The 63,185-nt window shown below is 37.0% G+C and overlaps 2 protein-coding genes across 4 annotated transcripts; both read right to left on the reverse strand.

The window, feature by feature from the left end:
- Positions 1-1,792: 1,792 nt before the first annotated feature.
- LOC127794817 (putative UPF0481 protein At3g02645) lies at positions 1,793-3,457 on the reverse strand. Its single transcript, XM_052326071.1, has one exon. It carries the CDS (start codon positions 3,455-3,457, stop codon positions 1,793-1,795), a length of 1,665 nt encoding a protein of 554 aa, XP_052182031.1.
- A 14,608-nt stretch (positions 3,458-18,065) lies between these two features.
- Positions 18,066-46,847, reverse strand: LOC127794117 (cyclin-A2-4-like). 3 transcript variants are annotated; one of them, XM_052325020.1, is made up of 12 exons: positions 46,597-46,847; positions 44,643-44,988; positions 43,976-44,261; positions 41,500-41,633; positions 40,873-40,965; positions 38,916-39,049; positions 19,637-19,712; positions 19,068-19,144; positions 18,930-18,963; positions 18,680-18,829; positions 18,457-18,591; positions 18,066-18,359 (listed from the first exon to the last, which is right to left on the reverse strand). In XM_052325020.1, the coding sequence occupies exons 2-12, from the start codon at positions 44,928-44,930 to the stop codon at positions 18,306-18,308; spliced, it is 1,461 nt and encodes a 486-aa protein (XP_052180980.1). In that variant the 5' UTR covers positions 44,931-44,988; positions 46,597-46,847; the 3' UTR covers positions 18,066-18,305. The 3 variants fall into 3 exon arrangements, with proteins under 3 accessions (XP_052180980.1, XP_052180978.1, XP_052180979.1); XM_052325018.1 differs by having other exon boundaries at positions 43,976-44,264; positions 46,597-46,845; XM_052325019.1 differs by lacking the exon at positions 46,597-46,847 and adding an exon at positions 46,230-46,331 and having other exon boundaries at positions 43,976-44,264.
- Between the last annotated feature and the right edge of the window lie 16,338 nt (positions 46,848-63,185).

Raw genomic sequence — 63,185 nt, forward strand, 5'->3', positions numbered from 1 at the left:
GATAAACTAAATCGAATACAAAAAATTTAGGTGAAAAGACAAGACCACCATAAGTAAACCTCCCTAAGTACAACAATTAAGAGAATAATCTCCAATAACTTTGAAAAAATAAATAAATAACAAAAATAGAAAATCATGCAAATGAAATTTTAATTTGAAAATGAAGGGTTTTTTGAAAATGTCTTAAAAACAAAATTCCCAAATTATAATGTGAAAAATATATCCTAAAAAAATGGTGTTTCAGTGATGGTTGGATGTGTCATTGAGGAGGTTATACCAAGAGGACGAGTGTGTGTGTGTGTGTGGGGGGGGGGGGGGGGGGGGGGGTTATGGTGTTGATGGTGGCTTTAGATGGTACGTACAATATTGTGCTCACTAGTAATAGAAGAGAAGGGGAATAGTGAGCTGCGATGGGTAAGGGTTTCTAGGGTTTTCTTTTTGCAAGTAAGGGATGATTGGAATCGATTTAGGTAGTAAGAGATGCTTGACAATGGCATTGGGGCACCACTATGTCGTGACAATGATTCATGCCATTGGTGGTTGCGATAATGGTGGTGGAGCAATACGCCCTACTATCTAGGATTTTCAGAGAGAAGAAGAGATGCGTTTTGAAATCAAATTGAACCCCCTCAATACCAAATGTTACACGGGAGAATTTTTTTCTATAAATGAAAATATATTAACAAAAAAAACAATAATAATTACAGAAGACTAACAGGGCAGATCCTACAAAGAACACACAAAAACAAGCGCACACACTAACATTATAAAAGAAGCTACTACCGCCTCAAACATGCAATGCGAAAATATGACGTGCCTTGCACACGGGAGAACGTGAGAAGATATCTAACGAACCAAGCAAAGATCACAATAACCATGGAAAGCAAGGTCCGACGCACGATAAACCTCCATCAAGTCTAAATGAACACATTCATTAAAGCCTACACTTTTTCCAGAAAAATATGATACATGTGAAATTGGAACATTAGAAAAGAAACTACAATCGCCTCAAACATGTGATGCGAAAATACGAGATGCCAACTGCACACGAGAGAACATGAGAAGATATCTAGACGAACCAAACAAGGATGACAATAACCATGGAAAGCAAAGTATGGCTCACGATAAACCTCCATCAAGTCTAAATAAACACCTTCATCGAATCCTACACATTTCCCATGAAAATATGGTACATGTGAAATCTGAACCTTATGATAACAGCAACATATGGACTCTGCAAGGGACAGTCCTGCCCGAGACCTTGCACAAAAATCACACTCAGAAGCAAGAGAATTATATTTATTCTAATTTACACTGGAGAAATAGTAATTAGATTACTTAAAGTTGTCTAATAAGTAATACCACAGCCAGCTATATTGTATTTATTCTAATTTATAAAAATTAAGAACTTCCAAATCTAGCCAGTTCCAGTGGGAATTCAGATTAAATCAACTCCATTCAAAGTGATCATGCATTGTTCGACACTAACACAGCACCCAAGAACAAAAGCAAAAAAAAAAAAAAAAGAACAATCTGAGCACAAACAATTAACATTAATCTCGTTCCATGAAAAACCAAAGGGTACGTCCACCCCCTCTCTCTTGGTAATTAAGCAGAGCCGCAAACCAAATAACCAGCCGGATTAAAAACACTGGTATATGTGTATATATAATCAAACTTACAACATACAATTGGTGAATATTGGAAAACAAATTAATTCAAGTAATTAATTAAACAAAACAAGTATATGTATTTTCCGAACGGATTAAATCAAGAGATCACAACCACATCATCAAATGCTTTTGATATGAAACATTCGAGCACAGCTATACACCGAACAAAGCTCCTGTAAGCTCATGAACAGCAGCAGCAACACCGCCCCCAGCAGCGTCAGAAACTTCCATGACTCAAACACATACAGCCTCAGGAAGCCCCGGAGCTTCACCTTCCACCTGCCGTTGTGATACTTATTCACATCTTCGATCACTTTGTCCAGAAACGGCACTCTCGTCAACCTCACAGATTTGCACATACCGTTCCAGAGATCGGCAGCCTCTCCGTCGCTCTTCAAATGGTTTAGAATGATCCCCCTTCCTCTGAGCAATCTGGCATCTTCGGCCGTGTCGATGATCCCGTTCATTAGTTCGGTGTATCGGCTGAAAATCAACGGCCCCGATTCGTTGCATGCTTCGTAGGCCACTAGGTTTCGGAGAGTGACCTCCGTGTTGGCCTCCAGCCGGACGGCGGGGAGGTAGAGCGTGGCCGATGCGGCGTTGAAGGCGATGGACATGACGGAGCCGTTCGTGGGGGAGAACCGGACGCCGGCGCTGGACAGCTCTGTGACGGAAGGGATGGCAATCTCCTCCACCAACGGAGGCTTGTTGACGTTGGCATCGGAGATTGAGCTCTGGGTTTCTTGGTTGGTTTGTTGGGTGTTCTGGGAGAAGAATAAGTACTCCAATGCCGGTTTCAAGAGCCTGAGTCCTGGAAGGTTTGAGATTATCGTCCATGGAAGTTTCAATATAACCTGAACCGGCCCGGAAAGAAGTATTCTTTTGATGCCATGAAGCGGCCCTCGACTTGATTTCTGGATCATTTTCCAGAGTTCAACAAGCAGTTGTTTAACCTGATTTGAATTCCCGAAAGATTGGCTGCCTTCTTCTTCTTCTTTGCTCTCTTTGGCTTTACTTTGTTGATCATCAACTTTAATACAGAACTCAGATGGCGGCTCGTGTAATTTGGGCACGATAGCGTGGTATAAAAAGTCCAGTAAGTGCGGGCATTGCCCAAGGTTGGAATTTGGAAATTTTTCCACCGTCTTAAACGGCGAAATCTCTTTACATAATCCCATCAACATGGAAAAAAGCTTCTTGTCGGCCGATTCCGGCGCCGGCGAAAACTGCAAAAACTCCAACAACTTTGTGAGTAAAAACATGGGAATTTGATTCTCGAGCATCACCAAATCCCGCAGAATGGCCTCGTGCGCAGACTTTCTTCCGACAGGAGTTTGAATGAATTCCAGCAAGAAGGCGGCGTCGATGGCCATCATCCAGGCCAAGGTCTCGCCGTTATAATCCAAGTATTTGTGGTAGCAACCTCGGATTCGGGGCTCGAGCTTGGCCAACTCGTCTACAAAATACTGGAATTTGAAATCCTGAGGAAGCTGTTTCTGGGTTCGTTTGGCGGCGGCGAGTTTGTGGCGCTGCGTCTCGTAGAGCTCGGGTCGCCAGTAATGGTAAGGGCCTAAGGCGACGTGTTGAGGGATATAGGAATAAGGGTCCGTGGCCAAGAGCTTCTTGGGGACATTGAAGATGCAGGCTGGGATATCGATCTCTTCTTCCAGTACTTGTTCGTCTAGGGTTTTCCGAATCTGAATCACCCATCTTTGCTCGTCAAAGAAACAGGAGCTTGAACTGGAGATCAAGTTCATATTCATGGTGGGTTCAATTTCAGACATGTTTCTGTTGCAGAGAGAGTGACGGTTTCCCCTTTGTTCTTAAATGAAGAGAGAGAGAGAGAGAGAGAGAGGACACCAGCCCATCCCGTAACGTCTTCATATATATACGTTTTATTTCTCGTCAAGCTTAATTTTGGAGGCACATGGCCGGCTTCCTTCCAAGATATGCCTCCTTTTCTGGAACTAATTTTATATTAATATACATCATTCATCCAACCCATCCCCTATCCGCTAAATTCATATTTTTTTCACTGTTTTTTTTTCACTCAAATTTTCTTCTTCTTTTTTTTTTTTGTTATTTTTATTATTTCTCTTATCCTTTTTTTAGTCAATTTAAATTTTATATTTTAATTATTTTTTTTATGTAACAACCAAATTTTTATTTGTTTCAATTACATCTTCATACGACTCAATTTTAATTTCTATATTTTGACGTAAATAAAGTATCACGTCACGTCAACATCAAAAAACTATTATGTCAGTGCAATTACGTATTATTTGCTAATTAAATGTTTAAATGAGTAATTTTGCATAGTTCTATAACACATTACAAGAGTTTCAACTTTTTCTAGTAATGAAAAAATCACTGAAAAAAGTTAAAAAATTGTGGGTAAAAATTTTACTGACGATAATTATAATCGTCGAAAATATCTTCGTCGAAAAATCTTACCTGCAATTTACATAAATTGTCGATAAAAATAATCATTACGGACGATCTTTGAAAACCATCTATCTGGCTTCTCCATAATTATCAAAATGAAGTCACTTTGCTGGCGATTTAAAAGTTCTGACTTCTCCATAATTGTGCATTAGCAGTGCACGCCCACAAGATCAAGACGAATTGTTTGATGTCTTTAATTGCAATGTTTGCTTTGTGCTGTATATCACAAAGACAAATCCTTGGCTTTTGTGATGCCTGTAAAGTAACTAATTCCAAATGAAAAATGTAATATTTACAAAATTTTTGTAATGACTATGAATAAAACAGTTTATTAAGAGTTTATTAAGAATTACAATCACATTATTAAGAATTTTTGTAATGTGATTGTAATTGATCAAAGTAATATTAAAACAGTTTATTAAGAATTTAAGATCTAATTAAATGTCGTCAGAAACTTCCCATTTTATCATTCCTTTTAAAACTAGAGCAAAATGTTCATTCTTTCTTCTTGTCCTTTAAATTCCCACCACGTCCAACACCATGAGATGAGACCACTAATATTCCTTGTCCTTCCAAGACAGACTTACAATTTGGAAACGCAACTCAGTTCAGTTCAGTTCAGTTCAGTTCAGCCCTCCGTTTTCCTTTCTTAGAAAAACAAACAAACTCACGCACGCTCTCTATTTCTTCGGAGTTGAAATTCAACCAAATTTTTAATACTGATGAGAGGTAGGTTAGGTATCCCTGGTGCAAGGGTTTGCAATAAACAATATTTGGATTTTGTTCTTTAGCATAGACATTGAGCTTTGGATTGCCACTCCAACAGAACGTGGCTGGACTGCAGGAGCCTGTAATGTAATGTAATACTTACTTTTGAGGAGGAAAAGGCAATTGAGCAAGCGGAAACACGGAATCCAATCCGTCCACATGATGACGAATGGACTCTGAATTTGTGCTGACACAGCAGACTTCGCTCCTATTGGCCAACTCCCTCAAAAAAAGACCAACTTTTGGTAAACATCTTATCCCGTCAGTCACTAAATAAGACAACGACTTAGACCTGGCTTCCAAGCGTTCGTTTTAAACTCAATGGGTGCGTGAAATTTAGATGAAAAAATAAATAAATTTCAGATAATTAAATTTCAAATCAAATGAATTTCTAGAAATTAAAATTTTAACTTGCTTGATTACTATAATTTTTTACCTGAAAAATGATATTATTTTCTATCTTTTGATGTTTGATTGATAATATTTTTCATAAAATTTAATTATTTTCCTGATACTTCGTATTTGATAAGTATTATTTTCTATGAAAAATGACCAATTTTCTATGAAATTCAATGGTGAAATTGTATTAAAAAACATTGAAAAATTAAAATAATAATCTATTTTAAATTAACTAAATCATTTTCATAGATAAATCAAATCACAAAATTAAAATTTTTTTGTTTTCCAAACTTATATATACAAAATTATATATATACACACACACATATATATATACACAATCACACATACAAATATACACATTTTCGCATACAGAGATATATATATATATTTATATATATATATACACACAGACCCGCTGCAGCCTCCCGCTCACCCACCTACCGTCACTGACTCACTCACTCTCTCGCTGCCCCTCTCTCTCGCTTGCCCTTCCTCTCGTTCGCACGCAAATACATATATATATATACACACACATACATATGTATATATATACGCCCTCTCTCTCACCACGTCCCCGCTCATCCACCCGCCACCGCTCACCGCCACTAACCTACTTGCTGGCTCGCTCTCTCTCTCGCTTGTTCGTCTTCCCTCTCGTTTGCTCTCTGTCCCTCTCTCGCTGCAAATTCAATGGTGAAGTGTTAGAATCAATGAAGCTACAGAAGGAAAACAGAGCAGAAAACAAAGCTAAAAAAAAAAGAACTTCTCTTAGAGATATTTAATCAAATAGGTGGTGGGCACAAAAACAGTTGATCTAGAGAGATCTGCAGTAAATTTCACCAACCCAAATTGCCTTTAAATAGGCATTACAATACGTGAAAACCGAATATTGTGGCACAACTACAACTGCATTTTGATTGAACTAAAAAACAGAAAAATACGGAACCACATACTTCAACTAAGCAAAAAACATTGGAAAATTTTACAAATAAAAAAAATACCAAATCAGCTAGGGTTGAATCAGTCTTCAACACTCCCCCTTGATTCAAAGTTGCAAACTCCAAGTTGTTCTCTGAAAAACTCGTGCTTTGCTTGCGGAAGCGACTTTGTGAAAATATCAGCAGCTTGCTCATTTGTATCACAAGCTTTCAAAGTAATTTCTCCAATAGATACGAGACTTCGAATATAGTGATAACGGATGTCAATGTGTTTGGTCCTTCTGTGAAATACTGGGTTCCTTGTCATTGCAATAGTTGATCTATTGTCACAAAAGATCTCCGTTGCACCAATTTGTTCCTGATTGAAATCTACAAGAAGTCTCCTTAGCCAAACTGCTTGACAAGCTGAAGAAGTTGCTGCAATATACTCAGCTTCTGAAGTTGATAAGGCCACCACTTCCTGCTTCTTTGAACACCATGAAATAGCTCCAGAACCAAGATTAAACAAGAAACCTGATGTGCTTTTTCTGTCATCAATGCTACCTGCCCAATCATTGTCCGTAAAGCTAATTAATTTGAAACTTGATACTTTACAATACCAAATTCCATGTTCTACTGTTCCCGCAATATATCTCAATATTCTCTTTGCAGCTTCAAGGTGAAGCTTGCTTGGATTAAGCATAAATCTAGACACAACTCCAACAGAGAATGTAATATCTGGCCTTGTATGAGACAAATAGTTTAAGCCACCAACAAGACTTCTAAAATATGTTGCATTTGCCATTTCAGCACTATCATCACGACACAACTTCTCATTAACATTCATGGGTGTGGCAGCAACTTTACAATTCACCATATTAAACCTTTTCAAAAGATCCATTGCATATTTTCTTTGTGAAATAAATATCCATGAACTCTTTGTTTCACCTCAAGACCAAGAAAATAATGCAATAAGCCCAAATCAGACATCTCAAACTTCTTAATCATGCAATCTTTAAATCCAGCAACAATAAACTCATTTGAACCCATATAAATCATATCATCAACGTAAAGGCATACCACTAAAAAATCATTTTTACCTTCTCTCTTTAGATAAAGAGTGGGCTCATTATTACTCCTTTTAAAACCATTCTCCTAGAAATAAGAATCGATTTTGAAGTACCACGCCCGCGGTGCTTGCTTTAAGCCGTAGAGCGCCTTTTTTAACTTGTAAACTTTTTCTTCTTTGCCATTAACCACAAAACCTTCAGGTTGTGAAACATAAACTTTCTCTTCCAAGTCACCGTTCAAAAAAGCAGATTTAACATCAAATTGGTACACTGGCCAATTTAATTGAGCAGCTAAGGCCAAAAAGGTTCTCACCGTTTCAAAGCGGGCAACAGGAGAAAATGTTTCTTCAAAATCGATACCTTGCTGTTGAGAATAACCCTTTACTACTAGCCTAGCCTTGTGTTTTTGGATGCTCTCATCTGCATGATACTTGGTTCTGAACACCCATTTGAGCCCAATAGCTTTCTTTCCTTCTGGCAAGTCCACCAAATCCTAGGTCAGATTTTTTTGAATAGCTAACAGCTCCTCTTCCATAGCTTTGCACCATTGGTTTTTCTTTTGCAGCTTCTTCAAAACAAATAAGATCAGAAACAAACAAAGCAAAGGTGCAAGAATCATAAACTTCCTGTAAGGATCTAAATTTCCTTGGAGGAATATCATTTGACGAGCTTGAAGATGATGAATCATTGCTTGTAGGTGCCGATAGAGTGCTACTTCCAGGAGTAGAGGAACCAGAAATTGTTGGTGTTGGATCCTACAATGATGCAACATTGTCTTCCAACACTTGAATTTGTTACTGACCATTTTTTTCACTCCAAACCTATCTTGCATCTTCATTAAATACTACGTCCCTGCTGATGGTAATTTTACCACTGATAGGATTATATAGCTTATATGCTTTGGATTGAGAACAATAACCAACAAAGATATATTTCTCAAATTTTTCATCAAATTTTCGAGAATGAGTTTTAAGCAAAGCATAAGCTATACAACCAAAAACTCTTAAGTGGCTTACTCTTGGCCTTCTACCTGTCCAAGCCTCAAATGGTGTTTGATTTCGAACAGCTCTTGTTGGGGACAAATTGAGAAGGTACACTGCTGTTGCAACAGCTTCTACCCAAAAATAAATAGGAAGACCTTTTGCTTGCATCATGCTTCTGGCCAGCTCCATTACAGTTCGATTTTTTCTTTCAGCTACACCGTTTTGCTCTGGTGTGTATGGTGTTGTAAGTTCCCTGCAGATTCCGTTTTCCTCACAAAAAACATTAAAATCAGTTGAAACAAATTCACCTCCTCTATCTGTTCGTAGTGTCTTTATTAAAAGACCACTTCTTCTTTCCACAAATGCTTTGAACTTCCTGAACCTGTCAAAAGCTTCAGACTTGTTTTCAAGAAAGTAAACCCAACTCATGCGACTGTAATCATCTGTGAACAACAAAAAATATTGACTACCACCAAGAGATTCAATGTTTATAGGCCCACACAAATCTGCATGCACTAACTCAAGACATTTAGAGGCTCTCCAAGCTTTTCCTACGGGAAAAGGCCTTTTACTTTGCTTTCCATAAACACATCCTTCACAAAAGCCAAGACTTTCAAGTTTTGGTAATCCAAAAACCATTTCCTTTTTACTTAGCAACTTCAACCCATTAATATTCAAGTGCCCATAACGTAAATGCCACAATCTAGTCTCATTATCACCATTAGCAACCATTGCACAGTTCTCAACCATTGAAACTTCTAATGGAAACATTTTATTGTTAGCCATTGGAACTTTAGTGATGATTTACCCAGTTTTTTTATCTCTAATATCACAACACCCATCATCAAACAAAATTGAATATCCACTAGTCATTAATTGCCCAATGCTAAGTAAATTATGAGACAGACTAGGGACAAGCAACACATCTTGTAAAATCTTGGCATTACCTTGGCTGGTTGAAATGCTAACGGTACCTTTGCCTTCAACCTGAATCTTCTTGTTGTCTCCCAGTGTCACCTCTGATTTTCTGGATTCATCAAGCTCCTTAAATAATGACCTTGCTCCAGACATATGATTGGAACAACCACTGTCCAAAAACCAAACATCGTTAGACTTCTCTTGTTCACAAAAAAAGGCCATAAATAGCTTACTTTCTTCCTCTGCTTTTTCCAGCAATAAGCTTCTTTGTGACCAGGTTTCTTGCAGTAGTAACATTGAAAGGTCCTATTCTCCCTTTCTTCATTGGAAGCTTCTCTTCCTCGACCTCTTCCTTGGCCTTTACCATTACCTCTTCCACGAAAACCACCTCTGCCACGACCACAACTTGCAGATTTTTCCATCTTTTCCTTCTGAATAGACTCCCCCTTCACTTGAAATGCTTTTTCCTCACTCTTTTCTGTTGACCTATTGATCCTTGCTTCATGAGCTTGTAAAGATCCCATCAATTCATCAAGAGAGAAAGTAGACAAATCTTTTGACTCCTCAATGGCAGCAACAACATGATCAAATTTTGGAGTTAAAATCCTCAATACTTTTGCAACTACAGTTGCATCAGTAGTTTCCTCTCCATAGGTTTTCATTTGGTTTATAATAGCAGATACTCTAAAAAGGAAATCTTGCACTGATTCCCCACTTTTCATATTTAAAGTCTCAAAATCACGGCGAAGTGATTGAAGTTTCACAGTAAGTACCTTTTTGGAGCCTTGAAATGACTGTTGTAATATTGTCCAAGCCTCCTTTACCGTAGTTGCTGCTGCAATCTTTGAGAAAACAATCTCATGAACTGCTTGTTGAATGAAAAATAATGCCTTGGAATCCTTTTTCTTGTTTTCTTTTAGCCGACCTTCGTCTTTGTCCTTGTCATTATATCCACTCTCTACAAAATCCCAAAGGTCTTGAGATATGGAGAAAGTCTTCATTTTGATGCTCCAAAATTCATAACTTCCGCCCTTGAAGACAGGAATCAACGGCTGAGAAAAGCTCACAGCACTGCCGTTTGCTGCCATGCGTGCTTCTACGCCCAGTTCTTGAAGGAACCTTGCTCTGATACCACAATGTTAGAATCAATGAAGCTACAGAAGGAAAACAGAGCAGAAAACAAAGCTAAAAAGAAAGAACTTCTCTTAGAGATATTTAATCAAATAGGTGGTGGGCACAAAAACAGTTGATCTAGAGAGATCTACAGTAAATTTTTAGCAACCCAAATTGCCTTTAAATAGGCATTACAATACGTGAAGACCGGATATTGTGGCACAACTACAATTGCATTTTGATTGAACTAAAAAACAGAAAAATACGGAACTACATACTTCAACTAAGCAAAAAACATGGGAAAAATTTACAAATAAAAAAAATACCAAATTAGCAAGGGTTGAATCAGTCTTCAACAGAAGTTGAAGGGGATGAAGACGGGAGTACAGTGAATTGCTGCTCCATTTGCCTAAAAAATCGGAGCTCCCCCCCCTCCCATGGAATTTGTTTTCCATGATTTGAAGGAAAAAGCTATCACGTGACAAGAAATGGGAAAATGAGTTCCTTGGAAAAAATTTGCTATCAAACACTACACAAATGGAAAATTGGGTGGAAAAGATGTCTTTTCCCAAGAAAAAATAGGCTATCAAACGTGGCCTTAGTGTTTTGTTTGGGAAAAGCAATTGCATTTTATATATATATATATATGCTACTGCCCAACATTGTGTGGAGAAAGGAGAAAAAGAACCAAGAGTGGCTCGCCGCCAGCATCGGCGGCGAGGCAACGAGGCAAAGCGCTACGAGGCGACGATGCTAGCGACGAGGCGGTGCAGCGATGTGAGGCGAGGCACGACGATCGGCAACCATGGGAGAAGCAAGAGAGGCGAGGGTTGGGCGCACAGCCATGGGAGAAGGAGAAAAGCAGAGAGGCAAAGGCTGAGCGAGGGCAATTTCGTCTTTTTGCCCCCTTTCGATAACTCCGTCGGTCACCCTCTTTGACTTTCCAAACTTACCATAAATCATATGCACGACGGTTTTAAAAATCGCCTAGGATGGGTCAACATTACCGACGATTTATAAAATTGCTGGGAATTGTGATTTTTTCCCGACAGTTGTTCAAACTGTCGGGAAAAGTTCACCGGCAATACCTCTTCTTCTTGTAGTGACACAATTATAATCACAAAAAATTTAAGATTTCGCAAGAAAAAAGTATAAAAATTTAAGGACATAAATATACTTTTGACCTAAATTTTAACATGCATTTATAACTACAAAAAGTTTAAAATTTAAAAAAAAAAAACTGTAAAAATTTAATAACATAGATATACCTTTGGCAAACTCACAATCTTAAACATTTTTATCCCTAAACTATCACAGTAATTGTTGTGGAAATCCACTTGTGTTTTAATTAATTAAATGATTACTCAATATATTGTGGAATGAAAATTCAAAGCAGGAAGGTTCATTGATTAAGCTGAAGCTGAAGCACTTTGTGAATGTGCGTTAATTTATCTTATTTTCTAATATTTGACTTCAAGATTCCTCTTTCCCGGTGGTTACTTGTGCCAACTTCAACCTTGCCTCTTTCAGATGTCTGCCATCTGGCGGCCATCCACTGGGTGGCCCCATCCATGTCTGTTAAAAATAATTTGCAGATTCATTACCTCTTCCCTTGGCCGTCTTCTCTCTCATCTATTATGACCGCCTCTAGCAAGTTTCGTCTCGCCTCGTCCAGTCTCATCGTCGCCCCGCTTTGCCTCACCTACTGCCAATGCATCCTCTTGTCGTCCCGCTCTGTATCCTACCGTCGCCATGCTGCAATGCCTCCTGCTGATCGCCGCTGCACTTTCTTCTCACCTTGTTGTTGTCGTCTTTGAATGAAGCCTGAGCAATGAAATTTGATTTAGTTATCAAATTTGTTATTCCATCGATACAAATAACACAATCCAACTAAATAATCCTAAATTGTAAAAGGCATAAAAAAAAATAAAGAAAGGCATGTTTCATGTTTCATGCCTCATGTTTCGTCCTACTCAAGTTATGTTGTGTGGGGTGGGATTGTGAAAAAGGACAACTTGTATACTTAATGATCTCTCTTTTTTAGTGCCATTATATTCATCTTTAAAAGTAGTGAATTAAAAAATTAAAATAAGTATTTAAATCAAAATCTAGAAAGAAGTAAGAATAATGTGTTTAGATAAAACTAAATTGAGGTAAAAAAAGAGACCAACACACTGAAATAGATTTTTGATAAAAAAAAAAAAAAGTAATGTTATTTATCTCTAGTAAAGATGAATAGTAATAATATGACAGTTCTACGTGAAAGTATTTGATTGTGGAAAATAAAAAGAAACTTAACAAATTTTAGATAAAATTAAGTTGAGGTAAGAAAAGAGATCAACACATTAAAATAAATCTTTGGTAAAAAGTAATGTTATTCATATCTAATAAAGATAAATAGTAGTAATGTGACAGTTTACGTGAAAGTGTTTAACTGTAGAAGATAGAAAGAAACTTAATAAATTTTATTTTTTATATTTTTAAATAAATGTATAATGCCAATTAAATACTTCTATATAAATTGTTACATTATTGTTGTTCGTGTCTATTGAAGATGAATAATATTACTCTTTAAGAAATAGTCAAACTTTTAGAAATTGATAAGTTCAAACACTCTACTTGATCTTGAGTTTAGAACGTATGCCAACTATTTATATATTTTCAATTTTAAGTTTATTAATTAATATCTTTTAATTCTTTCTTTGATCATTTTACTATCTCAAATCACTTCAATTTAAGTGGTTATCAAATAGAATGACAGTAAGTAAGGATACATTATCCCAAGGACTCCCTTTTGCAAAGCATTTGGAGTGGATTGTGAAGACAAAAAGCCATTAAAACTTCCCCATATACATACAATCTAATCTAAATTTAATTACTATTAAGTAAAGGGGTAAATAATGGTTTTAAGGACATTATAAAATTTTAAAAAAATAATAATTTCCACACTGGTTAAGCCGCCTAAGAACAGGTGGCTTCACTTTGTCCACTCATTTATTTGCTCACTCTCTCTTGCTCTCCTTTTCCTGTTCACCTAATGAAATGTACCCACGTCACTCATTATCAAATAATAATTTTTTTAAAAAAATTATAAAATCAAGCAAAAAATTTATAAATGACATATATGTTAATTATATATATGTTATTATTTGATTTTATAATTTTTTTGTTTAATTTTATAATTTTTTTGAAAAAATTACTATTTGATAATAGGTGATGTGGCTGCACTTCATTGGGTGAACAGGAAAGGGGACAGCCTTTTAGGACAGCAAATCTCAGCTCTCTACTCCCCCCATCCAATGTATCAAAAATCATTTTTTTTTCTTACGAACATGACTCAATAATAAAATATGTAAAATTTCACAGAGAAGTGTGTGGAGTTTTACAAGAAATATTAAGGATCAAATTTTTGTAGTGGCATTTGTCCCATGTAGAGGTGTGAACTGAATGTCCTATTTTATGTGTATAAGTTGTAATCGCATCCGTATTTATCCAACAGGTGAACTAGAAGGGAAGGCCGTCCATTTCCAAGACTAATCGAGTAAAGCTCGAAACTTGGATTATCAAAAAAAAAAATCACATTTTTCATTTACTCTCTCCCAATCAGACACAACGCACAGAGTACAATTGGTTTGCATTGCTTCAACAAAAGATTTTTTTTTTTTGCGTTATGTATATAGTTAACACGATGATTTTTCACTATGTTACATTGATTTTTCTAAGAAAGGAAAGAAAGGGCTAGCATAATATTAAACTATTGTCAATGGAAATAGTTTCTTTAAAATAATGAATTAGTGATTAATTCACCAACTCGATGACTCTAACTTGGTCACTCGGCTGAGTAAAAACCTAGTTTTGACCTTTTTAAAACTAGGGATGAATTACTAATGAAGACTTCTCCATTGGCAAGACAGGTAATTTAAAATTATTAAGATTCTAAGTTCAACTTCTCTCTTCAAAGTATAACAAATTGGAGCAAGTACAATGCAACCCATCAAGAAATAATAATTACATAATAATATAGAAATGTTCGAATTTTGATCTGAATTGAAAAATTAGACCAGATTGGAGTGAAATACTCGACCCTAGAATTGGGATTAATTGATTTTCGATTGGATCTAATCTAGTTCTAGTTTATATTGAAAATCTATTCAAATTATTATATATTTATAATTTTTATTTATAATAATGAAATAATAGTAAATATTAAATCTTAATAATAGCTTCTCTTGACTCCTCTTCTCTCCTTCGCCACCCTTTATCTCTAAAGAAATCCTCAAGCTTCTTTCGTCCATTCTTTTTTTGGAATTACTATTATTGTACAATGCCCCGTTATCCGTGTCGTTAATTTTGACAAAAAAATAAATCGAGACTTTATTTCATTGCGTAGAATAAAGAATTGAATCCATAACCTATTAATACAAATTTCAATTTATCATGACTCAATCACTTAATTTGTACCGAAAGTCATATCACCACAATACTGATACACCTAATCTCACTGCTCATCAACCTATCTCACAATCGATTATTGTGTTCACATCGTCAATTAGTCAACTATGCCTTCGTCTCACCTACTCATGATTGCCACCAATGACTCATACCCAATGCCTATTTGCTAGTCATTGTCGTCTCCCCTTGCTTAGCCTAAGTGAGTTGTTACCTCCCTACCCCACCAGGTAAACGATTACGGCTCATGATGAGTTTTCTCCCCCCATGCGCGGCTACTAATTTGTCACTAACGATTACGTACCCTAATTTTAAATTATGTAAAATTAGGAAGACGAGTTCCGTTTAAGCTGATGACGTATTTTTATAAATGTATTTTAAATTATCAATTATATAATTATATATTTAATTTAAAAAAAACTGATAAACTATTAAATTTGACAAAAAAACTAAAATAAATATATTATTGAATAATATAAATAAAATATATAAAAATATTAATTTTTAATAAATATAAGCTATAAATTAATGTCCAACTGATAAAATTTTACCATTAAATATTGACAAATTACACACAATTATTAAAAAATATATTCATATAATATATATGTTAAATATAAAAATGACTGCTAAATATATATACACAGCGATGGGGGATTGGGATGCCAACAATGGAGGAGACGATGGATGTAAGTGGCTAATGACAGAGAAGCTGATGGAGAAGGCAATGATGGAGACAGCTGCCACTAAGGTTGGGTCCGGAACCGGTGATCAATGGGGATTAGGGATGGCAATTGCAACCGAAATCATGGGGAACCGAACCGAAACCGAACCGGTCAACGCGGTTAAAAACCGTTTGACTGGGTAATGGTTTGGTTTGGGGAAAAATCGAACACTGTTTCAATGGATATGGTTTGGTTATGGTTTTCACTAAAACCAAACCAAAATCCGAACCGAAATCGAACCGAATTGTGGGTAACCAAACCGAACCGAATATATATAATATAATATGTATATATTATATACAACCCTGCCCACCTGAGCCCAGCCCACCCCAGCCCAATTGCCTTGCTTGCAAACCCTTCTCCCCTTCTCTTCTCCTACCTCTCTCAACCTCACTCTCACTCTCTCTCACCCTCGCTGCCTCTCGCTCGTCTGCTCACCCTCGCCCTTACTCTCTGCATGTCTCTTGCTCTCGCTCGCCCTCGCTGGATGTCTCTTACTCTCGCCAGGGCTCGGCCCCTGCTCTCACTTGCCCTCAATCTCTCTCACCATTTCTGTCTTATTTCTCTTGCTCCTCCGCGCGATCTCACCAATCGCCCTCGCTCTCTGTATCTCTCTTGCTCTCACTCGCCCTCGCTAGATCTCTCTTGCTCTCGCTAGGGCTCGGCCCCTCTTGCTCTCGCTCGCCCTCGATCTCTCTCACCCTCGCTGCTTCTTACTCTCTGCCTCATCTCTCTTCATATTAATTTATTTTTTATATTTATAATTTTGTTAGATTGAGTTGGCTTATTCATTTCAGATGGATATGCATCAATTTACGAAGAATATATTAATGTTGTTGATGAAGGTATTAACTTTCGTAATTAATTTTTTTAGCTTAAATTACAATTTAATTATACACATATTAATTTATTGATCTTAACAATTGTAGGTTTGGAAATGTGATTTTATATCCAATAAGTTTTGTAACTTTATGCAAGAATAAGGTAACTTTATTAGAATTTATCTTTGTTTGTTGTGAAATTATCAAATTTTTTTATGAATGCTATTTGTCTTTGTTTGTTGATATGGATTAAACTAAAAAAATCATGGTTAAACCGAAACCGAACCGAAACCGAATGGTTTGGTTATGGTTTTAAATTTTTAAAACCAAATGGGTAATGGTTTGGTTTTGGTTTTAATAATTTAAGTTTGGTTTGGTTATGATTTTGGCAAAAACCAAAACCAAACCGAACCATTGCCAACCCTAATGGGGATAGGGCTCGAGGCAATAGTCGGTGGCCAACATGGAAGAGATGGAGGCATCAACGGTGACGGAGAAGCTGGGATAAATATAAAGAAAGAGAAGGCAAAGAAAGAAAAGGAGATGAAGTGTGTAAATATTTGAAATGTTTGAGGGTAAATTTGTCATTTATTTGGTCAACGAAATAAGCTGCTAAAAGTTTATTTGAAAAAGTTGGGAAGAAGAGCTTTTAGAAAATACTATTGAATTAGCTTACAAACTAGGTAACCTTTAAACTCTTAGATATTGTCAAACGCATAAAAAAAAAAATTACATATCTTATAAACTTTTTCAATAGCTTATAAGCAATCAAATCGATAAGCCAAACAATCTCTAACTTACGATTTAAACTATTGGCCCCTTAAACCCCTGCGAGTGAAATTAGACCATGATATTCGGCCTGAAATTCGATGCGTTTCTTGAAAAGGAAGAGCACACAACAACTTTTGACTAAAAACTAAAAGTTAAAGCAAATTGTATCTGAAACTGCATGGCGGCATTTGCAATGACTTGAATGAAACCGCACGTGAACATGTGATTTAAGCTTTAAAATGAAAACCACATTAATGGTTTCATTTTTGAAAAAGCATTGGTGGGTTTTTGTTTTGATTGTTTTGCTTTCCTATGAATTAGCATTATGCAACGGTTTTTCACTTATTCATAAGATTTTCCATGTTAAAATTTTGATTTCTTCGTCAAACAAGAAGAGATATCGAAAGCCTCCTAAACCTTGTCGTATGCAAGGGTGGCTCTTAGAAGTAAAAAATACTCAAATGAAGAATCATGTGACTCGAGCAACGAATGGAACTGAAAAGAGAAAACTATAAGCTCTTTCAAACAACGTTTTAGCAACGAAAATTGTACAATTAATTGCATCATTTATCGTTTAGAAACTTACAAATTCGACGCATTTCTTGAAAAGGAATAGCACACAACAGCTTTTGACTAAAAACTAAAAGTTAAAACAAATTGTATTTGAAACTGCATGGCGGCATTTGCAATGACTTGAATGAAACCGCACGTGAACATCTGATTTAAGCTTTAAAATGAAAACCACGTTAATGGTTTCATTTTTGAAAAAGCATTGGTGGGTTTTTGTTTTGATTGTTTTGCTTTCTTATGAATTAGCATTATGCGGCGGTTTTTCACTTATTCATAGGATTTGGTTTCTTCGTCGGACAAGAAGAAATATCGAAAGCCTCCTAAACCTTGCCGTATGCAAGGGTGGCTCTTAGAAGTAAAAAATACTCAAATGAAGAATCATGTGACTCGAGCAACGAATGGAACTGAAAGGAGAAAACTATAAGCTCTTTCAAACAACGTTTTAGCAACGAAAATTGTACAATTAATTGCATCATTTGATCGTTTAGAAACTTACAAAGAGGGATTTGGAAGAACCAAACCCACGAAAAGTTAGAAGAATTATGTAACAGAGATTGAAGAAGAAAAGAAAATGACCAAAAATGAAGAAGAAGAAGAAGAAGAAGAGGCTAGTATTGTTCAGGTAGAAGAAAATCCCATCTAGCTCTTTGCTACGGCTATAATTAGTCTGCCATTTATCTTTAAAAGAGCGTTTGGAGAAGTTCCGGGGAAGACAAAGCAGCTACAGATTTATACTGTTATCATGGTAAAGAACAAAATAAACGACAATGACAACAGCATATCAAGAATTAACTCCACTCAATTATACGAACGACAGAGTTTCTTTCTTACCTTTTCTTGCTTGTACTTGGCGCGGATAGCATTCAACGGGCAACCTTTGGCATTCAAATGTAAATCTCTCAACGCATGAACTGCAGTTTTCAGATCCGATGCCTTGTAATTGGTATAGTGTGCCACTGTTGCATTCTGCAAAATGTAATAAGCCAAGTCAAACACTGAGGTAGCTAGAGTTGAGGTGTCCATATAAAAAGCACCAAAAACAATGGATGCAAACCCATGGATGGCCTGACTGATCTAATGTCCATCTTGCAAGGAAAACAGCCGATGCAGCAGTTATGGATGGCAGGAATTTCAAGAACTCGTAGTCGAGCAATGTCAGTTCTGCTAGATAATTGGCTAAAAACTCCAATTCAATGCACGGGGTCTGCACTTGCAGAATAATTATGATGCAGAGTAAGTCTGTCTTTGAACAGAAGTTGGCAACATTTTTTAAAGCATGACCTAAACCGATGGATCAGTGTTACCTTGTAAGAAGCTTGTGCTGCTCGTAAGAACCTCCTGCAAGAAGTATATGAATACGGGGATTTGGGTCTAAATGCTAAGCGATTACACAGAAGACAAACCAACCATAAAGATGCTAAATAGAGGAAAAGCTCAAGTACCTCAGGAAAGTTTTTGTAGTGGGAGCTGAAAGACGGAAGCATAGATAGTTCAAAACTTCTCGCTCCATTTTCAGAACCTGCCACTTCACTTGTTAATGAAATTTGTAACATCCACTAAGCATCACAGAAAAGAAACAAACGTGAACAAAGAGATCTCCGATACCTTTTGCAAGACACAAGAAGAAGAAAACAAATTGTATCATCTCTGTTTTATTCACATCGATTAAAACAAGATCAAGGGACTAACTACTGGCATTCCTCCTGGTCCTACACCTAGCTCACTCTAGTCTTATGTACTATTTTATGCACACCAGATGTCGTTCACTTTTATATCAGATAAATGAACACATCCATATACAAAGTTATACAAAATGCACATATTTTGAATCTGATCATTACTGACACAAAGAAACAAAGCTCTTTTAACTCCTTAGCATCACTCAAAATGGCTGCCAAATAATCATTATAAATATATGATGATGCTTGCATTCAAATTGGACAAGAATATAGATAATATTGAAAATAACAACAATAACAATAACAATACCAAGAAGAAGTTGAAGGCATACCTCTTCTCTTGTGTAAGTGTTATCCGTGATGAAGCAAAGTTCCTCCACACGAGGTGCACAAATCTCCTCATACTTCCTTCAAGCCAAGAAGAGGAAAGCCACATTAGTGATAGCATGAAAACATGACACATATAAATTAACTTTAAAGCCTAGATTTGTAAAATCAAATTGATGTTTCAAAAATGTATCACATGAGAAGAAAACCAGTGGACGCATGTGAGGAGAGTGGATGGAATTGAAGAGGTTTGTACAAAAGAGGTAGAGGAAGACCAAAGAAAATTTGTTGGGAATTCCTTGGACGCAGCATAGAAAATAATTGGTTTTATAGAAGAGATGGCCATAGAAAAAGATGATTGAAAAACTAAAATTCGCGTCGCTAATCCCATGCCTAAAGGGATCAACGCTTTGATAATGAATAGCATATCGTAGCTGACTATCAATTATATAAATACAAAACAGAGTTACTTACATCTTTAAAACTAAATCTGTAAATCAAGCTAGTTAATCATTCTAGATAATGATTATGATCATGCACAACGGATATATGTTTGCTGGGAGATATTGACATAGCTGTTTTATTAAGAATGTTTGCTTGACATGAGGATATGTATGCAATGCTTATTAATGAGTTAGGGTGTGGAAAATGAACCAAGAAGTTCTTCTAAAAATGAGTTAAACCTGTCTAAATTTAAAGTAAATGTACCTCCAAATAACAATATGGAGGAATGAGGCCTTGAGAACTAAGAGGAAACCTCAACATAACAAAGTGATTGCTGCTCTTCTGCCTATGTGGCATGCACTTAGTTTCAGTTCTTAACCTAGCTTGTTGATAAGTTATAAGAAAAATTGACACCATTAGCGACCAAAACATAGCTCATTTTCATTTCACATCATTTAATCAACATTTAAGTCTCTACATTAAGTAGCATGCTTCAAAAGTACAAGCATAATAACATGCACGTCTTCTTTCCTCATCACACCCAGGTTTGTCATCCTCCCTCGCATGGTTTGGAATGTTATAAATTCAATGCATGAATCTTAGTGAGGCATGTCATGGCAATGCAATCACACATCATACTTATCAATCAAGCATTTCACAAAGGCTACCTCAATTTTCCAACATTTCTCTTTCTAACAGGTGCATCCTAGGTTTGTGCCCATAATACCCCACCCCTGGCACCATCATTCACGTGACCTAAGGGCCCTAAAGGCTCACCTTTGATCTTCCCACAATGTTCCCATGCCAAGGGGGGTCACGCAAACACTTACATGGCAATGAACCATCACATCCCTGTATGCTTGACTTACATTATGCAGTATGCCTACACATATCATGCATATAATCATGCCTTAATGCATACAAACTGTCATAAATCATTCCATGCATCATGTCAAAATAAATGAACTATAACAATGCACTGAATTCAATCTAAACCTTAGTTTCATCAAGCTTTCCAGCCAAACCTCCTTTCCTTTCCTCAACTGTCTCACAACACTCTTTCTTCTTGACAGCTTCTTACTCTAAAGTAACTTGTGCTGAAAAAGGAAGAGGGTTGGTTTGTTTATATGCCAAAGGAAGCTGTTCACCAGCTTCTTAAGCAGTTGGACACCTAGCCACTCTCCAATCTTGCCACTTAAGCCTAATTGCCACCTTTCACTTGCATTCAACCCCTATTCTAGAAGCATCTAGTCCCTCTCCATGTTTCTCTGTTCTTCTTGCTGCTAATGTTTGCATAGTATTAGCTTAATTAGGCCCTTAATCCAACTTTACAAATCTCAACCAACATTAGAAAATTTTATATCATTGGGTCCTCTCAGTATAACCAATAATATATCATGTTGAATTACGGCAATCATGAGGATATGCAGCAAGTTATGGAATATATGGATCTACTCTTTTTAAGAAGTTCATATAACCGGATTAGGATTCCTTCTTAATCTGGTCTTAGGAATGTTTCCTAATTAGTGCATATATAGTTTTCCTTATTGTATAGCTTTCCTTTCCTTTGTATCATTTGTTTCCATTGTTGTATTTTCTTTTCCTAATTAGTGCATATATAGTTTTCCTTATTGTATAGCTTTCCTTTCCTTTGTATCATTTGTTTCCATTGTTGTATTTTCTTTTCCTCTATAAAGAGGACTACCGTGTACATTCAAAAAAATCTAAGGAATTATTCTTTCCTACATGGTATCAGAGCTACTCTTTGCGCCTAAACCCTAATTGTGCCTTCATTACACGCTTCCGTGTTCTTCACGCCTCTGTTCCTCTCGTGTTTTTCCCTTAGGCCTTCATTGCCATATATCAGTTCACTCAATTGCTAAAGTGAACATGTCAGAATTTTCAGAGGATACACCATGCATGACAACTAGAGAGTCAGCACCGGTGGACCAGATGATCGGTACCAGTGCTGATGCCAAAGCCGAAGTCAGTACCGGAGTTGGAGAACTACCCAGGATGCACTATTTCTACCATTTGGATGGTAGGTACTATCTGCAATGGGCACAGCTAGTCAGAACCTTTCTCAAAGGCTGAGGAAAGCCTGGACACCTCACCTTTCCTTCACCAAAGGCTACTGATCCAACTTTTCCGACATGGGACATAGAGGACTCCCTCATTATGTCATGACTATGGAATGCCATGCAACCTGAGGTTAGTAAAAATCATATGTTTCTAGCTTCTGCTAAGAGATTTGGGACACCATAAAACAAACCTACTCTAAAGTACAAGATGCCTCGATAATCTTTGACATCAAGACAAAGATTAGTAGTACTCATCAAGCCTCTTTAACTGTCACAGAGTATTTTAATAAAATGAATGGGTTATGGTTAGAACTAAACTACCAAGAGATAACAATGGTGTGCAGCACTGATGCTGCCACTCTCAACCGGATATTTGAAGGGGATCGGATTGTGGAGTTTCTAGCTGGTCTCACTAATGAGTTTGATTAGGTGAGGATTCAGATTCTTGGTAGGGAGAAGCTACCCTCTCTTAGTGAGGTTTTTGCTATTGTTAGGAGTGAGAAAAACCGAAGATGGGTCATGCTTAATGTAATAGGGACAGAAGGATCAGCCATAATCACAAATAAAAAGGAAGCAACATGATTCAGAATGGGAAAAATAGAAGCTAAAAATCGTGAGGGGCTTTGGTGCACATATTGTAAGAAGCCTAGACACACCGGAGAAACATGCTTCAAACTTCATGGAAAAGAGGTTGTCCTAAGTAAGATAGGAGGCTTTAGAAACATGGCATCAAAGAATCAGGCCTATATATCTACCAAGGAGCACGAGGAGGAGGACAAAGCTAGTAAGACAGAACTAACCTCTAGTTCTGATCCTACTCAACTTGATGTTGATGAAATCAATAAACTTAAGGCTCTCCTCAAGTCTATTCACGATGGAAATTGTGCTTTAGCCCAGGAAGGTAATTGTTTACATTCAGCTTCTTTTTCTACCTCTAAAATTGATAAGAATGACATTTGGATCCTTGATTCAGGAGCCACTAACCATATGACCCCTGATATGTTTGTTTTTGACACTTATGAGCCTATTGTAACTTCAAAACAGATCACCATTGCCAATGGAACCTCAATTTCCATTAAAGGACAAGGTACAATCACCCTTAGCCCACATATTACACTCCAAAAGGTTTTGCATATGCCAAATCTATCCACCAACCTTGTGTCTATTCATCGGCTCACTCATGATTTGAACTACCATGCAATTTTCTCTTCTCATATGTGTGAATTTCAGGCCTTGAAGACAGGGAAGATGATTGGTGCTGCTAGGGAATAGCACGGGTTGTATTTTTTGGTGCAAAAGATAGGTTGTTCTACAGGAAATTGGTTGTCCAAGGTTGCTGGTTCCTCTCAATTCACCTCTAATCCTATCGCTCACATTTGGTTGCAGCACTACAGGCTTGGTCATCCTCATTTCCCTCTTTTAAAATCCATGTTTCCTTCATTATTTAGGTCTCTAGATCCTAGTGTTTTTCAGTGTGATGTATGTGTAATTTCTAAACATTATCGTGTGTCCTATCCCATTAGTAATAAGAACCTTTCCAAGCCTTTTTCCTTAGTTCATTCAGATGTTTGGGGACCCTCTAAAATACCAAATTGTTTTGGGGCTCGGTGGTTTATTTCTTTTATTGATGATTGTACTCGAATGATATAGATTTTCTTATTAAAAGATAAAACTGTTGTTGGTACTATTCTGCCATATTTTTGTAAGCTAATTTCAACTCAATTTAACTACCATATTTAGAAATTCCGAACTGATAATGCAAAGGATTACTTTAATAATCACTTGTATATTTTTTTTCAACAAGAAGGGGTTGTTCATGAGTCTTCTTGTGTCGACACTCCACAACAAAATGGAGTGGCTGAACGAAAGATGAGACATCTTCTCAATGTTGCTCAGACACTTCTCCACCATCACCATGTTCCTAAGAATTTATGGGGTGAAGCTATCCTTACAGCTGCCTACTTGATAAACCAGGTACCCTCCAAAATCCTCAACCATCAGACCCATTTTAGTCTTTGTCTACCTATTTTCCTGACCTAAATTTGCATTCCCTTCTTCCCTTAAAGGTCTTTGGTTGTGTCTTTTTTGTTCATATTCACAAACAACATCGAGACAAGGTTGATCCTAGGGCTCTAAAGTGTGTTTTCCTTGGCTATTCCCCTACTCAAAAGGGGTACAAATGCTATCATCTCTCTACAAAGAAATTTTATATCTCCACGGATGTGACCTTTGTTGAGTCCACCCATGTCTTTGCTTCACCTAAGGCTGGTCACCAGGGGGAGAATTCGGTTAATGGTGACCATTCTTGCTGTGGGGGTGTGTTTCCAATCTTAGAATCAGCCTCCCTCTTTGCCCCACAGCCACAAGTTGCTCTGCCCAGGTCATCCACGCAAGCTCAATCTCAATCTCCTGCTCAATCTCAGCCTTCTATTAACTCCTCCAACAGTAGTGAGTAAGTTGCCCCTCAACAATAACAGCCTCCAATCAGATTTAAAGGATCTCCCTATGTATTCAAAAGAAGACAACCTATTCTAGACCCTCAGGGAGCACCACTATCTGATCTTAGTCAAGGTAAGGAATTTATACAGTCTTCCATTCCAGAAAAACAACTAATACAGCCTTCCACTTCAGACCTATCTAACCCAATTTATGATGATTTAGACCTCTCTATTGTTGTTAGGAAGGGGGTCAGAAGTTGTACCCAACATCCCCTAACTAATTTTTTGTCCTATCACCAGCTATCACAAAGTCACAAAGGCTTCCTAACATCCTTGGATTCAATTGTCATTCCTAAATCAATAGATGAGGCTTTAAGGGATTAGAACTAGAAACAAGCTATGCTGGAGGAGATGAGGGCTCTGAAGAAAAATCAAACATGGGAAATTGTGTCTCGGCCAAAGGGGGTTCTGCCAGTAGGCTGTAAGTGGGTTTTCAATGTGAAATACAAGGCTGATAGAACATTGGAAAGCCATAAAGCCAAATTGGTGGCCAAAGGATATACTCAATCCTACAGCATAGACTATTTTGAAACATTTGCCCCACTGGCAAAGATGGCAACAATAAGGATTCTTATTTCATTGACAACCTTTTTTGGATGGAAATTACAACAATTGGATGTCAAGAACGCTTTCTTACATGGAGACTTGGAAGAAGAAGTGTTCATGGATTTGCCTTAGAGATTTCAAGAAACGAATGATGGGAAAGTATGCAGACTCAAGAAAGCCCTTTATAGACTCAAGCAGTCCCCAAGGGTCAATTCTCTAAGGCTATGGGATATAGTCAAAGCAGGGGTGATCATACCCTCTTCATGAAACACTCAAGGGAAGGTAAGGTTACTACTTTGCTAGTCTATGTGGATGACATAATTGTCACTGGAAATGATGAAGAAGAACAAAAGGTGCTCAAAGGGAATTTAGCCCAAGAATTCGAGATTAAAGATCTTAGCATCCTCAAGTATTTCTTAGGTATTGAAGTGGCCTACTCTAAGGCTGGGATTTTCCTATCTCAGCGTAAATATATTTTGGATTTGCTGGCTAAAACAGGGTTGATTAGAGGTAAGGGTTCTAGTATACTGGTGGAACCTAATTGCAAATTATGGCAAAATCTTGGTAGTCAACCAGTTGACAAGGGAAGATATCAATAGTTGATTGGCCGTTTAATATATCTCTCCCATACCAGGCCGGATAGTACTTTTGTTGTTAATTTTGTAAGCCAATTTATGCATAGCTCAATTGAGGAGCATATGCAAGCTGTAAGAAAAATTCTTGGCTACCTAAAAGCTACCCCAAGTAAAGGAATATTGTTCAGAAAAGGAAATGAATTGGATGTTAAAGGCTTCACTGATGCTAATTATGCTAGATCTATCACTAATAGGAGATCAACCACATGGTATTGAGTATTCCTAGGTGAAAACCTAGTGTCTTAGAGGAGCAAGAAACAGAGTTGTGGCCAAATCAAGTGCAAAGTCAGAATTCAGGGCAATGGCACTTGGTATATGTGAATTGTTGTGGCTAAAGATCATCCTAGAAGACTTGAGGATCAAAATTCAAGGTGCAATTGGGTTATTTTGTGACAACAAATCAACCATAAGTATTGAACACAATCCTGTCCAACATGACAAGACAAAACACATTGAAATTGATCAACACTTCATAAAAGAAAAATTGGATGCAAGACTTATCCATATTCCTCATGTTTCAACAGAGGAACAAGTAGCTAATGTATTCACAAAATGACTAACAGTCAAGAGATTTGAGGATGTGATATGCAAGCTGAGAATGGCAGATATCCATTCTCCAGCATGAGGAGTGTTGAATTATTGCAATCATGAGGACATGCAGCAAGTTATGGAATATCTGGATGTACTCTTTTTAAGAAGTTCCTATAACCAGATTAAGATTCCTTCCTAATCTTGTCTTAGGAATGTTTCCTAATTAGTGTATATATAGTTTTCCTTATTGTATAGTTTTCCTTTCATTTGTATCATTTGTTTCCATTGTTGTATTTTCTTTTGCTCTATAAAGAGGACTGTTGTGTACATTCGAAAGAATCTAAGGAATTATTCTTTCCTACATATCCAAAATGCAACTGATTATCTCTTCATTTAGTCTCCCATGTCTGACTTTAAAGTCAATTACTTACCTGAGTTTTAACATTCCTGCTTTCATTAGTTGATGAAGAATCAACTAATGGTCGACTTTTCATCACTGCTTCTATAAGTCTACCAACTGTCAACTAATGCTCAACTCTTCATCACTGCACATTAATTCTACCTATAGTCAACCTTCCAGTAGATTGTAGGTCAACTCCCATGCCTTCTTTCACTTTTTTCTCTCATCTTTTACTTATCAAGTCACAGAGTATTACAAGCTTGGCCAAGGTACTGACCATGATAGATGAAACAGTCAATCGCCAGTTGTGTCAAATCACTGACCTTTTAATGGGTCCAATAGACTAATTAAAAGGTAAACAAGAAGAAGCACTTTGCTTAACCATTGGTAGACTAAGGTCAACAGTTCGTTATGATATAGAAAGGTCAAGGGTTTGGCTTGAAACAATTAACAGTTTAAAGTAGACTGTCTACCAATAGTCCAAGCATAATGCCCTATTGGCATTTTGAAGGTACAAACAATAGTCTTGAGGCAATGAGACGGACAGGCCTTGTTAGTGAGGAGGATGAAATTAAGATGGCCCAAGTAACCCATTAAGGTACCTAAATATGAACCATTGTAACCTATAACCCAAATGACTAATTTAAATTATTCCAAGTTTGTTATGAGTATGCATCAATGGGCAAACAATGGAGACCTTGGGTTCCCAGTTGCGTATTCTGTTGTGCCTTTATTGATGGATGATGATTTCTGGTCCAAAAATGATGATAAGACAGCGATTCAAGGAATAATGGTATTAGAGACTAAGAGTAAAGAAAGAATTTCAACCCCGTATTTTGGGGAATTGTTGATTAATTAGGTAATGAAATGAATCCCCTGCCTAGATCGATGGCTACGATTAGGGTCTTGTTCAAATGCTACTCTCAAATAGGTTTTGATAGCCTTCACATTATTTGGATTAAAATACAAATTTCTTCATAATCTAGATATCTAAAAAATTCCTGTAATGAATAAAGATCATCCTTTTGGTAGTACAATGCTCGGGTTCTATTTTCTCATGGAAAAGATTGTGCTAGTGCATATTCTTATTTTTGATAGAGCTACTCTTAACTACTACCATATTAGCTAAAGTTCCATTAAGAATACACGGCCTCTGGCCTTAATTACTCCGAGACCATCTAAGACCCATGCATGCACTGCTACAATGTCAAATAAGGGAAGCCTCAAGTTCCTTGCAACTTTTGTACCTAGCAACTCTGAAAATCTCAAATTATTTCCCATCACTATGACTATTATTTGTGAATGAGTCCTACTTGATCTTGAAACAAGCAAAAATATAATGCTTAAATTGATTAATTCTAGAGGAATAGGGAAGAATATATACACAAGGGTCCCTTATCTTATCTCCTATATTTTAGGAGAAGATTTAGGATTCTTTATCTCCTAAAAACTAGGAACAAACCAAACTTAAAATACAAACTTTAAATACAAATTTACAACAACTACTCTATAAGGATAATGACTTATCCTTATCTTATCAATCTCCTATTTTGATTTTCAAATCTTCTTGATCTTGTCCAACACTCCCCCCCCCCCCCCCCCCCCTCTCAAGCTTAGGAATAGATGCAAGTCATTCCTATCGTGACTATTAGAGATTTGAACCCTAGTTTCATCATAGCTTTTGTGAACACATCTACAATTTGATCAGTGGTTGGAACATAGGATAGAATTATTCCCTATTCCTCAATTTCACACTTTATAAAATTCCTGTCTATCCTTACATTCTTTCATACGATCATGTTGGACAGAATTTCTCACAATATTAATAGCAGACTTACTATCATTGTATACCCTTGTAAGTTGAGTCAAAGGTATCCTTAGGTCCTCCATTAACCTTTCTAACCAAATTACCTCACAAATGCCTTGAGTTATTGCTCGGAATTCTGCCTCAACACAACTGCGAGCCACCACTAATTGCTTTTCACTTCTGTAGGTCACAACATTTCCCCATACCTTAGTGCAATAACCAGTTATTAACCTGTTGTCCTCTATAGAGCCTACTCAATCTGCATCAACAAACCCTTCAATTCCTCATTCCTTAGTCTTTTTAAGCATCAACCATTTCCCAAGTGTCTCTTTTAGGTATCTAAGCACATGAAACACACCATTCATGTGCTTCTTTGTAGGAGCATGCATGTATTGACTGATCTCACTTACTGCATAAGTTATGTCGGGCCTAGTAAGAGACAAATAGATCAACCTGCCCACTAGCCTTTGGTATCTCTCTTTTTCAACTGGGATATCATCATCCTTCTCTTCAAAATTCCAGCCTTTGTCTAATGGGGTACCAACTGGTCTACATATTAGCATCCTTGTGTCTTTGAGTAAATCCACAATGTATTTTCTTTGAGAGATAAATAAGCCTTCCTTGCTTCTAGCCACCTCCATTCCTAGAAAGTACCTCATGAGTCCTAAATCTTTCACCTCAAACTCGACTCTTAGTTGTTCTTTCAAATCTTGATACCATGCTCATCATCACCCATTACAATGATATCATCAACATAGACAATTAGTATAGACTTTCTTCTAATTTCTATGGTTTTGATAAACAAAGTATGGTCATCCTGTCCTTGTTTATACCCAAGCCGGATTAAGGTAAGGCTAAATTTTTTAAACCAAGCCCGAGGTGACTGTTTCAAACCATATAGGGATTTCTTCAGTTTACAAACTTTCCTCCACAACCCATTTCATCCTGAAAGCCTGGTGAAATTTTCATGTAGATCTCCTCATCTAAGTCCCCATTAAGAAATGCATTTTTTATATCAAACTAAAACAAAGGCCAATCCAAATTTACAACAATTGAGAGTATTACCCGAATAGAATTGAATTTAGCTACAGGGGCAAATGTCTCTTCACAGTCTATCCCATAGGTTTGAGTAAATCCTTGTGCCACTAACCTTACTGTTGGAGAGTCCTAAGATCTGAGAAGACCTCAAAGTAGAAAAGAGTCCAAAGCAAAGAAGAAGTCTACAGTAGATGGGCTTCGGTTGTGGGCTGGCGCATCAAGATAAAGGAGAAGAAATAAAAGAGAAAAACAAGATAAGTCTCCTAACCGAGAAGGAGAAATTATAGGAATAGATTTGTAAATTATCCTATAAATATTTTCAATTATGTTATTTATCATCTGTTAGAAGTTAGGAAGTGATAGCATAGATAGCTGTATATAATTCTTCTTTCATGAGAAATCAGGTATGAGTTGATTTCCACCAAATCAGTCTCTCGTTTTCAGGTTTCATACCTTAGGAACCAAGTTTGTTCATGGTATCAGAGCTCGGCTCTTCCTAGTCCAAAGATCCGAATCAGATGGAGCCTCAAGATCGTGAGAATGCAGCCCCAACTACAGCTGAGTCTTCCCTGAGTTCGGATCTTCAACAACCGGCGACTTCAACTACTAGAGCGCCTAACAACACCCTATCACTGGATAGCCATACTTTGTATATCACCCAACATAGGTTGAACGGAAGAAACTTTAGAGAATGGTTTCAATCTATAACCTTGGTGATTATAGGCAAAGGGAAATACGGCTGCCTCACAGGTACAATCCAAACTCCATTAGAAAATTCAGTAGAATATCAAAGATGGGAGATAGAGAATTCAATATTGATGGCTTGGATTATCAATTCAATGGAGCCCAAGATAGGCCAACCCTATCTATTTTACAAAACAGTCAAAGAAGTGTGGGAGGTAATTCAGGAAATTTATTCCGATCTCGAAAATACAGCTTAATGCTTTGAGATTAGAGCTACAATTCGGAATACCAAGCAGGGCAATCTTGGAGTGACGGAGTACTACAACAACCTAGTGGAACTATGGCAGGAGATGGATCTATTTTATGATCCTGGTTGGAAGTGTGCAGATGATAGCCAAAAGTATAGCAAGATGCTAGAAAAGGAGAGAATTTTTTATTTTCTCCAAGGACTCAATCCAGATTTAGATGAAGTAAGAGGAAGATTATTGGGTGCCAAGCCTTTACCATCACTCCAGGAGGTGTTTGTTGAGGTCAGACGGGAGGAAAGCAAAAAAAGGGTTATGCTACCAACAACCGAACCTAATTCAGGATCAGCTCTCACTGCTGCAAGAAAGGAAGACATTCCAAGGGATAAGCAATGGTGTGAACATTGCAATCGGCCTTATCACACCAAGAGTACATGCTGGAAGTTGCATGGGAAACCCCCAAACTGGAAACTGAGACCTAAGAAGGAGAATGACAGATCTGCTTATGCAACAACAAGTGTACCCACTGGTTAAAAAGGAACAGGTATGGGATTAACTACTGATCAAATTGAGTTCTTACAGAAACTGTTACAAAGCTCAAATATTGCAAAGGAATCAGATGAGGCAGCACCAAATTATTCAGCATCTATGGCACAAAAAGGTCAGTTTCTTTCTCTAGTTGCTAGGAGAATGAATAAGAGTCATTGGGTGGTAGATACTGGGGCATCCGACCACATGACCGGGTCTACTACTACTCTTGATAATTTTCAGATAGGAGAAAGGATCTAACTGTTTTGATGACTGATGGGACACAATCATTGGTGAAAGGAAAGGGAAGTGTTTGTGTTGCTAATTTATTACTTGAATCAGTATTGCATGTGCCAAACCTAAGTTGTAATCTGTTATCAATAAGCAAACTAACGAGAGACTTGAATTGTATTGTAACATTCTTTCCTTCATATTGCATCTTTCAGGACCGATCCTCGGGGAAGGTGATTGGCAGTGCTGAGGAGAATGATGGACTTCCCTAGCTTTTTGATAACAAGGATTCTCTTAGTCAAGTTTCTCATAGGTTTTCTCTTATGGTTAGTTCAAATTCTGAAATTTTGTTATGGCATGGACGCCTTGCTCATCCTAGTTTTTCCTATTTGAAACACTTGTACCCTAACTTATTTATCAATAAAGAAAAAATGGTACTTAAGTGTGATCGTTGCATCCTTGCTAAACAAACTCATAGTACTTATTAGTTAGTTCCCTATACTCCTAAACCTTTCTATTTAATCCATAGTGATATATGGGGACCGGCTAGAGTACCAAACCTAAATGGGGCAAGATGGTTTATGACCTTTATTGATGACCACACAAGAGTGTGTTGGGTATACTTGATGAAAGAAAAATCTAAGGCATGTGCAATCTTTCAAACTTTCCATAAACTTATTTTAAATGTCTTGCAGTCCTCTATTTGTATCCTTAGGACTGACAATGGCCGGGAATACTTCTCTCACTCGTTTACCCAATATCTCACTACCAATGGGATCTTCCATCAAAGCACTTGTCCATATACCCCTCAACAAAATGGAATAGCTGAAAAGAAAAATCAACACTTGCTTAAGGTGGCTCGATCTCTTATGTTCACAAGTTTTATGCCTAATAGATATTGGGGGGAGGCAGTCCTAACAACTGCTTATCTAATTAATAGATTGCCTTCCAAAGTCCTGAAGTACCAAGCCCCACTGCATAATCTCACTTCCATCTTTCCCCATGCTCGCATTCTAAATACTCTTCCTCCCAAAGTACTTGGATGTGTGGTGTATGTCCATCAAACCAGTCCAAATCAGCATAAACTTGAACCAAGAGCATAAAAGTGTATATTCATTGGGTATTCTCCTACCCAAAAGGGTTATAAATGTTTCTGCCTTACATCACAAAAATTCTTCATCTCTTGTGATGTAACATTTATGGAGAGTGAGTCCTATTACTCAAATACCTCTCTACAATTGAAAGATAATCATTGGGATCCAGCAGTACCTATGCCTATTTCATTACCTATACCTCATCTTAACCCCAATAATAGTCTTGATCAAACTGCTGCAGCTGATCATCCTCAACCAGCATATTCTGAACCTCATTACCCGAGCCTATCATCTCCGCAAGAACCCCAACTCCCAGCTGAATCTATGGAAACTAATTTAGGGGATGACTTGAATCTAGAAAAGCCAATGCAAGTTTACTCAAGAAGAGGTAAACATCTAGCTCCTCAAAACAGCGAATAGCCAACTGCTAGAACCGAGGGAAAGTCCAATGAATGAGGAAGAAGTTACAGCAGTTGACAGTACTTGCATCTCCCTATTGCAGTTAGAAAAGGGGTAAGATCATGTGTGAAGCCATCCTATTTCAAATTACTTGACACATTCCAGGTTATCTCCCGAATTCAAGGCTGTCACCACTAATTTAGATACAGTGGCTATACCTCGGAATATTCAAGAGGCATTAAATGATCCCAAGTGGAAAGAGGCAGTGATGGAAGAGATGAGGGCACTAAAAGGAAACCACGCATGGGAAGTTGTTGACTTTCCGGAAAACAAGAAGATTATAGGTTGTAAATGGGTATTCACCATCAAATACAAATCAAATGGGAGTGTGGACAGATAAAAGGCCAGGCTGGTTGCCCAAGGTTTCTCTCAAACCTATGGGATAGATTATGATGAGACATTCGCACCAATTGCAAAACTAAATTCTATAAGAGTGTTGTTATCTATTGCTGTAAATATGGACTGGGAATTGTTCCAATTTGACATAAAAAATGCATTCTTGAATGGGGAGTTAGAAGAAGAAGTATATATGCAAATTCCACCCGGTTTTGATACTGAAGAAAGTGGCAAAGTGTGCAAATTACAAAAACCTCTCTATGGATTGAATCAGTCTCCAAGGGCATGGTTCAAAAAATTCAGCTCTACTCTCATTAAATTTGGATACAAACAAGGTGAGGCCAATCATACTCTCTTTGTTAAACATGATGCTAATGGAAAGAAGTGTATCTTAATTTTGTATGTAGATGATATAATTATTACAAGAGATGATATTCATGAGATAGCAGCCCTAAAACAGAAGTTGAAAGAAGAATTTGAAGTCAAAGATTTGGGTGAAATGAAGTACTTTCTTGGAATGGAAGTAGCAAGGAGCAAACTAGGTATAGTTATCTCCCAACAAAAATACACTCTTGATCTCCTAAAAGAAACTGGAATGTTAGGTTGCAAACCTAGGTATACTCCACTAGAAAGAAATTGGAAATATGTGAAGAAGGATGATGACTTGGTAGTTGATAAAGACAGATATCAAAGACTCGTAGGGAGATTAATTTATCTCTCCCTAACTCGCCTAGATATAGCATATGCAGTGAGTGTTGTTAGTCAGTATATGCATGCTCCAACTCAACAACATATGACAGTTGTGTACCACATATTGAGATACTTAAAAAGAACTCCTGGAAATGGACTATTGTTTCAAAAGAGTGATGAAAGAGGGGCTGAAGGGTTCTCTGATGCAGATTGGGCTGGATCAATAATAGATAGTCGGTCAACATCTGGATTTTGCACTAAATTATGGGGAAACCAAGTTACATCGAGAAGAAAAAACAATCGGTAGTAGCAAGAAGCAGTGCAGAAGCAGAATTTAGGGCAATAGCCCAAGGCATATGAGAGCTTATATGGCTCGTAAGGCTTATGGAGGACCTACAAATACCTCTGACTCAACCAACAAGACTATATAGTGACAGCAAGTCAGTCATATGCATTGTTAATAACTTCGTATAACATGATAGAATGAAACACGTCAGGATTGACCGCAATTTCATCCAAAGGGAATTTGATGAAGGAGACATAAAGTTGTTTTACATTCCTACAACAGAGCAGGTAGCAGATGTGTTGATTAGAGCCATGTCAAGACCTGGTTTTGAGACTATTATCAACAAGCTAGGAATTAGAGATATCTATTCCTTAACTTGAGGGAGGGTGTTGGAGAGTCCTAAGATCTGAGGAGACCTCAAAGTAGAAAAGAGTCCAAAGCAAAGAAGAAGTCTGCAGTAGCTGGGCTTCAGTTGTGGGCTGGCGCATCAAGATAAAGGAGAAGAAATAAAAGAGAAAAACAAGATAAGTCTCCTAACCGAGAAGGAGAAATTATAGGAATAGATTTGTAAATTATCCTGTAAATATTTTCAATTATGTTATTTATCATCTGCTAGAAGTTAGGAAGTGATAGCATAGATAGCTATATATAATTCTTCTTTCATGAGAAATCAGGTATGAGTTGATTTCCACCAAATACGTCTCTTGTTTTCTGGTTCCATACCTTAGGAACCAAGTTTGTTCACTTACCTTATACCTTTCAATACTACCATCTGCATTGTGCTTGATGGTAAACACCCATTTGCATCCCACGGTTCTCTTATCTAGGGGTAATTCAACTATATCCCAAGTGTGGTTTCCAACCAAGGCCTTCATTTCTTCCATCACAGCTGCTTTCCACTTAGGATCTCCCATAACTCCTTGAATATTTTTAGGAATTTCAGCACTGTCAAGCCTTGCAATAAATGTTCTAAGCTATGGAGACACTTTTACATAAGTTAAATAATTGGACAAAGGATATTGAGGATGTTTAACACAAGATCTTACACCCTTTCGGAGAGTTATAGGTATTACCCAGTCTAGCGCATCATCTTGAATGGCACCACTGTTAGTTCTGGGTTAATCCTCAATTTCTTCCATTAATTTAGTCTCATCCCATGTTAAATCAACACCTATTTTACTGTCTTCTGATAGACCATCATCAAGGAAGGATGATTGACCCTACTAGACTTCAGATGGACCTTTAGGTCTTCGGGAATACACAAACCAGGAAAGACTGGTAGGCTGTTGAGTTTGAGACTGAGGAGATGGGGCTGCACAAGTTTAGAGATGGGTGACTGAACAGGAGTTGGAGAAATTGAAGGTAAACTGAAAGGCTTAGGGTCTGCTACTGCAAGCATCTTATCAGGGATGGATATTAATTCTCCCCCTTAAGAAGATGCTGGCAGGAGGGGAGGAAAAAATGAAGGAACAAGAAGGGGATCAGTAAGATTGGTTTGAGAACCAATGCATGAATAATAGGCAAGATCCTCATAGAAAGTGACATTGGTGGAGGTATAAAACTGCCGATTGATGGGACAATAACACTTGTAGCCCTTTTGTGAAGGAGAGTAGCCAATAAAAACACATTTTAGGGCTTTTGGATCTAACTTGGTTCAAGACACACTGTGATTGTGAACATACACAACACAACCAAAAACTTTAGGCTCAATAGAAGGAAAGAAGGGTGTATTAGGATAGGATTCACAAAGGGTTTCAAGAGGGTTTTGAATTTGAAGGTTTTAGAAGGGAGACGATTTATCAAATATCAAGCTGTAAGAACAGCCTCCCCCCAAAATGAATGAGGCACATGAGTGGTGGACATCATAGCCCTTACCACTTCTAAGAGATGCCGATTTTTTCTTTCAGCCATACCATTTTGTTGTGGTGTGTAGGGACAAGAACTTTGATGCAAAATACCATACTCAAGTAAGTAGTTGGTCAAGTCATGAGAAAAATATTCTCGACCATTATCAGTTCGAAAGATACAGATAGAGGTTTGAAACATATTCAAAACAAACTTGTGAAATCTTTTGAATATGCTACTTACTTCTGATTTATCTTTCATAAGATACACCCAACATGCCCTATAATGGTTATCAATAAAAGTTATAAACCATTTTGAACCAAAAAGATCAGGATGCTTAGAAGGGCCCCAAATGTCACTATGGATTAAATGAAACGGTTTAGAAGGCTTATAAGATTGAATGGGGAGATGGGCTCTTGATTGTTTTGCAAGGGTACATTGTTCACAAGAAAAAATATGGTCTTTATTGATAAAAAACTAAGGATACAAGAATCTAAGATAGGGAAAACTAGTGTGTCCTAACCGTTTATTCCATAACATAATCTTGGCATTGGAGGTAACAATTATGATTGTTTTATTAAAATGACATGAGGTTGAAGTATTCTTCGTCAACCAGTAGAGTCCATCTCTTCCTTCAGCACTGCCAATCATCATCCCCGATGCTTGGTCCTGAAACACACAACATGAGGGAAGAAATATCACTCTACAATTCATATTTTGGTAATCCTACTCACTGATAAGAGATTATAACTCAACTCAGGCACATATAAAAATGATTCTAACTTTAGATTTGAAAGATAAATAGTCCCATGACCCACGGCAAGAGAGATAGTACCATCAGTCATTGAAATATCAATTGAATCTTTACAGGGAGTGTATTCAATCATATGCTTAGTAGAACTAGATATATGGTTGGATGCCCCTGTGTCTATTATCCAAGCGTCCTTAGGCAATCTGTGTGTCAAGGAGAGATAGGGATTACCTCGCAAAGTCATGGATGCAGTAGGCTGATGTGTAGAAGGGCTGGTAGGGCTGGTACCTTGATTTAGCAATCAATAGAGGGCCTGAATTTGTTCTTTTGACAAATTTAAATCTGTCTTACTTTTGCCCTCACTGGGTGCCTCAACAACATAAGCTGATCGGGTATTTTCTCTCTTGTTTTTTGGTTTCCAACTTGCAAGTTTACCATGGATCTTCCAACATGTATCCTTTGTATGATATGGCCTTTTACAGTGGTCACACCACTGTTTTTCCCTTCCTATTCCTTTCGAGAAATTTTCCCTTGGTTTAACAGTTGCAAGAGCAGAATTTTGTTGGTTTATACTTAGATCACTAAGTTGATAAAGCATTACCTTTCATCGACTATCTTCTCTTCTCACCTCGGCAAAGACCTCCCTAAGAGATGGTAGGGGTTTTGTTCCTAAAATCCTGCCTCTTACTTCATCTAAATCAGTATTAAGTCCATGAAGGAAAGCAAATATCCTATCTTTTTCAATCATCTTGTAATACCTGTTACTGTCAGCAATACACTCCCAATTTATAATATGGAATAAATCCATTTTATGCCATAACTCAACCAATATATTAAAGTAATCTATAACACTCATGTTACCTTGTCTTGTTGTCCTAATGCCTGACCGTATTTCAAAGCTTTGAGATGAGTTCTCCAGGTCGAAATACATCTCCTGAACAGAATCCCAAATCTCCTTGGCGGTTTTGTGAAATAGGTAAGTCCTCCCTAGTCTTGGCTCCATCGAGTTGATCAACCATGCTGTTATGGTTGAATTTTCTACTTCTCAAGTGCCATAGGTGGTAGAATCGGTCAGAGAAGTAGGAATATCCCCCGTGGGATAGCCAGATTTTCCTTTCCCCTTGATCACCAATAAAACAGACTAAAACCATTACCTAAGATTACTACCATTTAACTTGTGGTGAGCACTTTGTATGGGATGGTTATCAATGGAGTTGATTGGTAGATTCTGAGAAGAAGGGGCTGGAACAAAAGGAGGAAAAGGGTTCGGGGAGCTTGTAGCAAAGGCTTTGGTTAGGGTGGGATTCTGGTGAATATGGCCATGATCTTTGAGAGAGAGAAGAAGAACAGCAAAGAGCTTTAATGCTATTTGTCGAGCCTTAGCTCTGATACCATGAAACAAGCAAAAATAGAATGCTTAAATTGATTAATTCTAGAGGAATAGGGAAGAATATAAACATAAAGGTCCCTTATCTTATCTCATATATTTTAGGAGAAGATTTAGGATTCTTTATCTCCTAAAAACTAGGAACAAACCAAACTTAAAATACAAACTTTAAATACAAATTTACAACAACTACTCTACAAGGATAATGACTTATCCTTATCTTATCAATCTCTTATTTTGACTTTCGAATCTTCTTGATCTCGTCCAACAGATCTAAAAACATTTTATGGAGGATAAGAGCAGAAAATCAAGGATCGAGTCCAAGAGTCTGCCATTTGTTCATAGATAAAACTGTGGCGCATAGGAATTCCAATCCTATAATTGGTTTACCTATCATTCAAAGCATGGGTTAGCTACATAAGTTGGCTCTGACATCATGGAGAAGTCAAAGTCACAACAATTGGCAGTATGAATTTAAGTGAATGCCACTGTTGGTGGAGTTGTTATTGTTTGATGATCAGATATCCACTAACAGTTTTAAGATAACTAATTTGGACAGCTATTACAAGTTAGATGCAGATTTATTCCCCTTTACTATTCTTTCATTTTTTTGGATAAGCAGAGGAAACAATGCCCATATAAATTACAAACTGCAATGGCTTTATGTAAGCAGTAGCCTTGCCTGCAATATTATTTACAGCACAGGATGCTTTACATATAGCAAAAGACTCAACAGAAAATTTATCTAACCCATTAAAGCGAACTTACGAGGCAATCAACATGCAAGTGATACCGAGCAGTTGCAGTTTTTGCCTTTCAATGTAGTTCTGAGAGAGAAACAAATCAACGAAATGCACCGTGAGATAGAGTGTGTCAGGTACCAACTTATATTCCTCTGATACCTGAAAGCAGATTATAAACAGAAATCAGATTTCCCTTCTGAAGAGCACTATATTTGTATAAAAACCATAAAGCAACTTTAGGGTACATAACTGAAACTTAGGAAATTAATATCTAAAAAGTAAGAAAAAAAATATAATTCAACCCCACCAGAAGAAATTGAAGAAATTCACTTATATATTGTCCTTGGACATTGCAACCTGCAACTGCCCAAACTAGAAAGTGCCAGAAATATTGCCAAATTTATGGTAAGAGTATTCAGTTAGTCTTGGAAGAGAGACCTTTGAAGTTGGAATATCTACATGCATAGAATATAGGGTAATGCTTAGATGGCCTTTAAAGTAGTTGTAAGATGTTTTCTCATTACCATGATTCCTCTAAATCAGTACTTGAGAAAGCAGTCACTTTCTCCTTAAAAACAACAGAAGCAAGATATACTAGGCATTGTTTCGAATATCATTTGCCCTTTGAACCCAACAAATACTAAGCAAGGAGCCAAGAAATCTTGCTTTGATAGGCTTCCTATAAATTCCAGTACGAATCTTGCAACAGCAATAACTATCACAAAACAAAAAAGGTCTAATTTCTCTACCTTTACCATATTCAAATAATTTTAAGAAAACACCAACAAGAAAGCTGCACTAAACAAATAAATTAATAGAAAAAGGAAATCTAAGAAATTATTATAAAGAACTAAAGAAAATATCAATAGAGAATATTTGATGCATGATCAGAGAACTCTTGAAATTCATATTTCTTTAGGGCTGCATGAAATTTAAAAAGAAGAAAAAGAAGAAGAAAGATACTAGGACGAAAATTTTGTAAAGCAGCTCAGAGTTCAGCCACAACAATATTTCATCTCATCCACTATTTTGTCAGCACCAAGGAAAAACGCTTTTTGTCCAAGGAACAATTAGAACAAACAGCCATAATAGGATTCTTAAAGCATTACTCATACTATTTATCTTTTGAACCTTTTGTACTTCCCTAGGGCAAAGCAGTAGCCGTCCTAGTTTCATGTTTGCGTCCCATAATCCTGAGAAATATGAGGATTTGCATAGTGCAAAGCAAGAGTGAATGAGCACTATGTTGAGTAGAAATAGGCTACCTATGTCGGAATACAAGTCAATATTTATGGGAACACTACAACGTGTTGGAATTTAAAGTTTTCTTTTTTTTCTTTCATTTGACAAGAACAAAAGTCTCTCAAAGGCCAATGAAGAAGCTTTGGACTGTGGCAAGAGAAATGAAAACATGATCATACTATTTGAACAAACATCCTTGAAAACCTTGAAGATTGTCCTTCATGGTTTAAAAGTAAAACTGAGGAACACAACGGAAAGATGGCATGCAAAAGGCAGCTTGTAACTAAACATTTTCAACAAGACATGGTGGTGGCTTGTAAACCTGTAATAGCAAGATTTGTTGTCCCTGAAGGTTTCAATCACTGGATGCACTTCTTGAAATGACCATCACATACTGATGATGCAGCCAATTTAATATTTCAGGATAGGAAATAAAAGCTACAGCGAACTTAAAATACTAAAACATAAAGGAAAAGAAGAGGGAGTATATATTTTAAAACCTAGATTTAATATGTATTTTTCTCACTTATTTAACCAAAAATAAAATGGTTTGTGGAAAGAATGAAATGACAAGTCACTGTATCACATGGATCCACACTGAGGGAACCTCATTGAATAATTTGACGAAATACCAAACACATTTACTATAAAGGCACAGTACTAATTAGTTCTGTCCTACAACCTAAACTTTCTAATACAAATTGAATAAATTTGACTGCACAAGTGGAAATCACACCAACCTCCACAAGCCAATCAACTAAAATTCCCCGCATGCTCTGGCTGATATCTCTCTGTATTGATTCCATAAAATTAGTACTTGGCCTTCTGGTCAGCTGGAGCAACAAAGATCAGATCGCATTATTTTAAGGCATCTAAGAGAAAGACAAGAAGAGTTGAAACACGACAAGATCAGGACCTTAGCAAAAACCCAGGACCAAGGATGCTTTCTGGTGAAAATGATTGTGTAGACATATGAGCTCTTTAGAGTTTTTTATATTTGTTCAACTATGTCTCAAAATCAAGTGTGCAATCAGAATAACCAATCAATTCCAGGGAACAAGAAGGCAAATTGACTGCCAGGCAAAGTAAACTCTACAGTCAGGATTCACCACTTTTCAAGGGATTTATTTCCTGTCTTAGAAACCTTTATGATTTCAATTAAGGCCTTTAAACTATGACATGCATTTCTTTTGTTGCAATTGTTTAAGGCTAGAAAATTGAGGTAAACAAAAGTATGTTGTGCAGGATAGCTGCCAGAGACAATGGATCACTTGTCCAATACTGCTTTTGGATAATTCTTGTGGCTTTGCTTTGTGTCAATGTCCATTACACAAGTCTAAAAAGATCAAACAACCAGCAGCACAAACCTCCACAACACGTAAATTGATATAGATGTCAGGAGCATAAAGGCTGCACAATTGGGAATCCTTGTGGTTTGAATCAATGTCTGCAACATCTGGATCGATAGATATCATTAACTTCCCACAAAGGCCAACTTCATCTGTTTTAGCAGTTACAAAAGAAACATTCTTGGTGAAATGCGAACTGAAATAATACACCACCACAAAGAAAAGGAGATGTATAGAAAGTGGAAGAAGTTTCTGTATGAAATAAATCTTCTTCTAGGACCATGATATTTTCAGCCAACAGTGGGAAAAATAGCAACAATCATATCCTAAAGGTTGTTGAAGTTAACCGATTATATTGAAAGAAATAATGACCGCAGGAGCCAAAGACTATAGTGAGAGGCTAAACAGGCAGCATTACACCTTATGCAACATCTAAAACAGATTCCTATAATAAATAAGGTGTGTGATCACATTAATTTTGTTGGAAGGAGAAAAAAATATCACATTAATTTTGTTGGAAAGAGAAAAAAAATAAGAAAAATTGGAGGTATACATGACGCTTATTGGCAATTGCATGCAAATTTATCGTTTGGATACAACATTTGGTGAAAATGAATTCATGTGTATGGCTCAAAAAGCTCCCAGAGGTATCACTGGGATCAAGAAAAGCAGCAAATGCAGAAAGTTGTTTGCATAGACTCATACAGTTACCTTTTCTATTTTCCCTGTTTCCTTCATTTCTTTTCTATGCAATGCACTAGTCTAGTACATAGTTGTCAAAGGCACAAGGAGCACCAAGGTGCAAATTAGTGCTTGGGGCCTCTGCACAAGGTGCAAGGTGAAGCATGAGCCTCAGGCACATTAGGTGCACATTAATTCAAGATGCTTATAAAATACTTATACACTATTCTTTTCGATATGTACCTATAAGGAGGTAGATGCAAATTCATAAAATTATAAACGACAACTAACCAACCTTGTAATAACAACTAATATTATTGCAAAAAAAAAAAAACTAGTTTCTTCTAACTGCAAAAGACAGTAGAGAAAAGAAAAAAATATAGCAGAGGACACTGCAAAAAACAATTAAAGGAAAACAATTAGTTTCTTCTAATTTCTTTTGCAATTAGAATTATGAAAAAGAATTACAGCAAAATATACAGCACAAAAAGTTACAAAAAAAAACAATTTTTTCCTTTTTACTGCTAAAGAAATTAGAAGAGAGAGAAAAAAAATCACTAGATCATACAATGAAAACATTTGTTTCTTCTAAATTGCAACCAAAATTAGAAGAAAGAAAAAAAAAATAGAGTAAAACACAAAATGAAAAACAATTTCAACACAGAATTAGTTTCTTTTAAATTGCAAAAGAAATTAGAAAAAAGAAACAAAAATGAAGCAGAACACAGACGTGAGTAGTTTTCTAGCCAATGATCATCATTGCTAAAGGTCCTAGCAAGTGGGCGATCCAGCGGACCTCAAACTTACACAGCTAGGTTTGCCTCACCCATATACAAAAATATGCAATAAAATCAACAAGAAATAAGATATAAAATGACAAATGGACAAGAAATAGAGTTTTAATACACTTATATATATATATATACACACAAGGAATGCACCTCATGCACCATGTGCCTTGCATCAGGCACAACCTAGTGCGCCTAGGCAGCGCCTCAAGCATGGTGTTGTGCCTTAGTAGTGATGAAGTGCACAGAGCTGCACCTCTGTGGGCCTCACGCTTAGGCAAGCCTTTGACAACTATGGTCTAGTATTACTAATACTTAAAAACTTTTTTCTTTATTCATAATACTTCTTCAATAAGTCATGTAATTTGATTATCTCTTTTTCACTTGTAGCACAATGCTTTTAGAATTTAATGGAAAATATTAGAAAGTCCCATGCTGCATGTGGGAAAGCCCATAAAAATATTTGTGGTGTGCCAAACCTAATACTTTTAACTATCCATTTCACTGCTGCTGCTGAATATCCCCACATCACTATTTCTGACAATCATGGATTTTTGCTCCCACTATTAAACAATGCCTCACCTTAGCAGTATATTCAAACTAAATCAATAAACTATTTGTAATCTATCTTGTTATAGGTGTAAATGAACACAAGGACTTGGGATCATAGGAATTTCCAGAAAGAGTGAGGACCTTGTTTAGTTTCAGAAACATTTTCTAGTTTTCAACTCAATTTCAGACCTAACAATGTCCTAATGTTTTAAAAAGCCATATCTTTTATCCTCAGGAAATTTTGAAAATATCAAAAAGAATGTTTTCTAATTCATAGCATAAAGTTGAAAAACTAGAAAATTGAGTTTTCCATTTTCTAATGGGAAATTCGATTATTCAATAGAAAATTGGAGTCAGAAAACAGAAAATGTTTTCTCCAAATGAACAGGCCCTAAACATCTTATGTGAGATATCATGAACCTTGAATTGACAAAAGATATGCTAACGGATGAAAATTTAAAAAGAAAGCAAACCTCTCTTTGAAAAGCTTTGTAATTGTGAAGGCACTTGATCTGGATTATGTTTCCCAGGTTGCAGATTGTCAATAGCACTCCCTTTCACAGAAATCTCTGTCTGACAAAGCATGTTCCCCTCGAACTTCATTGGACGTTCAACTTCCCTGGATTTAATTACTGTCCTACCTGTCCCTTGAGCAACTTGTAATGTTGAATCAGCTGGCATATGCTGCACTTGTACTGCAACAGCAGGGACAACCTTGGAAACATTTGCTGAATTCTTTTTTGACCGTGTGCTGTTCTTCTTCTGAAAATCAACATAGTTGACCTCTGTCAACTATGACACTTATAAAGAAAAATGGGCATCGCCTATAGCAAAGAGTCCAACTCATCCAGCAAAAATAGCAACTAGCTGAGGCATTTTAATTGGAAATATCGTTGGCAAGATAATCTTTCTGTCTTAGTTATTGCAAAATCAATAACCAGAATCAGAAACTAGTTTGTTGGGGGAGGGGGGGAGGTGAAGTAAGAAGTGCTTCCCAACTGAACTCGACTTAATATTTATTCAAATTACCATTCTGAATTTCATTACAAATTTACAACTCACATGCACTTTTTCTATTTTCAATAGTTTTTTTTTTCTTACATGTGGAATAGAATTTCAGTAGAAGGATGGTGTACAAACCTTAGCTGCAACAAGGCAATTCTTATAGGAGTCACAAAAAACATTGGTGACATCCTTAAGCACTGCCCTCCTCTTGAGCTGAACACCTGCCGTACCAGGAGCATTATTGTTTGCCTCATCTAAGGCTGCTCGTTTGGAGTTTTTTGATAAAGTCTGCTTTAGGTTCTCCTGCTTTACTGTTTCTAAATGGGTAGTGCCTCCTGATGCGCGAAAGGCAGCAGCGCGAGCTCGTGTCATTCGTGCTGTAGGCTCTCTAACAGTAGCAGTACCTGGGTTTGTTTTCTTCATATTGAGAAGCCTTGATAGCCCACAACAGTGCTTCACAGTCAATAAACACTCATCAAACCTGCAGCAATATGCATATCAGGGCCAAGTGAAAAAAATAAATTCAAAACAAAAGAGCCGTTTAATAAGGAGTTGAAGTGTGGGGAAGAAACAAACTTCTAAATAAACATGTTATGAGAGAGGAAAACATAGAATAGAGAACAACCGTCCAAAGTGTAAAGAGCACTAATTTATTGGAAAAGCACCGCAATGTACATCATAAATGACAGGGAGGGGGAGGTACAGGAAACTGAAAACTGCATTTGATGCAAAGAAATCTGAAAGCATTGTCATGAAACTAATTGAGTCAACAAAGGGTGAAATGTTAAATTGGAAAATGCATTTTCGAAGTATTAGACATACTCTTACTCGATAAATTTTCCATGTTCATATACTTTTACTTTCTCTTCTAGTAATTATCTTTTAAGGAAAATATAGTCCAGTACATTTTAACCCTTTCTCAACCAACATAACTTCATTTATCTGCTTTAAAGTGAGTGTCGATATATCCGTTTAGCTCTCATACAAGGCAGATCCAATTTGTGAAGTGAAATGGTGGTCGAATAGTTGATTACCATGAAATCTAATTACATAATTATGTTACTGTCAAATATACTAGAACTGAAAAAGATGAGCTAAACTCGACAAAATATGGCGAAATATAATTCTTAGTTTGAAACATTTTGCAAGTACATCACACCTACTTGAATGCATTTTAGTACTGAATGGGATGTCCACATACTTTTAAAATGTTAACAATCCAAGACAGTTTTATCCTTACCATGACTTCTAAAAACATAGTTATGTGAACCATCAGATATACTAGAACTGAAAGGGATAGGCTAAATTAAACAAAAATATGCTCAAAGTCAAACAGCATTCATCCTGAAACATTTCATGATTACGTCAAATAATTTAAATGCATTTAAGAATTTTTACGCGGATTTCCGCAAATAACAAAAACGGTTTTATACAACAACCACTACAACAAATCAAGCCTTAGAAAAGATTATAAAACTCTCTTCTGAGTAGAGCAATTACACACATCATAAAATTCAAATCGAACACAACAATAAGATTAAGAAATTTTAAAATGGGTAACAGCAGAAACTCGAAAATAGGTATTAACAAATAGAAAACAAAATCATCACCTATAACCAGCATCAACATTTCTCCCCTAATATAGATTGAATTAAAGCTTTCTTGGAAACAAAAAATTCAACGGCCAGTCCAAAATACTGAGAGAAAAGCATAAAGATCTACCGGAACTAAAATCAGGTAGTAAAAATGTCTGTTTGGTTGCTCAGAAAACGGAGAAGACGCACGAGAAAATGTGAAATGCCAGAGCTCATACCCCGAATTTCTTTGCCCCAAAAATAAAAGAACGAAAATTTGCATCTGTTGATTTGAAATTTGGCTGCGGACCCCACCTATCGGGAAATCAAAAATTCAAAATTTCTACTTTTCTTTCGTTTCTTTCTGCATAATTCTCACCGCAGATGTACCATCTTTCACAAATGCATGAAAAAACTTCGAACTCACAACAACGAAAACAAATCATAATTGATCTACAAACATAGAATCGACAAAAACTTAATCTCTCTGCAATGCCAATCAAAGTTCATCTTACCCTTTCTCTGAAACCTCTTTAAGGAAACAGAGCAAGGTCGATCATTCGGACAGTAGAACAAGAGAGAAAAACCCAGAGAAACTCTGAGAAAAATCACAGTGGGGATGAGCCGGACGTTGGAGAGTTCAAAAACTCTGAAGAATTTGGAGACAAACACAAAATGTAAAGGCCATTAACATTAAAATATTGTTTCTGTCGAACTTACAGCGAGGACCATTGAGGTTTGACTCAATTTTGACTGAGACAGTTCATTTGATTTACCTTACTTTAATTGTGTGTGTGGTGGAGTTTGATATCGTCACCCAGCTCATCATATCTGCTCATTTTGGGTTCCGTATTTACCCCTGATTATTTGATATCGTCACCCAGCTCACGTGGGATTGGCAGGGGTGTTATGATAATTCTAAATGCTAGGTTTGATTTCGTTTGGCGGCCAGTTTAAATCATTTACGGCCAGATCCGTTAATGCAACGAGGGAAACGGACGGATGGTTCCTTTTTTTGGAGATTTGCAAGAGCGCCCCCATAAGTTCTTCGAATTACGGGGCCACCCCAGATGCAAGTTTAGGAACTTAGATTTTTATTGTCAGTTTTTATGTGTGTTTTTTATTATTTGATTTTTTTTGTTATCTTTGAAATAAAATAGAAAATACAGTTTGGTAAATCTATTTGTGTTAATTTTTTCTTCATATAATTAGTGATGGGATTCCATGTAATATAATTTATTTTGCATGTATATTAATTTTTTTTACTTAATATTACAATATTTGTGAAAATACATATTTTTCTTACCAAGAAAAGGAAAATACATATTCTGAAAAATTACTAAAAAAATCAAATTGAAAAATAGATAAGGCAAATGTTATATATGTCCAAATTTATTTCTAATTGGGATTGAGTTTCTAAGGCCTAATTATGTGAATATGAAATAAGAATAGGTGAATGACATCTAATTTTGTTAAGATTAATGCCCATAGATAGGTTTTGTTAAGATTAATTTAATTAGATTAGAGTGGTTTGTTGTTGATTTATGATTGTATTGATTTTAAATTTAAACGTATAAAACCAATTATAGGTACCTAATGTACAAATGCTCGACACTCCTAACATAAATATCATTATTCTAAACAAGTACATTTAATTCTAGAAGGATACCAATAATATGTGAAATAATATAATCAAATCACGATGATTGTATGTTTCATTTGTGTGCCCACAAGTTAATAAATAATCTCTAAATGTAAGGTAACCAATTATCTAGAGTAGAGTATGAGGTTTGTTTGGCAAATTTTGAAATTTTCTTATGCAAAACTATTGCACTCACTAAATTATTCTGTTATTATGATAATATCATTAACATAAGCATACTGATGTTGAGTCACATTAATTTTTTTGCATTTTATTTTGAATAATATTATAAATCGTGACTAATGACGGTGTTATCAGTTATGTGACACCTTATTAATAGAGGAGGTTAAGAAAATCATATGTCATTGTCTCTTCTACCTATACCTCCTCTAATGAGGATACAATACATGATTGATGACACCGTCAAAATGATGTGCAATCCAATCCTAACACGTGATATGTGCGATCCAATCCTAATTGTTGTGCCCTAATAATCGGAAGGGAAAAGTCTAAGCATTGCGGGGAAGAAACTCTTCGGAAGTTATAGGGAACGGACATTCGGAAGCTGCAGGGGAAGGACCTTCGAAAGCTACTGAGGAATGACCTTTCAGAAATGATGGAAGCGGCTGGGGAAGGTTCATTCGGAGGCCTCATTCGGAAAGGTTCATTTGGAAGAAATCATTCGGAAAGGCCACATGTGCTCCCTACTCAATCTCTATAAAAGACCAAGTTCAACCATCGGAAAGGGATCCAAACATTGGTATTTCTCTCTCACTTTCCTTTCAAAATGTTGTTTTCTTTTCCATTCCTCACAATTATTTTCCTTTCATTACTGATTTGAGTATCGGAGGGTCTTCGGGGGAGAAAAATCTCACGAGCCTTCTAATCCTTGTTTGTCCATTATAGTTCATTCGGAAACATCACTCCAATTCCTTTGAAAGCATCACTATAGTTCATTCGGAAACATCACTCCAGTTCCTTCGAAAGCATCACTCATGTTTCTTCAGAAGCCTCATTCAGAAGGGAGTCTTCGGAAGACCCCTCAAGAGCATTGCCAACTTGACTAGAACCTATTGCGAGCCACCATTTGGAAGCCTATTGGGAGTCACCTTTCGGAAGCCTATTGCGAGCCACCATTCGGAAGGAACCCTTCAGAAGCGTCATTCGGAAAGAACCCTTTGGAAGCCCCATTAGTTTTGCAGCCAAATCTTCGATCGAGTCTTGAGGCCAACGGCCTCCACATGCATCTCACTCCTAAAAATTGTAATTGTTGTATTTTGTCGATAACAATTTGGCGTCGTCTGTGGAAAACGCAATAAAAAGCCAATCTTAACGCAAGATGCTGAATGGGACCATGTCAACAAGTTCAACGCTCGAGGGCAACCAGACCGCTGGACTGAGGGGCATGGAACTTTCAGAGCAGGAAAAAGTACACGCAGCTGGATTGATAAGGTATGCAATAGAATGAGAGAAAGCAAGTCTCGCATGCAGCATGCGCTAGTTAGGAACAACACTTATTTGAATAGTCTTCAATTCCAAATAGAAACCTCGTGGAGACTTTAGTACCTCCAGAACCCTCCGGGATAGCCCCACCCACGGTCTTACTATCAGATTATGAACAACTACAAAAGAATTTTAAGGAACTGAAATAACAGAATGATGAACTCAAGATAAATAATGAGAAGACTGCAAGGAATCACTGCTTTGCTGCGTGAACTAATTCCCCACATGGGAAAAGCTGATACGAGAGAAGAACACCGGAGATCTATAGAAACCCCTCCAAGGACCAAACGGCAGGGGGTAAGAGTTATAACTCCATGGCCAAATAACCAAGTCCCAAAAATGACAGACTTGAGAAGGGAACGTAATAGGAAGATAGAGAAATCTCCCATGTATAAAGAGACAGTAGGAAGCACCTACTTACAAGCTCCTTACGACCCACATCCTCGCAAAAATTGAGCAAAACAAGAAACATTCAAGGCATCTGACATCGAACGCCTCATAAAAGAGGTGTTAGAGCAGAAGCAGGTAATGATGGCACCAAAAAAAATACCCCCGAAGGGGTTTCCTTTGTCTGAGGAACTCCAAAGGCAACCAGGGTTCGAGCTGCTGCAGCTTTCGGTATACTCGGGAAAGGAGGACCCAGAGAAGCACCTACAACACTTCGTCATAACGACCGTGTTGTATGGGTGGAATGAGGTCACTAGGTGTAGAGCCTTCCCTCTCTCCCTGACAGGACAAGCTCAGCAGTGGTTCACTGAATTACCAACAGAGCATATGCGATCATTTGAACAGTTGAAGAAAGAATTTCTGAATGCGTTCTCTGTCTACCTCCCGAAGAAGAAAAGCGTTATATACCTGATAAGCTTGCAACAGAAGCCTAATGAACCCTTAAAATAATATATGAAGCGATTCAGAGCCGCGACACAGGAAGTGAGGGATGTAATACCCGAGAAATTTGGGTTAATTAAAAAAATAATAATTTATTAGAGAAATGGGATTTCAGAGAAAATTGGTATCTGAATAACCCGAAAAATTGACCAAATCGACTATCGGGAGTGCCCTGGAGCCGAGATGCCAAAGGAAAATGATGTGGAATTAACAATCACTCCAAGATAGGATTTATGGTGCGAAAGAAATTGGATCGAGAACAGTTTTCGATACAGCAAAAATACAGCTGCTAATTAGGCTACAATACCGAATTGTTATAGACGATTTCCTAGAAGTCAACAAAAGCTGGAGAGGGCTTCGGTTTTTCATAAAGAACAACCCTTCAGTGGTTTCAGGAAGAAATGGGAAGGTTTGAGGCCAAAACGAAGATTCGGGCCTAAGTGCAGTTTTTGGAAATTGCTAGAAGGAGGCTGAAACGATATTTTTTGGAAATCCTCAAGGGTCAAATTGATGTTTTAGGACTTGAGGGTCTTTAAAGCAATTATCAAAATTTCAGGGGTTAGGTGGAAAATGGCCAAAATGAGAATACCAAAAGTTGAGGGGCCAAAATGCAATTTTTCGAAAAAGCTAGCATGGGCAAATCTGACCGGTCGGCCATGGCCTAAATGGACCATGGGGTTGCATGAGGCACTATCGGGGGAGCATCTTTTGTAAAGAAGGATCCGACAATGGCCATTGGGTTGGCCAGAAAAGCAAAAAAATCCGACCGAAAATGGCCGCGCGATCGAGTGGCTGCAAAACATTTTTTTGGTCGGGTAAGGCTCGTTCCAGGGCCATATGAGGGAGGTAGATGCTCTAAGGCTCATGGGCTAACCGATCTGAGGCATTTGAGGCATTGAGGATGCCTATAAATAGGGCTAGGGTTTGGCCAAAAATAGGGGAGAAATGAGCTTCAAATCGGTCGTGCTATTGAACGAATTGGCACTCCAAAATAAGGGGCTTTTGAAGCCCATGAGATTTAGATTATTTCTGGTAAATTTGGAGCATTTTGGTGCACGTTTGATGGTTGTTCAAGGGGTTGCCGGAAAATGAGGCGGACGGCCAAGCCGAGGCTTTGGCCGCCCGATTGAGGCACCTCCGGTGTTTGTTTCAGGCATCAAGTTATGCCATCATGATCGACTAGATAAGAGGTAGAGGAAGGTAGAGGAAGCTCGGATCGCCGGCACGGACGTCGCCGGAGAAGACGACCGGCGCGTGCCGGTCACGCGCTGCATCTCACGTGCGCCTAGTCGCCCTAGCACGTGTGGGCGCGTGCGGGCGCGTGCAGCTTGGGAAAATTCTGAAAAAAATATAGAAAAATTCGAAAAATTATTTTACGGAGGTTCGTGCAAAAAGTTTTGAAGTTCGGATTCTTGATGTCTCAATTTTCGCACCAAAGAGTCTCATTTTACGTGAAAACGCAACATCCGGGTAAGTCCAGTATTTTTCCTTGGAAGTTTATAGCCTATGATGAATTGTTGTGAAATTAGATTTGAGAAAATAGTCTCGAGGTAATTATTGGAATTTTCGGAATGAAAAAATGATAGAAAATGAAGAAAATGAAATAAATGGAATATTGAGGATATTTAGTGATGAAATATCATTTTGATGAATGAGGTGGTTGAGATGATGTGATTTATGCAACGTTTGAGAGTTGGCACGAGAATCGAGGTCGGGCACGCATATCGAGGCAATGCATGCTTTTCGAGAAAATGCAAGTTTATCTCAAAATGTGAGTTGTTCTGTCCTAAGTATGATTTTGTGAGTGGTTTTCTCATAAGAACTTATATTTATATGATTGTTATATATGCATGCTATTTATGAATGTAATGTTTATTTTGTCATATTACATTGAAAGTCGTGATAATTACATAGCATAATATTATTATCATATTGATATCTGTGCATGGGAATGGGATGTCGCCCCCAGAGTGTAGCCGTAATTCCCCAAGAGCATTGAGGGAATAACGTTAGGCTTATCCTACAGAAGTTCGGGATTTGCCTAGGATTCCTAGCCGGGCTTGCGGGCCAGGGAAGTTACACTAAGGGCAAATGTCGTTCATGTTATTACATCATGCATTCGTATATATGTTTTGGACCCTCACTAGAAGTTTCATCTTCTAATGGGTTATGCCCCTGGAACATTCCACGTTCCAATTTTAGACTTGCAATTAGGGCAAGGAGCAGGTTGAGATATGACGACACGTGATGGCGTAGCCGATGGATTCAGCGAGCTGACTCGGATATATTTTAGCTTATGCTTTATTGATATTTAGCCTTGTTAGAATATTATGGAATCTCCATGTATTTAGGTATTTCAATATTGAGGATATGATGTTAATTATGGTACGAATTCTTATGTTATAAATAAAGTGAGTTGATTATGTATCATATCAGGTTTCGATTATCGCTTCCGCATTTTTAATGATTTGCTGGGGGTTTTGTTCAGGACTTGGTACTTAAGGTTTAAGTTATGTACCGGGAAAGAAAGAAAAAAATAAATTATGTATATTTTGGGCCCCAGCATAGTGACACGCTCGGTAAGAGAAAAACGGGGTGTTACAAGGGATCTCCCAAACCAAGTGGTTGGGTCAGCTGTACTTAACGAAACGAAACTACATACGCTCCGCTTGGAAGATCCCTAGCCTTCTCAACGCCAGATTCTATTACTGAATTATTTGCCCGGGTAGAACAGTTTATTGTCCAAGTGAAAATTTTGGACACATAGGAAGGTAATAGAAGAGGAGGAGAAACCCAACCCGAATTATGAGGGAACCTATAGAATTCGGAAGATGTTGGAACCCCACACGTGTGTACCGCAAACGTTACAAGGCAAGACGATGGGAAAAACTTGGAACATCGTGCACCTCAAGAGGCACTTCCCATTCTTACCGGCCACTAACTCCAGTGGAAGGGACGAAACACAAGATGCAGAGCCGAGTTTGTCACTAGAAGCGTTGCTCAATTCAACCGGGAGCCAGGATTCTCTTTAATTTTCCATTGTAATAATATCCCTCAATACATAAAAGAATATACCCCATGTATTCCCATGGAGTAGCAAAACTATAAGCTGAACCACGTAACCTATGCCTTGAGCATCTGTATGTACGATAAAATGTAATGCAAATGCAACAGTTCGACGATGGCCCCGATGAGATCAGGGCGGCTCGGTGGAAATCAAGCGCATATGACCACAAGCTGGGTCAGAATCATCGGATGCTCTGATGTCTATGCCCGCAGACTCACCTAGATCGCTCGATTGAGTTCGGTAGTATGCCCTTCAGCTAGACCCAACTCCTTGGTTGATCTGGCGCCTAGGTCTCCGCAAACTCGGATGCTCGGAGGAAATCCAGAACCGGACTGGCTATTGAACCTAGATTCACCGAAGCCAAACTGACTCTCATGAGGGGCAGAAGGTGAGCTGCTATATGGTAAGTCAAAAGACGCCTTTACCGCACGAGGCTTAGGTCGCCCAGTTGCGATTTGGTGCTTATGATTTAAGGCCAACTCGAGATCATCGGATGCTTCAATGCCTGTGCCCGCAGACTCGCCTAGATCCCTCGATTAAGTCCGGTGTTATGCTCCTAAGCTAGACCCGACTCCTCGGTTGATATGGCGCTTAGGTCTCCCGGCAAGCTCGGACACCCAGAAAGAATCTCGAATTGATCGTTGGCCAACTCCAAATCCCTTGGGACTGACCAAACCTCAAAGCGGTGTGTCGTTATATGGTAAGTCGAAAGACGTCCTCACCGCGCGAGGTTTAAGTCGCCCAGTTGCGATTTGGTGCTTATAACCTAAAACCAACTCGGGATCATCGGATGCTCCGACGCTTGTGCCCGCAGACTCACCTAGATCCCTCAATTGAGTCCGGTGCTATGCCCATAAGCTAGACCCAACTCCTCAGTTGATCTGGCGCCTAGGTCTCCTAGCAAGCTCGGACACCTAGAAAGAATCTCGGATTGGATCGTTGGTCAAAACTAGATCCTCTTGGATAGACCGGACCTCAAAACAATGGACGAAGAAAGTAAGAGACAAGATGCAACCCTCGAAGACCCGACTGGCAAGACTCAATTTAACGCCTATGACGATAGACCAACTTGGGATCATCGAATGCTCTGACGCCTATGCCCGTAGACTCACCTAGATCACTCGACTGAGTCCGGTGCTACGCTCATAAACTAGACCCAACTTCTCGGTCGATTTGGCGCCTAGGTCTCCCGGCAAAACTCAAACGCCTAAGACGAATCTCGCGTTGGATCCTTGGCCCAATCCAGCTTTCCCATGGCAAACGAAACTGATGGAAAACAACAGGCACCATCGAAAAGTGTTGCCCCTTTAAAAAGAATGGATAGAACCACCCATGACGATAGATCAACTTGGGATCATCGGATGCTCCGACACCAATGCCCGCAGACTCACCTAGATCACTCGATTGAGTCCGGTGCTATGCTCCTGAGCTAGACCCGACTCCTCGGTCGATCTGGTGCCTAGGTCTCCTGGTAAACTCGGACCTCGGGATGAATCCCGCGTTGGATTTTTAGCCCAATCTAGCTTCCCTATGGCAAACGAAAGCCCTTCCTGGAAACGTTCACGAAGGCCTAACAATCTCCAATCTTGACAAAAATCGAGAGCTCGATGAATGTTGCATGAGTCTCACAATCATGTCAGGGGCGCAAGGCCTATCCCAAGTTTCCTGGGGCCAAAGAGCCTTGAAGAAAAGGTGTAGGCAGGAACAGACAAAAATTGAACTGTTGTGGCTAATAAATCAAAGCCTAAAGAGGTATGAATGCAAGTCGTATAACCAACAAGCAAATGATGGAAACATAATAAAATTACGTAGTGATTCAAATAATGTAATTACATGAAGCACGTTGAAACGACCGCTAAGAAACTACATTCATCCAAAGATGACAAAATGAAACGCAATAGCCAAAGAAATGCGTTAAAAATTCTAAGAAGAATGCTTTGAGATGAAACTAGCAAAATGATCGTTCCTTACAACTAGTTAAAAAACAATGTAAATTATAAAGTTTGCACTAATCTTTGGCTAAGAGACGATCCACGTGACCTGAACCCACACCAGGGAGCAGATTCTGAGAAGCATCAATGCTAAGGTCCATCTCTAGGCCCTTCTCGATCATCTGAGTGGTGCTAGAAGTGCCAACACTTACTTCACCCTCCTCGAGCTCAAGAGCGTAAGAGCTCCACGTACATAACATTGCCAAAAGTTACATCCCAAAAAAAGCTTGGGGAAGCAAGGTCCTTATGGAAAAATTTATCAGGAAGCAAGGTCCTTAAGGAAAATTCTTGGGGAAAGAAGGTTTTTAAGAAAAAATTCATAGGAAAGTAAGGTTCTGAAGGAAAAATTCCTGGAGAAGGAAGGTCCTTAAGGAAAAATTCCTTGGGAAGCAAGGTTCTTAAGGAAAAATTCCTGGAAAATGAAGGTCCTTAAAGAAAAATTCCTCGGGAAGCAAGGTTCTTAAGGAAAAATTCATCAAGAATAAAGGTTCTTAAAGAAAAAATTCTCGGGAAGCAAGGTCCTTAAGGAAAAATTCCTGGGGAAGCAAGGTTCTTAAGGAAAAATTCCTGACGAAAGAAAATTCCTGGGGAAACAAGGTTCTTAAGGAAAAATTCCTGAAGAAGGAAAATTCTTGGAGAAGTAAGGTTCTTAAGAAAAAATTCTTGGGGAAGCAAGGTTCTTAAGGAAAAATTCCTGAGGAAGGAAGGTCTTTAAGAAAAAATTCCTCGGGAAGCAAGGTCCTTAAGGAAAAATTCCTAGGGAATGAAGGTCCTTAAGAAAAAATTCCTCGGGAAATAAGGTCCTTAAGGAAAAATTTCTCGAGAATGAAGGTTCTTAAGGAAAAATTTCTGGGGAAGAAAAATTCCTCGGGAAGCAAGATCCTTAAGGAAAAATTCATAGGGAAGGAAAATTCCTAGGGAAGTAAGGTTCTTAAGGAAAAATTCCTGAAGAAGGAAAATTCTTGTAAAAGTAAGGTTTTTAAGGAAAAATTCTTGGGGAAGGAAAATTCTTGGGGAAGTAAGGTTCTTAAAGAAAAATTCTTGGGGGAGGAAAATTCTTGGAGAAGTAAGGTTCTTAAAGAAAATTATTGGGGAAACAAGGTTCTTAAGGAAAAATTCATGGGAAAAGAAAATTCTTGGGAAAGCAAGGTTCTTAAGGAAAAATTCATGGGAAAAGAAAATTCTTGGGAAAGCAAGGTTCTTAAGGAAAAATTCATGGGAAAAGAAAATTCTTGGGAAAGCAAGGTTCTTAAGGAAAAATTCATGGGGAAGAAAAATTCCTCGAGAAGTAAGGTCCTTAAGGAAAAATTTCTCGAGAAACAAGGTTCTTAAGGAAAAATTCCTCGAGAAACAAGGTTCTTAAGGAAAAATTCCGGGGGAAGGAAAATTCCTCAAGAAGCAAGGTCCTTAAGGAAAAATTTCTCAGGAAGCAAGGTCCTTAAGGAAAAATTCCTCAGGAAGCAAGGTTCTTAAGGAAAAATTCCTGAGGAAGGAAAATTCATAGGGAAACAAGGTTCTTAAGAAAAAATTCCTGGGGAAGAAAAATTCCTAGGGAAGCAAGGTTCTTAAGGAAAAATCCCTGAGGAAGGAAAATTCCTGGGAAAGCAAAGTTCTTAAGGAAAATTCTTGAGAAAGCAAGGTTCTTGAGGAAAAATTCATAGGGAAGGAAAATTCTTGGAGTAGCAAGATTCCTAAGGAAAAATTCATAAGGAAATAAAGGTTATTCGAAAGGACCCTTCGGAATGGGCCTTTGGGGGTGTTCTTCGGGAATAACCGTTTCCGATTGATGGTGCCCTATACTTAGAAAATACTTTTCATTTTGTATCTAAGAAAAGAACAAAATAAAGAGTGAGGGACAATTGTTGTGCCCCAATAATAGGAAGGGAAAAGTCTAAGCATTGCGGGGAAGGAACCTTTCGGAAGCTGCAAGAGAATGACCTTCGGAAGCTGTTGGGGAAAGGCCCTTCGAAAGCTGTTGAGGAAGGACCTTCAGAAGGGATAGAAGCGGCTAGGAAAGGTTCCTTCGGAAGGAACCCTTCGGAATCCTCCTTTGAAAAGGTTCATTCGGAAGGGCCACGTGTGCTCCCTGCTCGATCTCTATAAAAGGCTAGGTTCAACCTTCAGAAAGGGATCCAAACATCGATATTTCTCTCTCACTTTCCTTCCAAAATTTAGTCTTCTTTTCCTTTCCTCGCGATTATTTTCCTTCTGTTACTGACTTGAGCATCGGAAGGTCTTCGCGAGAGGAAAATTCCACGAGCCTTCTAATCCTTGTTTGTCCACTACAGTTCCTTCGGAAGCATTACTAAAGTTCCTTCAGAAGCATCACTCATGTTCCTTCAGAAGCCTCATTCGGAATGGAGTCTTCGAAAGCTGCTGGGGAAGTTACCTTCGAAAGCCTCATTCGAAAGGACCAAAAACCCTTCGGAAGACCTCTCAAGAGCATCACCAACTTGACTGGAACCTATTGCGAGCCACCCTTCGGAAGCCTATTGGGAGCCACAATTCGGAAGCCTATCCCGAGCCACCATTCGGAAGCCTATTGCGACCCAGCCTTCGAAAGGAACCCTTCGGAAGCGTCCTTCGGAATGAATCCTCCGGAAGCCCCTTTAGTTTTGCAGCCAAATCTTCGATCGAGTCTCGAGGCCGAAGGAATCCACTTGCATCCCACTCCTAAAAATTCTAATTGTTTTATTTTGACAACAACACTAACAAAATGGTATAAACTTTAGTTGTAAATATCGTAATTTTACAAAAATTTAGTGGGAGAGAAATCTATAGAAAATTCTAAGAAAATAAATTAAAGGTGGTATTTCTTGTAAATCAACGCTCATAGTTCAATTGCAAAAGGACTACATCATTAACATGTGACTAATAGCTAACTAGAATAGTGGGGAACATGGTAGTTTCTAGTTTTGGAATGATTTCTCTATGCAAAACTACACTTAATAGATACAACTAAAATATATTATGTTTTTTGGGTTATATAACACACTTAGATATGACAATTGATATAATTTTAGTTTTTAATTTTTTAGAAATGTCATTTCTAGTAATTTCATCCCTAAAAAAGTTAGATTGTTAGTGTTTAATAGATATTTAAAAGTATAAACTAAAATCCTAATTAGTAAAATGGCATTGTTGTAGCTGGTAATTTACCCCCTTTTCTATTGCTATGCCCGAAAATAAGCCTAAACTTAAGAAAAAAATGTTAGTTAGTCAAGTAACTAGGGAATATGCATCAATATTTGAGTCATTGGGAGACCAAGATAGTCTCCTAGGGATCACATAATAGGAGACCAAAAAGTCTCCCAGAAACCACCACTGAGAGATCGAGAGATTTCTTGGGAATCGCATAACGAGAGATTTTTTAAGTTGGAACATGAGGCCTTCAAGAAACTAGCTGAGAGACTACCAAGTGAGTGACAATGTAGTTGAGTGATTGAAAGAATAAGTTAATTGAGTGACTGACTAAGATTAATTGAGTAAATGCGAGGATTAGTCAAGTAACCTATATAAGTTAGTTAACTAACTACGCAAGAGACTTAGAAAGTTAAGGTCGAACGACTGACCTCATCAAGTGACTCTTTGGAAATCTCTCTTAAGACATCATCGAGAGACCCTTCCAGAGTACTTCATAGGCCACTCACCCACTAAAAGACATACGTGAGACTCTCGTGGGATATCTAAGCCCAAAAGGCTCTATCCAGACCATGTGGAAGACCTTTTTGATAGACTATCGATCCTAAGAGATTTGATCTGCAAACATGAGACCTTGAAGAATGGGTCAAAATAACCTTTGACATGCTCACCTATAAATCCGAGAAAACTTCAATATGTTTGTCGAAAATTGTGGCCATTTATTAGTCTCATCTCCTCTATAAATATGAGACTTCTCCCTTAACAAAAGGTAAACTATTAATCATACTTATACTACAATTCTACTTTCTCTACATTTAAAACATTAATCTGTGTTGAGCCAATTTATTCATATTAATTAAATTTTGATGATTAATAAAAAGAGTACTTTCAATATACAAATTATAGTGTTTTGATGATTAAAAAAAGAGTATTTTTAAATATACTAATTATAGTATCAAATTAATTTTGATTAATTTATAAAATATTTTTCATAATATATGTATTACCAAAAATATATTTTCTATTAAAATTATTTTTAAAGTAATTTTAAAATGCATACAAATATTTTACTATTACTACAGTGATTCGACTGTTGCTATAATGATCGCTACAATATTTTTCAGAATGCCTGCAAATAGTCTCAAACTCATTTTGGAAATCATTCATTGCATATATTATACATCCAAAATACCCACAAGCTCTCAAACACTTTCAATCAAAAATCCAAACAATCTGAGACTCTCAAAGTTGCATTGCACATCCACCAAAGAGTCATAAGGCAAGAGGAGAAAAAGATATCCTAAAGCTAAATTTGATCTTTTTCATTCAAACCGAGGTCATTAAATATTTATTTATTTGCCTTGTACATTTGCTCTTAATTGCTTATTTATTTGTATCCAATTGTAGACAAATATTTATAATCATTTAAACTTATTGTGAATTATATTGATTTCCTAGAACCATTAAAAACTTGGAGTATATTTAGTTTTCAAGGTAAAATAGAGAGAAAACCTTGGTGGTGGTTTGCCTAGAACCCGTTGTAATCTAATAATATATCTAGTTTTTAAAGTGAGATAGTATGGAAATCTTGGTGAGATTAATGGAATCTCAATGGTGGTTTAGATATTGGAAGAGTAGAGTGAGTGTGTGTAAAGACACCAAATCACTATAAATTATCTTGTGTCTCATTTATTTATTCTTGCTATATGTAATTTATTAATCTCAAACTCACATATATATATATAGTTACAAAATCTTAATTTGTTTAAAATTAAGTAATAAGAATTTTAATTAAATAAATTACAAAAAATTCTAAATACTCAATTCACCCATCTTGAGTGACCATATCCTAAAGAACCTACAATCTGGAGATTGACTTAAGTATTGAAGAGTCAGTGTGGAATACTTATCTCTGCCCCTAACTGATTTATTCCATACAGGTCATCCATAGATTGGTCACTTGTAATTAGGTCACTCGCTTCAAGATCGAGACAGTCTCTTGTACTAAAAGATTTTTTGTTATATTCAGCCAAAATTTTCAAGATGAGAAAATTTAGAGATTTTGACTCAATTCACAATTGTTGGTAGATAATAGTATATGTGATTTGATGTAGAATTCTACCACAAGGAGATAATCAAACTAAGCAAACATATCTTACTCTTTTAAATAACTTGTTATATCACATATATCAGTATTTTGGTTATCAAGTTATGAAACACATAACACGACCATAATAATCAAAATATCTCTTCAAAAATTATTTAGAATGATCTATCAATAATTGAACTAAGAATGCTTATTTATATATTAGTTTCTCAAATCTATCTTAATCCTCTACTCGAAATCACCATCCAATAAAAAAAAAAAATGAGACACATTTGCTCTATCAAATTAATTTTATCAATGAGATAAAATAATCTCAATTAAATTAAAATTTAAAAAATTATATCAACACACGTACCTAATATGAACCATCTATATATATTATATAATAATTCATCATCACAGCATGCATGGTGTTATCATGGCCAAGTATCATAACTTCTATCCCATAATCCTAAGGAATAAAACTGAAATGCCGCCGTGGCCGTTCAACTTGATTTGCTCAACGATTAAGTAACCATGATTGTGCGCAATAGATCATCATCATCATCATCATCATCCATTGACTATATTCCTCCTGCCTGTTCCCCTCAAAGGTCACTTTGAATAGACTTATGAATCCCTTTTGATTAATCGCGAAACTAATGAAGTTTTTATTCATAATATTGGAGGATAATGCAATGTATATTTCTATATAATAAACATTATTATGGGAAATTTCGCACAGTTCTTAACTTTTGAGAAAAAGACATGGATTATTTTTGTATTTTAAAAAAAACAACTTTCATTAATTTTTAAATTCATGCGAGTTATCTTCCTTTCTATGATTGTGTACGCAACACTTGTATGGGACTTCTAATTTGAACATGATTATGATTTCAAAAATTCGATTGTGATTCAAATTTATCTCAATTGAAGATTTATTTTCTTGGCTCATATTTTGATCAAGATATAATTTCATTTGTACATCTATAAATGAGTTTTAGGTTTATAAATAGGTGTTCAATATCTTGAAATTAGTTGCACCTACATCACTACTATTGTACAAATATTATCGTAGTGATATTTTGTTCTTTTTTCCCGTAATTTTTCTCGATTTGGGTTTTTCATGTTACATTATGCGTTCGTTTGTGTGGTTAATGGTTTATTTTCGATCCAAAGTCACAACTTTACCATTCCTTTGTCTATGATAGAAACTTTAGAATTGTCAAAATTATATTTACAAAAGGCTCCTATATTTTTTTATTTATGCCTTTTCTTTGTGTTTTTATTTCTTTCTTTTTTTTGAAAAATGACGTTTTTTCATTTCTGTTTCGTATTGTATTCGTCTCCTGTTTTTCTTTCCGTGCAACATAGACTAACATAATTGTTTGTCTCAAGAGTACAAATGGTGTTTTACAAAACTTATTTTGATGATAACAAAATGAACAAGTCATATTTTAAAATATCTTAAGAAATCTGAAAGATTATAAATATTTGTGATCACTCATTTAGACGTTTGAATAATGCTAGAATAATCTTCCTTTTTTTAAGCCTTATTTGGACATCTAAGTCATAAAAGAGTTTCAAACGTCTGAATTTGTCCAAAAATCAAATCCTTGCTTAAGACTTACTTGAATGTTCGAAAGAAACCCCTCAAATATTTGAACTTCTCTAGAAACTTTTAAAAGATTTTTTGAAACGATTGGAAGGAAACCCTTAAAGATGTGAATTACTCCAGAAACTCATATTAATTTGAAAGACATACTTAAATGTCCAAGGAAACCTTTCAAATGTATGAACCATTATCTCAAACATTTAAATCAAAGCTTATCTTTGACCATATCTTATTCAAAGTTTGAACTAAGAGTTTTATTCATTCGAATGAAGGTGAGTTTGTGCTCATTCTTAAAAAATTTATAATCTTCACAAGTTCACAAAATAGAAGATATTGTTATTGTTTGTAACGGTCATTTTTTACGAAACTCAAAATTTTTCTAATGCTTTATTGCAAATCAAGCCAAGTAAGAAGATATTTCTCAAATTAGATATGTAGGTTTTTTGTTTGTGTTTGCACTTTATTTTCGTATTTGACAATCATATGTGATTGCTAAAAAATCCTTTCGAATGAAATATACTAGCTAAGCCAAATTTTCTTAGAATTATAACAAGAAGGCCAATTCACCTTTTCTCTTGGCAACAAAGATTTTTATTTATAAACCTTCTCCATATTTAATACCACTAAGGATCAACCCTCGTCAACCAAGGTACAAATGTAGCTAAGCTTATATTGTCGCGTCGCATGCTGACTTCACATTCTCGATAAAAATCTAGTAATTAGGTTTAGTTTATTTTTTCCTTATTTATACTTCAATTTTGGTATTTTTGTAATATACTTGAATTGGGTATTTAGATATGATAGTTTAATCTAAACTTAATTTAATATCAATTAGGTTAAAAAAATTAAATATGTAACCAAATCAAATTAAAAAAAAAAACTCAAATCAAGTTAATTTAAGAGTCGTTCAAATAATCTATTCCTCATTATTCACTATATCTTTTAATCATTTTACTAGTTTAATCCAATTTAATTCAAGTATTTATCAAACACTTACTTCTAATTAAAGTTACCCCACCTCAAGACCAAACATGACTTAATCATATTGATTTAAATTGATTTCCAAATCTAGTTAAATGGAGAGACACACTTATCGAAACACATAACCAGTTTGTTACTATCGTATTAGTAGGGATATAAATGGGTTCTCCACGAGTCTCAATTAATTATA

Source organism: Diospyros lotus, chromosome 2 (assembly GCF_014633365.1).
Source record: "Diospyros lotus cultivar Yz01 chromosome 2, ASM1463336v1, whole genome shotgun sequence".
Taxonomy (NCBI): domain Eukaryota; kingdom Viridiplantae; phylum Streptophyta; class Magnoliopsida; order Ericales; family Ebenaceae; genus Diospyros; species Diospyros lotus.

What these genes read in the sequence shown, in the direction of transcription:
- LOC127794817 (XM_052326071.1), bottom strand. Translation starts at nt 3,457, where the DNA reads ATGTCTGAAATTGAACCCACCATGAATATGAACTTGATCTCCAGTTCA.
- LOC127794117 (XM_052325018.1), bottom strand. Translation starts at nt 44,930, where the DNA reads ATGAAGAAAACAAACCCAGGTACTGCTACTGTTAGAGAGCCTACAGCA. An exon ending in TCAATTTACGTGTTGTGGAG is followed by an intron (nt 40,966 to 41,499) that starts GTTTGTGCTGCT and finishes TTGTTGCTCCAG; the next exon opens with CTGACCAGAAGGCCAAGTAC. An exon ending in CCAAGTACAAGCAAGAAAAG is followed by an intron (nt 18,360 to 18,456) that starts GTAAGAAAGAAA and finishes CCATGATAACAG; the next exon opens with TATAAATCTGTAGCTGCTTT.